Source organism: Pristiophorus japonicus, unplaced genomic scaffold (genome assembly GCF_044704955.1).
Source record: "Pristiophorus japonicus isolate sPriJap1 unplaced genomic scaffold, sPriJap1.hap1 HAP1_SCAFFOLD_225, whole genome shotgun sequence".
In the NCBI taxonomy this organism is placed as follows: Eukaryota; Metazoa; Chordata; class Chondrichthyes; family Pristiophoridae; genus Pristiophorus; species Pristiophorus japonicus.
In genome coordinates, this window is record NW_027251962.1 from 584,368 (window position 1) to 656,456 (window position 72,089).

Sequence of the window (72,089 nt, forward strand, 5' to 3'; positions counted from 1 at the left end):
TCCATAGCCTTTTAGGTGACTGGAATTGAAGTGCATATTCAAGGACTTTTAAAAGTGGTGAGGACTTCTGCCTTTAAATCACTTTCAGTAGTGAGTTCCAGACTCTCACTACCCCTGGTTGGAAACAGTGTCCCTCAAATTCCGGAAAACCTCCTAGCAATTACTTTAAATCTATGATGCCTGGTTGTTGGCCACTCTGCTAAGGGAAATAGATCCTTTCTATGCACTCGATCGAGGCCACTCAAAATTTTATTCACTTCAATACGGATCCCCTTAGCCTCATCTTTTCCAAGGAAAACACACCCAGCCAATGCAATATTTACTCAGAGCTAAATTCACCATCCGCCTAAATCTAACCTTTATGCTCACGAGTGCTGTCTGAACATTCCTGTAATGCGGTGACCAGAGAAGCATGCAATAATTTAGCTGTGGCCCAACTAGAGTTTTACACATTTGAAGCTAACTTCCCCGATCTTATATTCTATGGCTCATCTAATGAATGCAAGTATTCCGTGTTGCTTCTCAACATGTAAACATCGAAAATAGATTCAGCAGTACGCCATTCGACACTTAGAGCCTGCACCACCACTCAATAAGATCATGGCTGATCATTCCCTCAGTACCGCTTTCCTGTTTCCTCCCTACCTCTTGATCCTTTTAGCCATAAGGGCCACAATAATTACCTGTTCAATATACCCAATGAACTGGCATTAACTACTCTTTGCGGCAGGGAATTCCACAGGTTAACAACTCTCTGAGTGAAGAAGTTTCTCCTCATCCTCGTTCTAAATGGCCTACCCCTTATCGTAAAACTGTGTCCCCTGGTTCTGGACTTTCCCAACATTTTGAACATTCTTCCTGCATCGAACATGTCCAGTCCAGTCGGAATCTTACATATTTCTACGAGATCCCCTCTCATCCTTCTAAACTCCAGTGTATAAAGGCCCAGTCGATTCAGTCTATTTTCATATGTCAGTCTAGCCATCCCTGGAATCAGTCTGTCGAAACCTCGCTGCACTCCCTCAATAGCAAGGACTTCCTTCCACAGATTAGGAGACCTAAACTGAATACAATATTCCAGGTGAGTCTCACCAATGCCCTTTACAACTGCAGTAAGACGACCCTGCTCCTATACTCAAATCCCCTAGCTATGAAGGCCAACATACCATTTGCCTTCTTCACAGCCTGCTGTACCTGCATGCCAACTTTCAATGACTGATGAACCATGACACCCAGGTCTCGTTACACCTCACCTTTTCCTAATCTGCCGCCATGCAGATAATGTTCTGCCTTCGTTGTTTTGCCATCAAAGTGGATAACCGTACATTTATCAACATTATACTGCATCTGCCATGTATTTGCCCACTCACCTAACCTGTCCAAGCCAACCTGCAGCCTCTTAGCGTCCTCCTCAGGGCTCACACCGCCAGATAATTTAGTTTCATCTGCAGACCTGGAGGTATTACACTCAATTCCTTCATCTGAATCATTAATGTATTCTGTGAAGATCTGGGGTCCCAGCACTGAGCCCTGAGGCACTCCACTAGTCACTGCCGGCCATTCTGGAAAGGAGCCGTTCAACCCGACTCTCTGCTTCCTGTCTGCCAACCAATTCTCGACACTTTTGTTCTGTCTTCACAAAGGAAGATACAGATCAACTTCCGAATGTAATAGGGGACAATGGGTCTAGTGAGAATGAAGAACTGAAAGATATCCTTATTAGGTGGGAAATTGTGTTAAGGAAGTTGATGGGATTAAAGGCCGATAAATCCCCGAGTCCTGATAGTCTGCATGTCAGAGTACTTAACGAAGTGGCCCGAGAAATAGTGGATGCATTGGTGATAATTTTCCAGCAAGCTATCGACTCTGGATCAGTTCCGATGGACTGGAGGGTAGCTGATTTAATGCTACTTTTTAAAAATGGAGGGAGAGAGAAAGCGGGTAATTATATACCCGTTAGCTTGACATCCGTAATGGGGAAACTATCGGAATCAATCACTAAGGAGTTAATTTGGAAAGCAGTGACAGGATCGGACCGAGTCAGCATAGATTTATGAAAGGGAAATCATGCTTGACGAATCTTCTAGAATTTTTCGAGGATATCGCTAGTTGAGTGCACAAGGAGAAGCAATGGATGTGGTGTATTTGGGCTTTCAAAAGGCTTTTGACGAGGATATTGGTATACAAAATCAAAGCTCATGGTGTTGGTGGTAATGTAATGACGTGGATAGAGAGAGTCGGGATAAACGGCTCATTTTCAGAATGGCAGGCAGTGACTAGTGGAGTGCCGCAGGGCTCAGTGCTGGGATCCCAGCTCTTTACAATATACATTAACGATTTGGATAAAGGGATAGAGTGTAATATCTCCAAGTTTGTGGACGACACTAAACTAGGTGGCGGTGTGAGCTGTAAGGAGGACGCTCAGAGGCTGCAGGATGATGTGGACAGATTAGGTGAGTGGGCCAATACATGGCAGATGTGGTATAATCTTGATAAATATGAGGTTATGCATTTTGGGGTCAAATACACGGAGGCAGAATATTATCTGAATGGTGGCAGACGAGAAAAAGGGGAGGTGCAGCGAGACCTGGGTGTCTTGGTTCATCAGTCACTGAAAGTGGGCACGCAGGTAGTAAAGAAGGTGGTAAAGAAAGCAGGTGGTAAAGAAGGCAAATGCTATGTTGGCCTTCGTAGCTCGGGTATTGAATATAGGAGCAGGGAGGTCTTACTGCTATTGTACAGGGCCTTAATGTGGCCTCACCTGGAATATTGTGTTTAGTTTTGGTCTCCTAGTCTGAGGAAGGACGTTCTTGCTATTGAGGGAGTACAGCGAAGGTTCACCAGACTGATTCCAGGGATGGCTGGGCTGTCATATGAGGAGAGACTGGATCAACTAGGCCTTTACTCACTGGAGTTGAGAAGGATGAGAGGGGATCTCAAAGAAACATTTAAGATTCTGACAGGACTGGACAGGTTAGATGCGGGAAGAATGTTCTTGATATTGGGGAAGTCCAGAACCAGGTGAGATAGTCTTAGGATGAGAGGCAGGCCATGTACGACTGAGATGAGGAGAACCTTCTTCACTCAGAAAGTTGTTGACCTGTGGAATTCCCTGCCGCAGAGAGTTGTTGATCCCAGTTCATTGGATATATGGCCCTTACGATTAAGGGGATCAAGGGGTATGGAGAGACAGCAGGACAGCGGAACTGAAGGAATGGTCAGCCATGATCTGATTGAATGCCGGTGCAGTCTCGAATGGACGAATGGCCTACTCCTGCACCTATTTTCTTTGTTTCTCTGTTTCTATCCACGTAAGTACATTACACCCAATACCAGGTGCTTTGATTTTGCACACAGATCTCTTGTGTGGGACCTTATCTAAAGCCTTTTGAAAGTCCAAATACACCACATCCATTGGTTCTCCCTTGTCCACTCTGCAAGCTACATATTCAGAAATTTCTGGAGCTTGATTTTCCCTTCATAAATCCATGCTGACTTGGACCGACCCTGTCACTGCTTTCCAATTGCGCTGCGATTTCATTTTTAATAATTGATTCCAACATTTTCCCCACGACTGATGTCAGGCTGACCGATCTATAATTACCCATTTTCGCTCTCCCTCCTTTTTTAAAAAGTGCTGTTACATTACCAACCCGCCAGTCCATGGGAACTGACCCAGATTCGATAGACTGTTGGAAAATGATCACGAATGCATTCACTATTTCTCGGGACACTTCCTTATATACTCTCGGATGCAGACTATCAGGCCCCGGGGATTTATCGGCCTTCAATCACATCAATTATCCCCAACAGAATTTCCCATCTAATCAGCATATCCTTCAGTTCCTCCTTTGCACTCGACCCTCGCTCCCCTAGTACATCCATAAGGTTATTTGTCTCTTCCGTCGTGAAGACAGAACCAAAGTGTTTGTTCAATTATTCTGCCTTTTCTTTGTTCCCCATTATAAATTCACCTGAATCCGAATGCAAGAGACCTACGTTTGACTTCACTAATCTTTTTCTCTTCAGATATATATAGAAGCTTTGGCAGTCATTTTTATGCTCCTGGCGCACTTCGTCTCGTACTCTTTTTTCCCCCTCTTAACGAAACCCTTAGTCCTCCTTGGCTGAATACTAAATTTCTCCCAGTCCTCAGGTTTGCTGATTTTTCTGGCCAATTTATATAAATCTTCCTGGGATTTAACACTATCCTTAATTTCCCTTGGTAGCCACGGTTGAGCCATCTTCCCCGTTGTATTTTTACTCCAGACAAGGATGTACAATTGGTGAAGTTTATCATGTGGTCTTTAAATGTTTGCCATTGCCTATCCACCGTCAACATTTTAAGCATCATTTGCGAGTCTATTCTAGCCAATTCACGCCTCATAACATCGAAATTACCTTTCCTAAAGTTCAGGTCCCTAATTTCTGAATTAACTTTGTCACTCTCCATCTTATAAAGAATTCTATCATGTAATGGTCACTCTTCCCCAGGGTGCCTCGCACAACAAGATTGCCAATTAGTCCCTTCTCATTACACATCACCTAGTCTACGATGGCCAGCTCTCTTGGTCGTTCCTCGACATATTGGTCTGGAAAACCATCCCTAATATGCTCCAGAGAATCGTCCTCCACCGCATTGCTACCTGTTTGGTCAGCCCAATCAATATATAGATTAAAGTCGCCCATGGTAACTGCTGTACCGTTATTGCACACACCCCTTATTTCAAGTTTGATGCTGTCCCCAACGTCACTACCACTGTTTGGAGGTCTGTACCCAATTCCCACTAGCGTTTTCTGCCATTTGGTATTACGAAACTCCCCCCATACCGCTTCCAAATCATCCAAGCTAATGTCCCTCCTTATCATGCATTAATTTCCTCTTTAACCAGCAACGCCACCCCGCCTCCTTTAGCTTTCTGTCTATCCTTCACAAGCATCTTATCTACCTGCCCTGCTATCGTCAAGGATTCTGTGGACATGCACTTCAATGTCATTTGCACCTCTACACTTATCAGTGGCCGAACATTTAATGTTTATTCGCTTTCCCTATAAGCACTCCCCAAATGCATTATCTAACACTTCTCCGGGCTGAATTCCATTAAACCCCTGACCAGTTCTTTGAAATCTACCTGCAATGTACAGCTTTCTTCCTCATTATCAAGCATAACTGGTTGACCAATCTTTTAGTCACCTGCGCTAATTTGTATTTAGTGGCTCGGTGCCAAATTTGTATCGCATAATACTCTTGCGAAGCGCCTTGGACGTTTCGCTAATTTCAAGGTGCTAATTATATATAAGTTGTTGTTGTTTAACATGAGTGTTACATAACGTTATGTAGAGATTGCATCACAGAAAGAGACAATTGTACCTAACTGGTGTTGCTAGAGTTAATGCTGCACACTACCCTATTTCACTTGATCCTATCAGCATATTGTTCTGTTGCGTTCTCAGTCATCTGCTTACGCAATTCCCTTTAAAATGAATCTGTGCTATTCGCCTCAACTACTGCTCGTGTAGCATCTTCCACATTCTAACCACTTTTTGGTAAATAAGTTGCTCTTGAATTGTCTCCTGATTTTATCGTTGACCTCCCGTTCTGAACTCCTGCACAATAGCAAACATTTTCTCCACATCAACTCGATCATATACCTTCATAATTTTAAAAATATATCTCACTTGTTTTTCGAGAAAGAAGCTCTCAAGACTGTTCAGTTTTTGCGAAATGTAAATTCTTTCAGTTCTGACCAAAATTTTTCCTTCTTTGCTGTAAGATTCTGCGATTCTACGATTTAATTTTCACATCGACTGGGAGATCCAATCGGGCAAGCATGCAGGCGGTCTCTCTGATAAATTGTACCAACGATTCGACTATTAAAGCAGCTCGACTGTAAAGCTGCGATGGCCGAGTGGTTAAGGCGTTGGACTCGAAATCCAATAGGGGTTTCCCTGCTCGCAGCGATTCTGCAAGTGATTTTTTTTTATCGACTCACGATGGATCTCATTGGAATCTGATCACAATTCCCTCCACTGCCCTTTGTTGCTGTTGTTCAAACTGGAAACATGAATATCTTTTCGGTATTAATTGTTGGTTTGTTGGACACTATCTCCAAAAATCAGTGAGCAATATACACAGCATGAAAAAATGCCTTTTAATAAAGATCATTGCATTGTTTGGATGGAACTCACCTTAATGAGTGCGAACGTGGTTTGGTTTTATAAAGATGAAGAAGTTTTGCCAAAATAACCACGGCAGCATTTGACGTTGCAATTTTCTGATAACATCAGTGTTTGCATCAAAGCAGATGCCTTATCCATTAAGCGACGTGGCCCCTGCTTTTGCAGCAGACTAATGTACAGCAAAATTCTAAAGGGTCAGAATGTAATAAAAAGGCAAGCATGAAATCTCGGTGCCGCAATGCAAGGAGTATTCGGAACCCAGGAGAGGACACAGAGCTAGTTAGAGTGGGTGAGAGCTCAGATCACAGGACCCCAAGAAAAAATGCAAAAAGCTGGAGGCAGTAAAGCAGACTAGCACTGGGGTAAGTGTAAACGACAAGGTGATAGGAAGGGAAAATATGTATGAATATAAAGGGGCTGCAGGAGGTGTCAAAACTAAAAATCATGGATTAAAAACTAGTTTTAAAACACTCTACCTAACCGCACGCAGCATTCGAAATAAAGTAAATGAGTTGACGGCACAAATCATCATAAATGGGTATGATTTGGTGGCCATTGCAGAAACGTTGCAGGTTGGCCAGGACAGGGAATTAAACATCCAGGGGTATCTGACAATTCGGAAAGATAGACAAGAAGGGAAAGGAGGTGGGGTAGCTCTGTTAATGAAGGACGATATCTGGGCAGTTGTGAGAGACGATATTGGCTCTAATGAACAAAATGTTGAATCATTGTGGGTGGAGATTAGAGATAGTAAAGGGAAAAAGTCACTGGTGGGCGTAGTTTATAGGCACCCAAATAATAGCTTCATGGTGGGGCAGGCAATAACCAACGGAATAATGGAGGCATGTGAAAAAGCAACGGCAGTAATCATGGTGGATTTTAAACCTACATATCGATTGGTCAAATCAAATCGCACTGGGAAGCCTTGAGGAGGAATTCATAGAATGCATACGGGATTGTTTCTTAGAACAGTATGTTACAGAACATGCAAGGGAGCATGCTATCTTAGATCTAGTCCTGTGCAATGAGACAGGAATAATAAACGATTTCCCAGTAAAAGATCCTCTCAGAATGAGTGATCACAGTATGTTTGAATTTGTAATACAGTTTGAGGGTGAGGAAGTAGTGTCTCAAACGAGCGTAGTATGATTAACCAAAGGTGACTATAGTGGGATGAGGGCAGAGTTGTCTAAAGTAGACTGGAAACACAGACTAAACGGTGCCACAATGGAAGAACAGTGGAGGACTTTTATGGAGCTCTTTCATAGTGCTCAACAAAAATATATTCCAGTGAAAAATAAGGGCGGTAAGAGAAGGGATAACCAGCCATAGATAACCAAGGAAATAAAGGAGAGTATAAAAATAAAAACCAATGCATATAAGGTGGCCAAGGTTAGTGGGAAACTAGCAGGTTGGGACCATTTTAAACGACAGCAAAGAATGATGAAGAAAGCAATAAAGAAAGGAAAGATAGATTACGAAGGTAAACTTGCACAAAATATATTAATAGTTCGTAAAAGTTTTTACCGATATATAAAACGGAAAAGAGTGACTAAAGTAAATGTTGGTCCCTTAGAAGATGAGAATGGGGATTTAATAATGGGAAATGTGGAAATGGCTGAGACCTCAAACAATTATTTTGCTTCGGTCTTCACAGTGGAACACACAAAATCCATGCCAAAAATTGCTGGTCACGGGAATGTGGGACGGAAGGACTTTGCGATAATCACTATCACTCGCGGGGTAGTGCTGGACAGCTAATAGGACTCAAGGTAGACAAGTCCCCTGGTCCTGATGAAATGTATCCCAGGGTATTAAAAGAGATGGTAGACGTTCGAGCAGATGCATTCGTTATAATCGACCAAAATTCTGTGGACTCTGGGGAGGTACCAGCGAATTAAAACGCAGCAAATGTAACGCCTCTGTTTAAAAAAGTGGGCAGACAAAAGGCAGGTAACTATAAGCCGGTTAGTTTAACATCTGTAGTGGGAAAAATGCTTGAAGCTATCATTAAGGAAGAAATAGCGGGACATCTAGATAGAAATAATACAATCAAGCAGACGCAGCATGGATTTAGGAAGGGGAAAGCATGTTTAAATAATTTACTGGAATTCTTTGAGGATATAACGAGCATGGTGGATCGAGGTGTACCGATGGATGTGGTGTATTTAGATTTCCAAAAGGCTTTCGATAACGTGCCACACAAAAGGTTACTGCAGAACATAAAGGTACGCGGAGTCATAGGAAATGTATTAGCATGGATAGAGAATTGGCGAGCTGACAGAAAGCAGAGATTCGGGATAATTGGGTCCTTTTTCGGGTTGGAAATCGGTGGTTGATGGTGTGCCACAGGGATCGGTGCTGGGACCGCAACTGTTTACAATATACATAGATGACCTGGAAGAGGGGACAGAGTGTCGTGTAACAAAATTTGCAGATGACACAAAGATTAGTGGGAAAGCGGATTGTTTAGAGGACACAGAGATGCTGCAAAGAGATGTAGATAGGTTAAGTGAATGGGCTAAGGTTTGGCAGATGGAACACAATGTCGGAGAATGTGAGGTCATCCACCTTGGGGAAACAAAACAGTAAAAAGGAATGTTATTTGAATGGGGAGAAATTACAACATGCTGAGGTGCAGAGTGACCTGGGGGTCCTTGTGCATGAAACTCTTTTAGAGTCTACCTACAAAACATAAAACATTAAATCGTGCCACCCGACCAAATTGTTAGTTTGCAGGTGCAGCAAGTAATCAGCAAGGCGAATGGAATGTTGGCATTCATTGCGAGAGGGATTGAGTACAAAAGCAGGGAGGTCCTGCTGCAACTGTACAAGGTATTGGTAAGGATGCACCTGGAGTACTGCGTGCAGTTTTGATCACCTTTCTTTAAGAAGGATATACTAGCTTTGAAGCGGGTACAGAGACGATTCATTAGGCTGATTCCGGAGATGAGGGGGTTACCTTATTATGATAGATTGCATAGACTGGGTCTTTACTCGTTGGAGTACAGAAGGATGAGGGGTGATCTGAAAGCAATATTTAAAATAATGAAAGGGATAGACAAGATAGAGGCAGAAAGGTTGTTTCCACTGGTCGGGGAGACCAGAACTCGGGGGCACAGTCTCAAAATACGGGGGAGCCAATTTTAAAACGAGTTGAGAAGAATTTTTTTCTCCCAGAGAGTAGTGAATGTGTGGAATTCTCTGCCCAAGGAAGCAGTTGAGGCTAGCTCATTGAATGTATTCAAATCACAGATAGATACATTTTTAACCAATAAGGGAATTAAGGGTTACGGGGAGCGGGCGGGTCAGTGGAACTGGGTCCACGGCCAGGTCAGCCATGATCTTGTTGAGTGGCGGATCAGGCTCCAGGTGCTAGATGGCCGACTCCTGTCCTATTTCTTATGTTCTTATAATGAGTGATTACGCAGTGAAATTGTATTTAGATCAGTTCCATACTTTGCACTACAAACCAATCAGCGGCAGTGAGCAATTCACTGATTGAAATACGAGAAGTCACAAATCCCCGCATGATATGGAATTGTTCATTTAATGCTGGAAGCACTCGGCAGGGCCACCAGCTCTCGGCAGAGCTAATGTATTGCAGCATTGCTTCAATGTATTACAGGTTTAGTGTGAGTTTCGTCCCTGAATGTTTAAGCTGCTCTAAAATACTTGCAGCCCAACCGCACCACCAAAAATAAAATAAATGGCCCGTAATGGGCTCGAACTCGCCAATTTGGCATTATTAACACCAAACGCTAACCGAGTGAAGCAACCTGTCTTCATGCCAAGTACTTTCTAATGGCACTTTCACATTAAAATGATAGCATTCCTATAGCGACTTTCACCTCAGCACTTCCCAAAGCAGTTCAGAGCAAATTCATTACTTTTAAAATGTGATCACTTTGTAGTGCAGGAAATGCAAACATGTACAGCATGGAAGGAGTCCATTTCAGCCAATAGTGCCCGAGGAGGCCGATCAAGAGCTTTCCAGCCTAATTCCCATTTCCCAGCTCTAAGTCCGTCAAATGGATTACAGCAATTTAAGTGGCATTCAAGTATTTTTAAAATGTGTGAGGGTTTCTGCCGCTACCACCCATTGAGGCATTGAGTTCCCGACTGCCACGACGCCCTGGGTAAAGACATTTATCCTCACAGCTCATCTAAACCTCCCCCTAATTCATCATCATAGGCAGTCCCTCGGAATCGAGGAAGAATTGCTCTCACTCTTAGCATTTGTTCTTCGATGGCTGTACAGTTCAATGCGGGAACCACAGTTTCTGTCACAGGTCAGGCAGACCGTCGTTGAGGGAAAGGATGGGCAGGGAGTCTGGTTTGCCGCAGCTCCTTCCGCTGCCTGCACCTGATTTCTGCATGCTCTCGGCGACGATACTCGAGGAGCTCAGCACACTCACGCAGGCACTTCATCCACTTAGGGCGATCTATGGCCAAGGACTCCCAGGTCACAGTGGGGATGTCAGACTTTATCAGGGAGGCTTTGAGGGTGTCTTTGTAATGTTTTCTCTGTCCGCCTTTTGCTCATTTGCCGTGGATGAGTTCCGAGAAGAGCGCTTGCTCTGGCAGTCTCGTGTGTGGCATATGGCCTGCCCAACGGAGCTGATCAAGTGTGGTAAGTGGTGCAATGCTAGGGATGATGTCCTGGACCAGGACGCGAATGGTTGCGCGACTATCCTGCCAGGGATTTGCAGAATCTTGAGGAGATATCGCTGGTGGCATTTCTCCAGCGAATTGAGGTGTTTACTGTACATAGTCCACGTCCCTCAGCCATACAGGAGGGCGGGTATTACTACAGCCTTGTCAACCATGAGCTTGGTGAACGTTTTGAGGGACTGATCTTCAAACACTCTTTTCCTCAGGCGGCCGAAGGCAGCACTGGCGTACTGCAGGCGGTGTTGGATCTCATCATCAATGCCTGCTCTTGTTGATAGGAGGCGTTCGAGATCGGGAAATTGGTCCAACCAGAAATTAGTTTAAATCGATTCCCCCTGGTTGTTGACCACTCTGCAAAGGGAAACAGGACCTTCCTACCAACTCTATCTAGAGCCCTCATAAAGTTATGCACCACAATATTGTCTCCCCTCAGCCTCCTCTGGTCCAAAGAAAACAGACTCAGCATTTCCAATCTTTCCACATCACCAAAATTCTCCAGTCCAGGCAACTTTTTTTTAAAAATCTCCTCAGAACCCTTTCCAGTGCAATCGCATATTTTTGTTTTGAAATGTGGTGACCAGTACTCCAGCTGCGTCCTAACCAATGTTTTATACAGTCAAGGACAATGTCCTTGCTGTAACCAGCAGAGTTATGGACCGAAAGCTGGTAAGTGGGATTAGGCTGGATAGCCTCTTGTTGGCTGGCGCATATACGCTGGTAAGTACTGTAGGGATTCCAATAAGACCAAGTTGATCTCTTGGACTAATTTTGATCGCGTAGATGGAGAGTAATTTTAACAGATGTCTTTTCCCACAATTAGCCTGGGTTTTTTTCTGTTTTTTGCTTCTCCCATGCATTCGCATGGCTCGGGTTGGGGTGAGTGTGTATAATTTTTCGGTGCAAGGGGTGTAGAAGTTGTGTGGGGCGGACTTATTGGGCTGGGCGTTCTTTATCTTTTCGCCATTGTCATACTTCACAGGTTCATATATAGTCTTCAGGGTTGTTGATCAAAGGGCCTTGTTGCTCTTCGTCGGCTGGCACGTATACTATCGGTCGAATTGGCCTCCTTCAGCGCTGTGGATTTCTAGATTTCTATGTACTTTCACAGCCCCAGACTATTCTTTCACAGAGCCAGACAGCTGCAACACATATTCAGACGACTCTTTCACAGTCCCAGACTCTACCTTCACAGATTCACAATCTTCCGACACAGTCCCACAATCTACCTTCACAGATCCAGACTTTTCCTGCACCGACCCAGACAGCGGCTCAACAGACACAGGCAGCTCCCGTACAGAGGAGTACTGATTCTACACTGAGCCAGACATTACTGCACAGATCCAAGTACTCCAGTGCAGACAGGCAAAGCGCACACACCGCATCAAAATGCTTGTGGACAGACTCAGACAGTTCCTTTCACAGACCCAGCATCACCTGCACAGGAGCAAGCATGTCCTCATCAGCCGCAGACAACACCAACACATTTCCAGAGAGCTTCGACAGCGACACTGACATTTCCTTCGCGAAAGCAGGCAGCTCCTGTACAGAACCAGGCAGGTGCTACACTGAAGCAGGGATCAACAGCACAGGCCCAAACATCCTATACAGACCCATACAGCTAGTTTCAGAGACATAGGGAGCTCCGAGACAGATTAATTCCCTCCTACATAGACATAGACAGCTCTACCCTGGTCAAGGCATCACCAACACAGGTCCAAGAGCTCCTACACAGATATAAGCAGTTCTTACACGTGCGCAGACTGTTCCGAGAAAGGGCCAGACTGCTCGTTCACCGAGCCAGACAGCTCGCTTCGGAGATGCAGACACCTCATTTAAAGCTCAAATGGGAATGAATCAAAAAGCTCAATACAAACCACACTAACCCAGGGAGATCAATAACAGACCGACACACTCCAACACAGACGCAGTCTCTCCGGCACAAACAGAAACAACTCTTGCACAGACCCAGTCAGCTCCAAACCTGACACATAGAACAGCAACACAAACCCCGACGCTCCTACGCAAACCCAGACAACACTTAGACAGACACAGTCAGCTCATATTCTGACAAAGGCAGCTGCAACACAGACCCGGACAGCACCTAAAGAGATCCAGAAACTACTACACAGAAACAGAAAGTTCTTACAGTGACCCAGGCACTCCTACATATATCCAGAGAGGTTGTCATTGAATCCAATGCATAATGCTGCAGATAACTGAATTAAATAGGCTTACAAAGGACAGCATAGCGGATATTGCCTTTCTGGCTATTCTGACAATGCCAGCGTGTATGTTCCACTCGAATATTCTGGAGTCTTTCTTGATTTAAATCTATCAGCATAGCCTTCTATTCCTTTGTACCTCATATGCTTGTATAGCCTCTCCTTTAATGTATCTATACAATGCGTTTGAACCACTCCTGCGCTTTTGAGTTCCACATTCTCGTCACTCTTTCCAGAAAGAAGTTGCTTCTGAATTCTCTATTTGATTTCTGGATTTCTTAATGGCTATCGTATATTGGTGGCCTCCAGTTATGCTCTTCTCCACATGTGAAAACATTCTCTATGTAAACAATCTATCAAATCTTTCATAATTTTATATAAATCTATTAGGTCACCAGTATAGATCAATCTTCAAGAGAAAAGAGACTCAGATTGTTCATTATTTCCACTTATGAATAACTTCCCATTGCTGGTAGCATCCGTGTAAATCTTCTCTGCACCCTCCCAAGTGCCTCTATATCATCTTTATAATAGGATGACCAGAACTGCATTCAGTACGCTAAGTTTGGTCTAAACGAGGTTCAATACAGGTTTAGCATAACCTTCCTATTAAGGCAATTCTATACCACTAGAAATAACCTTCACTGCTTCGTTACCTTTATTTTTCCTTGCTAAACTCTGTCACAATTTTTGTGATTTGTGTAATTGCACTCAGAGATCCTATTGTTCCTCTTCCGTATCTAGAGTCCTTTGCGCCAAGTAATAAGTGACCTCCATATTCTTCCCGCCAAAATGTGATACCTTACATGTATGTGTGTGGAAATTAATTGAAAATTATATGATCATTCTGCTTGTTTATTAATGTTGTCCTTAATGTGTTGCAGTCCTCCTCAGTATAAATTTCCTCCAATTTGGCATCTTTGGCAAATTTGGAAATTCTGTTTTTAGTTCCAAATTCTAAATCGTTAATATAAATTGTGAAAAATAGGGGTTCCGGCATTGATCCTTTTGGAACACCACTACCCATCTTCTGCCAATATGAATATCTGCCTTTTACCTCCAATCTCTGATTTCAGTCTTGAAGCTCGCTCGCTATTCATTCTGCTGCTTATCCCCTGACTTTGCTCAGCAGGCTATTATTGGGTATCATAGCGAGGGTCTTTTGAAAATCTAGATACATTACACTTATTGCATGATCAATGTCTACCCACTCTATAACCTCATCAAAAATTATGAGTTTGGTCCAGCAGTACTTTCCCTGTTGAAATCCATGCTGATGATTCATTTTTATACTTTTGGTTTCTAGATGTTCTTCTATTTTCTCCATTAGTAAGGGTTCCATTATTTTCCTATATAAGTGACTATCATACCCCTTGACCAACGAGCTGATTAGCTGAGACAAGCTAATTCCCGCCGAAAGCGATTCAGCCATTCCCGCTTTCTGTTGTGTAATACAGCGATATCAAGTTGTTGTACTGTCAGTCTAGCATCAGTCTTAATCTGTTTAAAAGGTTTGCGCTCTCAGTGCTGCTTCATTCAGTGTGTGTTTAAAAAAAGGCGACGTGATAGCTGCCGTGGCTGGGTGGTTAAATCGTTGAATTAGGAATGTAATCGAATTGCTTCTGAGTAAATTCGTGCCCTGTTCACAATGAATCAGTAGCTGTCGGCATTGGCACGTAATCCGCTCTGTTTGGAGGTCATTTGAGGTGCAATTGTTCTGAAGTATTTTGCAGCAACTTTTAAGCCTCCTATTCCGTCACGCTCACCAAATCATCCACTCGTGCGAGTCCAGAGGATTGGGACATTTTTATAATCCAGCACAGAACGACTAAAAATATGATTAAAAGAGGGTAGCTTATGAATGTTAACTTGAACGAAATATAAAAACAGATAGTAAGAGTTTCTACAGGTAAGTAAACATGAAAAGAGTGAATAAAGTAAATGTTAGTCTCCTGGAGGATGAGACTGGGGAATTAATAATCGAGAACAGGGAAATGTCAGAGACTTTGAACAAATATTTTGTTTCAGTTCTCAAGGTAGATGTCAGTAAAAACATCCAAATAGTGGATAATCCAAGGGCTATATGGAGAGAGGATCTTAATTCTATCATTCTCACTAATGAAGTATTATGAGGTAAAATGATGGGACTAAAGGCGGACAAGTCCCCTGGACCCGATGGCATATATCCTATGAATGCATTGGTTGTATCCACAGGATATAAGCCATCAGGTCCATGGGTCCTATGGTGGACTTGTTTCCACTCACAAAGTGAATTCTTTGATGGCTGAGCATTCCGATACGAGAGCCACACACCCTTGCACAGTTGGAACAGACATTCGTCAGGGGAAGGGGTCGCTAGTTCTACTTCTGCTGCGTGCACCTGGGCTCTTCATGCTCCTTGCATCGAGCCTCAAAGAGTTCAATGCCCTCCCGAATGGATTTTCTCCACCTCGGGCGATCTGCGGCCAGGGTCTCACAGCTGTCAGTGGTGATGTCGCACTTTATCGGCGAGGCTTTGAGCGTGTCATTATTACAATTCCGCTGTCCTCCTTTGGCTCGTTTACCATGAAGAAGCTCCGCATAAAGCATTGCTTAGGGAATCTCACATCTGGCATGCGTACTATATGGCCTGCCCAGCGAAGCTGATCGAGTGTCGTCAGTGCTTCAATACTGGGGATGTTACCCTGGTCGAGGACACTGATGTTGATGCACCTGTCCTCCCAGGAAATTTGCAGGATCTTGCGGAGACATCGTTGGTGATATATCTCCAGCGACCTGAGCTGCCTTCTGCACATCGTCCATGCCTCAGACCCATACAGGAGGGCGGGTATTATTACAGCCCAGCAGACCATGAGTTTGGTGGTAGATTTGAGGGCCTGGTCTTCAAACAGTCTTTTCCACAAGGGGCCGAAGGCTGCACTGGAGCACTGGAGGCGATGATAAATTTCCACATCAATGTCTGCCTTTGTTGATAAGAGGCAGCCCCTCATTTCCAATGGAATTCTTCCAGTCACACAGCCTTCGTTCAATCAAAAAATATCTCGGTTATGAATCAATTAATTATTTATTTAAAACAACTCAAATTCAATTTTTTTTAAATAAAAATTCAATGTATTTATTTTCTTAAAATGTTTAATGTATATATATTTGTAAATTGACTTTCAGTCTGGGCTGGTTTTACGTTCCTCCCTCCTTCCTGTCTGTCGATCACCTGTGGCTTCAATTACCGTGTCTGCCCCGCAGCTCCACAGCACACTTGCCTTTAGGGATGATAGAAATCTAACTTTATTCTTTTAAAAGGGAACTGCGTTCAGTCAAGGATGATTCTGCATCTGGGTAAAAGGAATGTCCTTGCAGTCCCCGATCATTCTGTATCTGTCAAAAAGGGCTGGTTGCCAGTTCCGGTTCATAATCTTTCCCTTTAAAACGGATTTTCTCATAAACCCGGGACATCCTGTATAGTTTGAGAAGGAGTATGATTTCAGCTTCAATAACCGAATTGTTAAACTGTAGTGTTCCAATTTTCATTGGGGTTGCCTGCGCCGGGTGCGCACCCAGATCGCAGTGCATCTGTTCATTCACTCGAAATATGCTCATCTTTTCCTCAATCCACTCCTTGATTTTTCTCGCAATATACACAACAACACATTGCATGATGCTGGCAGCGGCCGCGTGGTCTAATGGATACAGCGTCTGACTTCGATTATAACCGCGAACTTATCAAAACATTGCAGATTCGTATCTTTCCGCGGTCATTTAACTTGCTGCGTGAAATTTTATATTTGTTGCGATTCTGCCGAAAAACCAACCATCTCTTCGAGTCACTCACCTGAAGTAAAGGAAGGCTGTTTGCTTTAAGAATCTCATGGCACGTGTTCATCATTGCCGATCTGCATGCACGGCCAGAGCAAGCTGTGAAGTGGAATTTCTTGCACATTATTTCTGTTGGGTTACAAAAAGCAGGAGATTGAAAGGCTGACGCTTGGCTGAATAAGAGACGAGGTGGCCGAGAACCTAAGGCGATGGACTACTAATCAATTTTGTTCTGCACGCATGGGTTCGAATCCCATCCTCGTCGGATTTGTGTTCAGATTTGACTCCCCTGGTCACTTTGTCAATCACATTAAGCTCATCGCCGAATTTCCCTTTCACTGACAAGGATGCTGCCCTTTGCTCATGTCATGTCTCAAATTGATAATATATTCGTCAAAAGGATAACATTTGCAGGACTGCGGAGAGGTGGACTAATTAGATAAGTCTCTTTGGGACAGCACAAGCAAGATGGGCCGAATATCTTTTCTCACTACCGTCAGAATCTGAGAGCTGCACTCTTCACTGTCGGCGGCTCGTTGGTCTCGGGGTATGATTCTCGCTTAGGAATGATCACATTTGAAATGCGACAGGTCTCGGGCCAAATCCTGAACGAGCCTCGCCATTTTTTTTCAAAGTTCCGCTCCTCACAGCCGCTTGACATGTGAGAAAACAGACATATTTCACATTAAAACGTGTGATTTTGCGCCGATTGTTCCCACAGCGTCCAAATCCCAGAGCAAAGTGAAACTCACACAACTGAGTAAAGTTAAAGTATCTCAGAGGTACTCGCCTCTGTGACTCGATGGATAACCTAAACCCTTGTTTGGTTCCGGCCAATAATTGATTAGTATATTTTCCTCTCTGTACGCATCAGCTCTACTCAATTCGGGTAAGCATACATTCAGCGTCAATCTCCACCTCTGCCCTGAATATGAGTGCATCTTGTTTCTCTAGAGCTGAAAAGATGAGAGAAGCTAACTTTTGAATTAGTCCCTTGGCTGCCGAATTCAAAGCGGACAGGAAATCAATCCTGGGTGGCCAAGCTGCCTGGTCTGATTAAAAGGCGGTGGCACCTTACATTGTAGGCATGTTGTCGTCTTCTGGCCACAACATTAGGTTCAACGTATCGGGTGATAAGCACCGCTCACATTATCTGGTAATGGTTCTGCTATTACCACTAACACCTCCTCTGGACCATCCTTTGATACGTTCTTGCCCGATTACCACCCACTTTGCCTTTCTCCATTGTGCCATTTATTATTTAATCACTGCTGCGTTCCACTGTATCACAGACGTTCCCATTTGACCTTTCTCGCTGCGTATTATTTCCAGGCGCTATTTTTGTTGAAAAATCTGTAATCTTCAACTTTTGATAAAAATATCCGAATGATTATCCGACAGAACGTGAAAACGGAGTCTTCCTCCACAAATTCTTCACGACCTGCCGAGTTTTACATATTTATCTGTTTTTCTTCATTCTATTTCCGTGTCCCTTTTAAGGAGATGTGCTGTCTGTCCGAGATCATTCTCTGTCTCTTTAAAATGGTGTGCTATCAGAACCTCATCATTCTGTGTCTGTTTAAAAGGGATGTGCTGTCTCTCCCGGATTACCAATTTCAAATTTCAAAACCTGCCTTTGGAGGTTAAGGAATTTTAGTTTGTTTGTGTGTTTGTGTAAGTTACAGTGTATGGAAACGTGCTGTGCGACCTTACTGTCATGTGAGAAAAACGCATTGCATGCAACTTGAAACCGTACTGATTTGATTGAACACTTCTTCGTGGACTCTCTGACGGTAGAAGAATCTGCTGTGGGATTTTGCTATTCCACATCTGAAAGAAGGGAAAATATACAAGTTAGAAATATAGCGATTTTAGGCAGGGCTTGCGTGTGGGCTATGTGACATGATGACATCCTCCATCCTAATTTTCAAATTCAAATCAAATTAAACCAAGGCAAGACATGACTGACTGACTGACTTTGTTTATGCATGTTTATATATATGTGTATATTTATATATAATCCCAAGTTTTTAACTTCCAAAATAAATATGCTGTTTCTGTTCTGCCTGCGCTGGGCTCTATTACATTTGACCTCTTTCACAGCACAAGCAGCTGCTGTCAGATCCAGCAGAAAGACACACGCGACTTTAAAAGATCGCCCTTGTAGCCCACATCTTCCCTCGTGGCTTGTCTTCCACCATGGGCTTACTGTGTTTGGGTATTTATTGACTGCACCGCTCATTTCCAATGGAATTCTTCTAGTCACACAGTCTTCGTTCAATCAAAAAATACATAGATTATGAATCAATTATTTAATTATTTAAAACAACTCAAATTCGATTTTTTTTAAATACAATTTAAATGCATTTATTTTCTTAAAATGTTAAATATTTATATATTTCAGACTGGGCTGGTTTTACGTCCCTCCCTCCTTCCTGCCTGTCTATCACCTGTGGCTTCAATAACAGTCTCTGCCTCACGTGGTCCTGAGCCCCACTGCACAATTGCCTTCATGGATGATCGAAATCTTACTTTATTCTTTTAAAAGGGAACTGCTGTCAGTCAAGTTTTATTCTACATCTGGTTCAAAGGGATGTCCTTGCAGTCCCGGATCATTCTGTGTCTGTTTAAATGGGCTGGTTGTCAGTTCCGATACACAATCTTTCCCTTTAAAACTGATTTTCTCATAAACCCGGGTCATCCTGTATAGTTTGAGAAGGAGTATGATTTCAGCTGCAATGACCGAATTGTTAAACTGTTGTGTTCCAATTTACATTGGGCTTGCCTGCGCCGGTGCGCACCCAGATCGCAGTGCATCTGTTCATTCACTCGAAATATGCTCATCTTTTACAAAATCCACTCCTTGATATTGCAGTTGCCCCCAATTTTCTCGCAATATAAACAACAGCACAATGGATGGCTGGCAGCGTCTGCGTGGCCTAATGGATAAGGCGACTGATTTTGATTATGACAGCAAAGTTATCAGAAGATTGCGGGTTCGAGTCTTTCCTCGGATCAACTTAGCTCGATAAGTGAAATTTTATATTCTTTGTTGTGATTCTGCCGAGAAACCAACTATCTCTTCCAGTCACTCACTTGAAGTAAAGGAAGGCTGTTTGCTTCAAGAATCTCATGGCAAGCATTCATCATTGTCGATCTGCATGCACGGGCAGAGCAAGCTGTGAAGTGGACTTTCTTGCACGTTATTTCTGTTTGGATACATAAAGCAGGAGATTGAATGGCTGATGATTGTTCAAGCAAAGCCGAGGTGGCCGGGAAGTTAAGGCGATGGATTACTAATCTATTGTGCGCTGCACGCATGGGTTCGAATCCCATTCGCGTTGTCGTTGGCTCACAGTGTGACCACGTTTTGACATTCATATTTCACCTCATCGCCAAATTCCCCTTTTACTTACAAGGATGCTGTACTTTCCTCATGTCATGTCTCAAATTAATAATATATTCGTCAAAAGGAGAACAGTTGCAGGACAATGGCGAGCGGCACTAATTAGATAGGTGTCTGAGAGACAACACAAGCACGATGGGCCATAATATCTTTTCTCACCACTGTCAAAATCTGAGAGCTGCGCTTTTCACTGTCGGCGGCTCGCTGGTCCACGGCTATGATTCTCGTTTCGGAATGATCACATTTGAAATGTGAGAGGTCACGGGCCAAATCCCGGACGAGCCCCGCCATGTTTTACTCAAAATTTCCGCTTCTAACAGCCGCTCGACATGTGAGAAAACAGACATATTTCACGTTAAAACGTGTGATTTTACGCCGATGATCCATAAGCATCCAAATCCAAGAGCAAAGTGAAACCCACCAAAAGTGAGTAAAGTTAAAATATCTCAGAGGTACTCGGCTCTGTGACTCGTTGGATCCCCTAAACCCTTGTTTGGTTCCGGCCAATATTTGATCAGTATATCTTCCTGCCTGTACGCATAAGTTCAGCTCAATTGAGATAAGCATACATTAGCGTCAATCTGCACCTCCGCCCTGAATATGAGTGCGTCCTGTTTCTCCAGAGCTGAAAAGATGAGAGAAGCTGCCTTTTGAATTCGTCCCTTGGCTGCCGAATTCAAAGCGGACAGGAAATCAATCCGGGCTGGCAAAGCTGCCTGGTCTGATTAAAAGGCGGTGACACCCTATATTGTAGGCATGTTCTCGTCTGCTGGCCTCAACATTTTGTTCAACGTATCGGATGATAAGCACTGCTTCCATTATCTGGTAATGGTTCTGCTATTCCCACTAACACCTCCTCTGGACCATCCTTTGTTACGTTATTGCCCGATTACCACCCACTTTGCCTTTCTCCATTGTGCCATTTATTATTTCATCACTCCTGCGTTCCACTGTATCACAGACGTTCCCATTTGACCTTTCTCGCTGCGTATTTTTTCCAGGCGCTATTTTTGTTGAAAAAATCTGTAATCTTTAACTTTTTCCTAAAATCTCGGAATGATTATCCGACAGAACGTGAAACCGGATTCTTCCTCCACAAATTCTGCACGACCTGCCGAGTTTTTCATACTTATCTGTTTTTATTCATTCTATTTCCGTGTCCCTTTTAAGGGGATGTGCTGTCCGTCCGAGATCATTCTCTGTCTCTTTAAAATGATGTGCTTTCAGAACCTCATCATTCTGTGTCTGTTTAAAAGGGATGTGCTGTCTGTCCCGGATTTCCAATTTCAAATTTCAAAACCTGCCTTTGGAGGTTGAGGAATTTTAGTTTGTTTGTGTGTTTGTGTAAGCTAGAGTGTGTGCAAACGTGCTGTGCGACCTTACTGTCATGTGAGAAAAGTGCATTACATGCAACTTGAAACAGTACTGATTTGACTGAACACTCCTTCGTGGACTCTCTGAGGGTAGAAGAATCTGCTGTGGGATTTTGCTATTCCACATCTGAAAGAAGGGAAAATGCACAAGTTAGAAATATAGCGACTTTAGACAAGGCTTGCCTGTGGGCTGTGTGATATGATGACATCCTCCATCCTTATTTTCAAATTCAAATCAAATCAAACAAAGACAAGACATGACTGACTGACTGACTTTGTTTATACATGTATACATATATGTGTATATTTATATATAATCCCAAATTTTTAACTTCCAAAATAAATATGCTGTTTCTGTTCTGCCTGCGTTGGGCTCTATTACATTTGACCTCTTTCACAGCACAAGCAGCTGCTGTCAGATCCAGCAGAAAGACACACGCGACTTTAAAAGATCGCCCTTGTAGCCCACATCTTCCCTCATGACTTGTCTTCCACCATGGGCTTACTGTATTTGGGTATTTTTTGACTGCACCCCTCATTTCCAATGGAATTCTTCTAGTCACACAGCCTTCGTTAAATCAAAAAATACTTAGATTATGAATCAATTATTTATTTATTTAAAACAATTCAAATTAAATTTTTTTTAAATACAATATAAATGCATTTATTTTCTTAAAATGTTAAATATTTATATATTTCAGACTGGGCTGGTTTTACGTCCCTCCCTCCTTCCTGCCTTTCTATTACGTGTGGCTTCAATAACAGTCTCTGCCTCGCGTGGTCCTGAGCCCCACTGCACAATTGCCTTCATGGATGATCGAAATCTCACTTTATTCTTTTAAAAGTGAACTGCTGTCAGTCAAGGTTTATTCTACATCTGGTTAAAAGGGATATCCTTGCAGTCCCGGATCATTCTGTGTCTGTTTAAATGGGCTGGTTGTCAGTTCCGGTTCATAATCTTTCCCTTTAAAACGGATTTTCTCATAAACCCGGGTCATCCTGTATAGTTTGTGAAGGAGTATGATTTCAGCTGCAATGTCCGAATTGTTAAACTGTTGTGTTCCAATTTACATTGGGCTTGCTTGCGCCGGTGCGCACCCAGATCGCAGTGCATCTGTTCATTCACTCGAAATATGCTCATCTTTTCCAAAATCCACTCGTTGATATTGCAGTTGCCCCCAATTTGCTCGCAATATACACAACAACACAATGGATGGTGCTGGCAGCGTCCGCGTGGCCTAATGGATAAGGCGCCTGACTTCGATTATAACAACAAAGTTATCAGAAGGTTGCGGGTTCGAGTCTTTCCGCGGTCAATTTAGCTCGATACGTGCAATTTTATATTGTTTATTTTGATTCTGCCGAGAAACCAACATCTCTTCCAGTCACTCACCTGAAGTAAAGGAAGGCTGTTTGCTTCAAGAATCTCATGGCAATCATTCACCATTGTCGTTCTGCATGCACGGGTAGAGCAAGCTGTGAATTGGTCCTTCTTGCACATTATTTCTGTTTGGATACAAAAAGCAGGAAATTGAATGGCTGACGATTGTTAAAACAGAGACGAGGTGGTCGAGAGGTTAAGGCGAAGGATTGCTAATCCATTGTGCTCAGCATGCTTGGGTTCGAAACCCATCCTCGTCGTTGTTGGCGTACAGCTTGACCACGTTTTGACATTCATATTTAACATCATCGCCAAATTCCCCTTTTACTTCCAGGGATGCTGTACTTTTCTCATGTCATGTCTCAAAATAATAATATATTCGTCAGAAGGAGAACAGTTGCAGGACAATGGCGAGGGGGACTAATTAGATAGCTCCCTGAGGGACAGAACAAGCACGATGGGCCTAATATCTTTTCTCACGACCGTCAGAATCTGAGAGCTGCGCTTTTCACTGTCGGCGGCTCGTTAGTCTAGGGATATGATTCTCGCTCAGAAATGATCACATTTGAAATGCGAGAGCTCTCGGGCCAAATCCCTCAAGAGCCCCGCCATGTTTTACTCAAAGTTCCGCTTTTCACAGCCACTCGACATGTGAGACAACAGACATATTTCACGTTAAAACGTGTGATTTTGCGCCGATGTTCCTTTCGCATCCAAATCCCAGAGCAAAGTGAAACCCGCCAAACTGAGTAAAGTTAAAATATCTCAGAGGTACTCGGCTCTGTGACTCGGTGCATCACCTAAACCCTTGTTTGGTTCCGTCCAATACTTGATCAGTATATCTTGCTGTCTGTACGCATGAGCTCACCTCAATTGAGATAAGCATACATTCAGTGTCAATCTCCACCTCTGCCCTGAATATGAGTGCGTCCTGTTTCTCTAGAGCTGAAAAGATGAGAGAAGCTGCCTTTTGAATTCGAACCTTGGCTGCCGAATTCAAAGCGGACAAGAATTCAATCCGGGCTGGCAAAGCTGCCTGGTCTGATTAAAAGGCGGTGACACCCTATATTATAGGCATGTACTCGCCTTCTGACCTCAACATTAGGTTCAACGTATCGGATGATAAGTACCGCTCTCATTGTCTGTTAATGGTTCTGCTATTCCCACTAACACCTCCTCTGGACCATCCTTTGTTACGTTATTGTCCGATTACCACCCAGTTTGCCTTTCTCCATTGTGCCATTTATTATTTAATCACTCCTGCGTTCCACTGTATCACAGACGTTGCCATTTGACCTTTCTCGCTGCATATTTTTTTCAGGCGCTCTTTTTGTTGAAAAAATCTGTAATCTTTAACTTTTTCCTAAAATATCGGAATGATCATCCGCCAGAACGTGAAACCGGAATCTTCCTCATCAAAATCTGCGCGACCTGCCGAGTTTTACATATTTATCTGTTTTTATTCATTCTATTTCCGTGTCCCTTATAAGGGGATGTGCTGTCTGTCCGAGGTCATTCTCTGTCTCTTTAAAATGGTGTGCTATCAAACCCGCTTCATTCTGTGTCTGTTTAAAAGTGATGTGCTGTCTGACCCGGAGTTCACATTCTAAATTTCAAAAACTGCCTTTGGAGGGTGCAGGAATTTTGGTTTGTTTGTGTCTTTGCGTAAGCCAGTGTGTGTGCAAACGTGCTGTGCGATTTTACTTTCATGTGAGAAAAATGCATTGCATGCAACTTGAAACCGTACTGATTTGATTGAACACTTTTTCGTGGACTCTCTGACGGTAGAAGAATCTGCTGTGGGATTTTGCTATTCCACATCTGAATGAAGGGAAAATACACAAGTTAGAAATATAGCGATTTTAGGTAGGGCTTGCGTGTGGGCTGTGTGATATGATGACATCCTCCATCCTTATTTTCAAATTCAAATCAAATCAAACCAAGACAAGACATGACTGACTGACTGACTTTGTTTATACATGTATATATATATGTGTATATTTATATATAATCCTAAATTTTTAACTTCCAAAATAAATATGCTTTTTCTGTTCTGCCTGCACGGGGCTCTCTTACATTTGACCTCTTTCACAGCACAAGCAACTGCTGTCAGATCCAACAGAAAGACACACGCGACTTTAAAAGATCGCTCTTGTATCCCACATCTTCCCTCGTGGCTTGTCTTCCACCATGGGCTTACTGTGTTTGGATATTTATTGACTGCACCCCTCATTTCCAATTGAATTCTTCTAGTCACACAGCCTTCGTTCAATCAAAAAATACATAGATTAAGAATCAATTATTTATTTATTTAAAACCACTCAAATTAAATTTTTTTTAAATACAATTTAAATGCATTCATTTTATTAAAATGTTAAATACTTATATATTTCAGACTGGGCTGGTTTAACGTCCCTCCCTCCTTTCTGCCTGTTTATCACCTGTGGCTTCAATAACAGCCTCTGCCTCGCGTGGTCCTGAGCCCCACTGCACAATTGCCTTCAGGGATGATCGAAATCTCACTTTATTCTTTTAAAAGGGAACTGCTGTCAGTCAAGGGTTATTCTGCATCTGGGCAAAGGGGATGTCCTTGCAGTCCCGGATTATTCTGTGTCTGTTTAAATGGGCTGGTTGTCAGTACAGGTTCATAATCTTTCCCTTTGAAATGGATTTTCTCATAAACCCGGGTCATCCTGTATTGTTTCAGAAGGTGTATCATTTCAACTGCAATGACCGAATTGTTAAACTGTGTGTTCCAATTGACATTTGGCTTGCCTGCGCCGGTGCGCACCCAGATCGCAGTGCACCTGTTCATTCACTCGAAATATGCTCATCTTTTCCAAAATCCGCTCCTTGATATTGCAGTTGCCCCGAATTTGCTCGCAATATACACAATAACACAACGGCTGGTGCAGGCAGAGGCCGAGTGGCCTAATAGATAAGGCGTCTGACTTCGATTACAACCGCAAATTTATCAGAAGTTTGCAGGTTTGTGTCCTTCCGCGGTCAACGTAGCTCGCTACGTGAAATTTTATATTCTTTGTTGTGATTCTGGCGAAAAACCAACCATCTCTTCCAGTCACTCACCTGAAGCAAAGGAAGGCTGTTTGTTTCAAGAATCTCATGGCAAGCATTCATAATTGTCGATCTGCATGCACGGGCAGAGCAAGCTGTGAAGTGGCCTTTCTTGCACATTATTTCTGTTTGGATACAAAAAGCAGGAGATTGAATGGCTGACGACTGTTGAAGCAGAGGCGAGGTGGCCGAGAGGTTAAGGCGATGGATTGCTAATCCATTGTGCTCAGCATGCTTGGGTTCGAAACCCATCCTCGTCGTCGTTGGTGTACAGCTTGACCACGTTTTGACATTCATATTTAACGTCATCGCCAAATTCCACTTTTATTACAGGGATGCTGTTCTTTTCTCATGTCATGTCTCAAATTAATAATATATTCGTCAAAAGGAGAGCATTTGCAGGATAATGGCGAGGGGGACTAATTAGAGAGGTTAAGGCGATGGACTGCTAATCTAGTGTGCTCTGCATGCATAGGTTCGAATCCCATTCGCTTCGTCGTTGTCTTACAGCGTTGACCTTGCTGATCGGTTTGTCATTCAAATTCGCCTTTTACTTGCAAGGATGCTGTACTTTGCTCATGTCATGTCTCAAATTAAGAATATATTCTTCAAAAGGATAACATTTGTAGGATTATGGAGAGGGGGATTAATTAGATAGTTTTCTGAGGGATAGCAGAAGCACGATGGGGCTAATATCTTTTCTCATTACCGTCAGAATCTGAGAGCTGCGTTTTTCACTGTCGGCGGCTCGTTGGTCTAGGGGTTTTATTCTCACTTCGGAATGAGATATGTGATTTGATATGTGAGAGATTCGCGGACGAGCCCCGCCATTTTTTACTCAAAGTTCCATTTCTCACAGCCGGTCGACATGTGAGAAACCACACACATTTCACATTAAAACGTGTGATTTTGCGCCGATGTTCCCACAGCGTCCAAATCCCAAGGCAAAGATTTAATTCCCTTCCCACTGACTACTGCGGACAGACATGCTTACCTTGGTAACGGAATGGTCATTCTGTCATCACTTTCTAAACAATAGCACACAAGACAATGGGTCATCAATAAATGGTAAATGAATTAAACACTCTGCTATTACATTGTAAAAAATATGAAATAAAATGCTGGACAATAACTGGTGCAGAAAGTAGCTTATCCCTCGCAAAGATTAAGAATGATGTGTTTTGTGTACACACACACACACATAGCAACGACTCTGTGAGCAGTCTTTTCAGTTGTTCTACGTAGCCTGATGTAACGTATTTCTTAGGACTTTAGGAACTTGCGGGAACCAATTCGACGGTATTTGCTGTGTCAGTATCTCAAGAGGTTGCGCGCCTTTGCTCCTCACACTGCCCGGGGGAATGGGGCAGATATTTAAAGGGACACGGACTCTCTTTTCTCTGCCTATTTATACTTAAAGGAACAGTCCAGTTTAATACAAAGTGTCGGCGGACTTCACTAACCGAGCTCCCATTAACATTCGCTCCCTTCTGTAAAGTCCTGTGAGTGTAAAGCTGTCTATTCGAGTGACTTGAGACTTTCTAAAATTGCACATTGTTTTTATAATCCACTTGACTTGCTTGTTTAATTTGGAAAAATTTCAGAATTGTCCAGTGTGACGAAGGTTTTGTTTAAAGGTGGAGTAAAATGTGTTTCAAAATATTCTTTCCAACCCTCCCTCAACCATCCAAATTTTAGAACACTCTGCAATACTGACTGGGAAGTTCCCAAGTTCGGTCCATGGTCTGGGCTGTTAGTTGATCTCAGGCAAGGCAGCAGTTCAGGGGTTATAATTGTCCTCAGTACCACTGGGCTAAATATGACTAAAAATTAGCCACTGCGCTTGCTCTTGATACTGATGCAGTGACTTCAACTGGGAGGTTTGTCGATGTCATTTGGGGGTAGGATTGGATTCGGCTCTGATGCCTACCACAGCGGAAATCCTGCTGACACTCACTGACTCGACTGATGGTGAAGCACTAGAGGTTAACAAATTTCTGTGGAATTGCACCCAGCCAGATTCAGAACTTCCTGGAGAAAGTAACTCGCAGTTGATTTTAGACAGTAAGGATGGAGGGAGTGTGTCTAGAATAAGGCTTTTACATCGTTGGAGGGACAGGAGCGGACAGGATGTCCTATAGAATCTAGATTTGTCGATTCTGAATTTATATCCTGTACTTAAAGGAACAACTTTTGCAACCTACATTTGCAGGGTATTAGAATGGGAGAATCTGCAGCTTGGTAACTCAAACCAAACATCACGTCAAGATTTGAGAGAATCAACAGATTCATCAGGATCACGTTATCATCAGCCTTTGGAAAAACACCAATCACAGCGGTGAGAAACAGGACACATGTTCTGCGTGTTGATAGAACTTCAACTATTCGTCAACCTCCGAGACTCGTGTGCCTAGCTGACTAAACACTGTAAATGTGGGGACTGTGGGATTGGTTGCAGATGTGCGTTTGGTGGAAACACATCAGGGAGAGACCGTTTACCGCCTGAGTGTGGAAAAAGATTCAGTCTCTCATCTCACCAACTGACATTCGAGGACTTAGATAACATACTTTCTCCTGTGAATATAGAGCTGTGTTATTGGCTCATGATGTTTTTACTTGTCCATCTAGTTGACTTTAAACCTTTGCCAATTAGTTGATGTGTTCGGTTTACTTACAGATATTTTAAAAAAATACATTTACTCGGTGGATTCAAATTTAAATTGAAGCAAGCTTTGCAGGTGTGATACTCTATTCACACATTGAAGCTGAGAGAGATGTTGTGGGCACAAGAAAATTCCAGTATGTGTAAGTAATTAACAGACTGGATTTTGTGTTTAGTGATCCTGGGCGTGTTAGCTATCCCTACCCTGGACATCAAGGCACTCTGGACGGTATGGGGAACTGTGACTTGTCCTGAGAGTAACCAAAGGTCTGAGAACTGATACAATCTAGAGGTAGAAAGGAGTAAAGGCGCAAAATGAAGCGTTCGATAACAAGACATCAATTTGTCACCTCTTATCATGGAGACATCGAGTATCGACACACTGTGTTATTTGAAATATCAAAATATTAAACTCCAGCCCAGTTTTATGGGTGATTAACATCAGCAGAAACAAATCCCAACTGACAGAATGAACACGATTCAGTCAGGATGTGATTAACAGCAGTAAGGACAGTAGAACCCAACCCCTGCAGTCCCTTACGAACTCGCAATTCAAATGACTGAGTAAATCCCTTCCCACACCTGCCCAGTGGGAACTCGCTAGAGTTTCAGCAGATCAGATGACTGAGTGAAACCTTGGCCACACACAGAGCAGGTGAATGGTCTCTCCCCAGTGTGTATGCGATGAAGGATTTCTAGATCAGACGGGGAACTGAATCCATTCCACAGTCTCCACATTTCCATGATTTCTCCATGGAGCAGGTGTCCTTATGTCTCTCCAGGTTGGGCGATCAGTTGAAGTTTCGTCCACACACAGCACACGTGTAGCTTCTCTCCGCTGTGAATGGTGCGATGTTTTTCAGGCTGTGTAACTGGTTGAAGCTCTTTCCACATTCAGTAAACTGGAACATTCTCACTCCGATAGTGTATGTGTGTCTCGGTGCTTTTACAGTCACACTGATGTTTGAAATATTTTCCCACAGACAGAACAGAAAAATGTGTCTCCTTCCACATTCAAAGCCAGATGGTATTCATCATTTCGAGTTTACATGGTTGGTTAAGTACGCAAAGTGAGAATAAAATAAATGAGCTGCTGATTTTCTCTGCTGATCACTGGGCCTTTTGTGCTGGCCAAATAGGGGGAACCCGAGCTGGCCCAATAGGATGTGCCTGCGTGACCCAATAGGGTGAGCCCGGTCTGGCCCAATAGTGTGAGTTCGGGTTGACCCAAGGAGATGAGACTTTGTTGGCCCAATACTGTTACCGTGGGCTGGTCTGACCGAACAGCGTGAGGCGTGCTGGCCCAGGGTCACCAGACAACTATCACAACAACAAGGCTCCCTTTCAGGGGCCACTGAGCTGGACATAAACATGTGACCAATCAAACTGACAGACATCCTGAAGCACCGGTCACCCTTTTTTCCCTGCACAAAGGACCGTGCATGCGCCGTGAGACCGCCCTGACCAATATGGCGGCTGCTGAGCACGCTCCCACCACCGGGGGAAACAGTTTTACTCGTTGGAGTTCAAAAGAATGAGGGGTGACCTTATAGAAACATTTAAAATAAATGAAAGTGATAGACAAGATAGAGGCAAGTAGGTTGTTTCCACTGGTCGGGGAGATAGAAGTAGGGGTCACTGCCTCTAACTACGGGAGAGCCAATTAAAAACCTAGTTGAGAAGGAATTTCTTCTCCCAGAGGGTTGTGAATCTGTGGAATTCTCTGCCCAAGGAAGCAGTTGAGGCTAGCTCATTGAATGTATTCAAGTCACAGATGGATAGATTTTTAACCAATAATGGAATTAAGGTTTATGGGGAGCGGGCGGGTAAGTGGAGCTGAGTTCACAGCCAGATCAGCCATGATCGTGTTGAATGGCGGAGCAGGTTCGAGGGGCTAGAAGGCCTACTCCTGTTCCTAATTCTTATGTTTTTATGTTCTTATTAGATACTGCCAAGAAAGGCGCCAAGAAAACGGTCACTAAAATACCACCGAAGAGCAGCAAGAAGCGCAGAAAGTCGAGGAAGGAGAGTTACTCCATTTACATCTAAAAAGTGATGAAGCAGGTACACCCTGACACTGGCATATCCTCCAAGGCCATCGGCATCATGAACTCGGTTGTGAACGATATTTTGGAGCGCATCACTAGTGAGGTTTCCCACCTGGCCCATCACAACAAGCGCCGCACGATCAGCTCTCGGGAGATCCAGACCGCCATGCGCCTGCTGCTGCCGGGGGAGCTGGCCAAGCACGCCGCCTCGGAAGGGACAAAGGCGGTGCCCAAGTACACCAGCTCCAAATAAAACTGCACACCTCTCCCCAAAGACTTATTGGGATCATTGGTTAAGTCTTTTTGGCGGTTTACGCTGCCTTGTAGAGCGGCTGAGTTGGGGATCCAGTTTTTGGGCGTTGGCCTGAGTGTCTGCTGTTTGCGGTGCATCAGGCCCTTCCGGACTGCCCACAATCACTGGGCTCTCCTCCGCTTGGTTCCGATGTGCGCTCGCCTGTGGAGGAGTGAACTCTATATCGTGTTCTTCCTCTGCTTCTTCTATGTGGTTGCTGAACTCTCTTTTTGTTTAATCCACGTGTTTGCGGCAGATTTGTCCATTGGTAAGTTTAACTATCAGAATCCTATTCCCCTCTTTGGGCAATCACAGTGCCTGCGATTTACTTAAGCCCTGCAGCGTAGTTGAGGACAAACCCAGAGTCATTGACATCAATACATCGTGCTCTCGCATTCTCGTCATGGTAGTCACATTGTGACTGGCGCCTGCTCTCAACAATTTCTTTCATGGTGGCGTGTATAATGGATAACCTGGTTTTGAGTGTCCTTTTCATTAGCAGCTCTGCGGGTGGAACCTCTGTGAGCGAGTGTGGTCAGGATCTATTGGCCAACAGGAGTCATGATAAGCGGCTTTGTAGGGAACCCCCTTGGATTCTGAGCATTCACTGTTTGATTATCTGCACTCCTCGTTCCAACTGACCATTTGAGGCCGCCTTTAACGGTGCCGTTCTGACATGGTTGATACCATTTCCTGCCATGAAGTCCTGGAATTCAATGCTTGTAAAGCACGGGCCATTGTCGCTGACAAAGGCGTCCGGTCGACCATGGGGAGCGAACATTGCACGTTGACTTGAAACCTTGGCGGAAGATGTGCTTGAATTGAGAATGTCACACTCGATCTATTTGAATTGGCCTCGACTGCAACGAAAAACATTTTTTCTCATGAAAGGACCTGCGTAGTCCACATGGATACATGACCATGGTTTGGCGGGCAAGGACCAGCGGCTAAGGTGAGACTTCCCTGGGCGCATTGCCCAGCTGGGCACATGTGTTGCATCTGTGAACACAAAATTCCAGGTCTGCATCTATCCCTGGCCAACAAACCTGTGACCTGGCAATTGCTTTCATCATGACAATGCCTGGGTGTTCATTGTGGAGTTCTCTGTTGAACATCTCTCTGCCCATCTGGGGCATGACTACACGGTTTCCCCATAGTAGGCAATTTGCCTGAATCGAAAGTTCATCCTTGTGTCTGTGAAATGGTTTGAATTTCTCAGGGAAAGCCCCGTACGTGGCTGCCCAGTCCACATTTAGGACACATTTCTTGACTAAAGACAATAGTGGGTCTCTATTTGTCCAGATTTTGATCCGACGGTCTGTCACAGGTGAGCCTTTGCTTTCGACAACTTCAACAGCCATGACAATCTCAGCAGCATGCTCGGTTGGCCCCTCGGTGGTGGCAAGTGGGAGCCTGCTGAGTACTTCGGTGCAGTTTTCAGTGCCCGGTCTGTGCTGAATTGTGTCGTCATAGGCGGCGAACGTGAGTGCCCCCTCTGTATGGGGGCCAATCCATTTGCATTTATGGCCTTGCTGTCAGCCAAAAGGGACGTTCGGGGTTTGTGACCTGTCTCCAGCTCACACTTCCTGCCAAACAGGTACTGGTGCATTTTTTTACTCCATATATCCATGCAAGCGCTTACTTTTCTACCATCCCGTAGCCCCGTTCTGCCTGGGACAGACTTCTGGAGGCATAAGCTACCGGCTGTAACTGATCATTGGCATTCACATGCTGAAACACATACCTGACCCCATAGAACGACACATCGCATGTTAAATCAAGTTTCTTACATGGGTCATATAGCGTTAACATATTGGTGGAGCATAACAAATGTTGTGCTCAATTAGAAGCCCTTTCCTGGCTGTCCCCCCAGAAGCATTCAGGACCTTTGTGCAGGAGCACGTGTGGCGGTTCTAACAGCCTGCTCAATTTGGGAAGAAAGTGACCAAAATAATTCAGCCGCCCCAGGAATGAATGCAACTCCGTCGTGTTACGGTTTCTGGGTGCCCTCTGAATCGCTTCCGTTTTGGACACAGTAGGTCTGATCCCGTCTGCTGCTACCCTCATCCACAGGAATTCTACCTCTAGAGCTAGGAAGATGCACTTCACCTTTTTCTGTCGCAGACCTACCCGGCCATCGCAATCGGTGTATGTTTACGGCCTTGCAGGCCAGAAATGATTTATGGTACCTTACAGCAGGATTTTATAACAGCAAACTTGTTGCACTGTCTGTCGGCAGTGACCAGTTTAAAACCGACAATGTCTGAGGGTCCTTTCTGATCAGGAACCTAACCGCTTAATTGCAGAGATTGAATTGTTAATTTAGATCTGGGACAATTGTGATCGATAGAGCATTAACCTGCCCTTACATTGATCCTGTGGGTGGCTCGGAAAAGAGCCTTTGGTTTATTAGATTAAATCCTGTCCTCTTTACTTGCTCTTGGACACACTGGTGGTTTTCTTGGGCAGCAGCACAGCCTGTATATCAGGAAGCACCCCGCCCTGAGCGATGGTCACCTTTCCCAGCAGCTTGTTGAGCTCCTGGTCGTTGTGGATGGCCAGCTGCATGTGTCTGGGGATGGTGCCGGTCCTCTTGTTGTCGTGGGCCGGGTTGCGGGCCAGCTCCAGGATTTCAGCCGGTCAGATACTCGAGCACATCAGCCATGTAGACCGGAGCTCCGGCACCCACATACTCAGCATAGTTCCCCTTCCGCAGGAGCCTGTGAACACGGCCCACAGGGAACTGCAGTCTGGCCCGGGAGGAGCGAGACTTGGCCTTGGCCCGAGCTTTTCCGCCTGTTTTTCATCTTCTAGATATTTCCACAATCTACACGTTCATGGAAAGAATGAGAAACTCCTCCCACATCTGCCTTATACCTTCTGGAGGAATGCAGGGAGCGAACTTATGATTGGTCGCTCTGTGGTGAATTTCATTGGTCCTTTCGGATGACCAATCGCAGCCTGTTTAGCCCACCAAAGAAATCGAGGCGCAAATGACTGTTCTGAACAGTCAGTCTTCGAAGGATTTAGAAATTCAAAAATCCCGCCAATAATTGTTAAAATTGCGTATAATGTTAGTAACTTCCCCATTAGCCAAAAATAAGTCCAAACACTTTTATTTTCCCTTTGTCTTAATCCACATTTCACGTGCAAGTTCCAGGCTGTTACAATCAGGATTAAGTTCGGGTTCAGTTTCAAACTATATGTAATGGGAGGGAATCACTCCCCACTTATTCTGTAACGGGACACAATCCATCTCAATCTTTGTAAAAGTTGGATTTCATAGATTATCGATCGATCAACCGCACAGGCATCAGTGAGACCAGAACTGGGAGTCCTTCTGTGAAAAGGGAAGAGGGACAGAGTGTTCAAACTGCCCCGGTTCTGGTCTCTGTAAGAACACCCATTCTGGGTTGTTACACTCGGACTCGAAGGTTAATAATGGGTTTGAATCCTAAGTAGAATTTTCTTTTAAATTGAAAAGGGCGTGAGAGAGATCAAGGTGGCTAATGTCTGAGTATCATCCGAAAACAAGTTTCTAATTCTTTGGCAGGCGATGCAAATGAACGGATCTGAGAGCAAAGGGAAAAGGCGACCAGTGACCGTGTTTGTAGTTTAGGGCGGGAAAAGGAAGAACCGGAAAGTAAAATCAGTTATCTGAAAATTTAAAACTAAATCTACAGCTCGAACTGCAAAGGTCCCCATACACTTGTTCAGGAAAGAATTACATTAAATTGAGTCTAAAGGGAGATGCGTTTGTGCAGCTCTTTCAGCAGGACCTCAAAAGTAGTAATCTCGGGATTGCTACCAGTGCCACATGCTAGTCAGAGTAGGAATCGCAGGATAGCTCAGATGAATACATGGCTTGAGCAATGGGGCAGCAGGGAGGGATTCAAATTTCTGGGGCATTGCAACCGGTTCTGGGGGAGGTGGGACCAGTACAATCCGGACGGTCTGCACCTGGGCAGAATCGGAACCAATGTCCACAGGGGAGATTTTTCTAGTGCTGTTGGGGAGGAGTTAAACTAATATGGCAGGGGGATGGGAACCAATGCTGGGAGATAGAGGGAAACAAAAAGAGGCAAAAGCAAAAGACAGAAAGGAGATGAGGAAAATTGGAGGGCAGAGAAACCCAAGGCAAAGAACAAAAATGGCCATTGTACAGCAACATTCTAAAAGGACAGAGGGTGTTAAATAAACAAGCCTAAAGGCTTTGTGTCGAAATGCAAGGAGTATCCGTAATTAGGTGGATGAGTTAACTGTGCAAATAGATGTTAACAAATATGATGTGATTGGGATTACGGTGACGTGGCTCCAGGATGATGAGGGCTGGGAACTCAACATCCAGGGGTATTCAACATTCAGGAAGGATAGAATAAAAGGAAAAGGAGGTGGGGAAGCATTGCTGGTTAAGGAGGAGATTAAGGCAATAGTTAGGAAGGACATTATCTTGGATGATGTGGAATCTATATGGGTAGAGCTGCAGAACACCAAAGGGCAAAAAACGTTAGTGGGAGTTGTGTCCAGACCTCCGAACAGTAGTAGTGATGTTCGGGAGGGCATCAAACAGGAAAGTAGGGGTGCATGCAATAAAGGTGCAGCAGTTATAATGGGTGACTTTAATATGCATATAGATTGGGCTAACCCAACTGGAAGCAATACGGTGGAGGAGGATTTCCTGGAGTGCATAAGGGATGGTTTTTTAGACCAATATGTCGAGGAACCAACTAGGGGGGAAGCCATCTTGGACTGGGTGTTATGTAATGAGAGAGGATTAATTAGCAATCTGGTTGTGCGAGGCCCCTTGGGGAAGAGTGACCATACTATGGTGGAATTCTGCATTAGGATGGAGAATGAAACAGTTAATTCAGAGACCATGTTCCAGAATTCCAAGAAGGCTAACTTTGAAGGAATGAGGCGTGAATTGGCTGGGATGTATTGGCGAATGATACTGAAGGGGTTGACTGTGGATGGGCAATGACAGACATTTAGAGACCGCATGGATGAACTACGACAATTGTACATTCCTCTCTGGCATAAATATAAAAAAGGGATGGTGGCTCAACCGTGGCTATCAAGGGAAATCAGGGATAGTATTAAAGCCAAGGAAGTGGCATACAAATTGGCCAGAAATAGCAGCGAATCTGGGGACTGGGAGAAATTTAGAACTCAGCAGAGGAGGACAAAGGATTTGATTAGGGCAGGTAAAATGGAGTATGAGAAGAAACTTGCAGGGAACATTAAGACAGATTGCAAAACTTTCTATCGATATGTAAAGAGAAAAATGTTGGTAAAGACAAACGTAAGTCCCCTGCAGTCAGAATCAGAGGAAGTCATAACGGGGAACAAAGAAATGGCAGACCAATTGAAAAAGTACTTTGCTTCTGTATTCACGAAGGAGGACTCAAACAACCGTCCGGTTATAAAAGGGGTCGGGGGGTCTAGTAATGAGGAGGAACTGAGGGAAATACTTATTAGCCGGGAAATTGTGTTGGGGAAATTGATGGTATTGAAGGCCGATAAATCCCCAGGGCCTGATGGACTGCAACCCAGAGTACTTAAGGATGTGGCCTTGGAAATAGTGCATGCATTGACATTCATTTTCCAACATTCCATTGACTCTGGATCAGTTCCTTTCGAGTGGAGGATAGCCGATGTAACCCCACTTTTTAAAAAAGGAGGGAGAGTGAAAACAGGGAATTATAGACCGGTTAGCCTGACATCGGTAGTGGGTAAAATGATGGAATCAATTATTAAGGATTTCATAGCAGTGCATTTGGAAAGAGGTGAAATGATAGGTACAAGTCAGCATGGATTTGTGAAAGTGAAATCATGCTTAACAAATCTTCTGAAATTTGTTGAGGATGTTTCCAGTTGAGTGGACAGGGAGAACCAGTTGATGTGGTAAATTTAGACTTTCAGAAGGCGTTCGACAAGGTCCCACACAAGAGGTTGATGTGCAAAGTTAGAGCTCATGGGATTGGGTGTAGTGTGCTGACATGGATTGAGAACTAGTTGTCAGACAGGAAGCAAAGAGTAGGAGTAAATGGGTACTTTTCAGAATGGCAGGCAGTGACCGCAAGGTTCTGTGCTGGGGCACCAGCTGTTTACACTGTACATTAATGATTTAGATGAGGGGATTAAATGTAGTAACCCCAAATTAGCGGAAGACACAAAGTTGGGTGGCAGTGTGAGCTGCGAGGAGGATGCTGTGAGGCTGCAGAACGATTTGGATAGGTTAGCTGAGTGGGCAAATGCATGGCAGATGAAGAAAATGTTGATAAATGTGAGGTTATCCACTTTGTTGGTAAAAACAGAGAGACAGACTATTATATGAATGGTGACAGATTAGGAAAAGGGGAGGTGCAAAGAGACCTGGGTGTCATGGTACAACAGTCATTGAAGGTTGGCATGCAGGTGCAGCAGGTGGTTAAGAAAGCAAATGGCATGTTGGACTTCATGGCAAGGGGATTTGAGTACAGGGGCAGGGAGGTGTTGCTACAGTTGTACAGGGCATTGGTGAGGCCACACCTGGAGTATTGTATACAGTTTTGGTCTCCTAACCTGAGGAAGGACATTGTTGCTATTGAGGGAGTGCAGCGAAGGTTCATCAGACTGATTCCCGGGATGGCGGGAGTGACCTATCAAGAATGACTGGATTAACTGGGCTTGTATTCACTGGAGTTCAGAAGAATGAGAGGGGACCTCATAGAAACATTTAAAATTCTGACGGGGTTAGACAAGTTAAATGCAGGAAGAATGTTCCCAATGTTGGGGAAGTACAGAACCAGAGGTCACAGTCTAAGGATAAGGGGTAAGCCATTTAGGACCGAGATGCGGAGGAACTTCTTCACCCAGAGAGTGGTGAACCTGTGGAATTCTCTACCACAGAAAGTTGTTGAGGCCAATTTACTAAATATATTCAAAAAGGAGTTAGATGAGGTCCTTACTACTTGGGGGATCAAGGGGTATGGCGAGAAAGCAGGAATGGGGTACTGAAGTTGAATGTTCAGCCATGAACTCATTGAATGTCGGTGCAGGCTAGAAGGGCCGAATGGCCTACTCCTGCACCTATTTTCTATGTTTCTATGTTGTGGATGGCGCTTAAAAGAGCCGTTATGTTTGAGTTTGATCTCTCAGGACAGCGTGCAGTTTTACTTGGAGCTGGTGGACTTGGTAACCACCTTTGTCCCTCGACACGGCGTGCTTGGCCAGCTCCCCGGGCAACAACAGGCGCACGGCGGTCTGGATCTCCCGGGAGCTGATGGTGTGGCGCATGTTGTAATGGGCCAGGCGGGAAGCCTCACCCACGATGCTCACCAAAATATCGTTCACAACCGAGTTGATGATGCCCATAGACTTGGAGGAGATGCAGGTGTCGGGCTGAACTTTGTAGATGTAGATGGAGTAACTCTCCTTCCTCCACCTTCGACGTTCCTTGCCGCCCTTCGGTGATGTTTTCTTCATTACTTTCTTGGTGGTAACTGTTTTCCGGGCAGGGAGCGGGCTCAGCGGCCGCCATCTTGTTCAGGGCGGGTCTCACGGCGCATGTGTGCTCCTTTGTGCAGGGACTATGTGTGGGCGGGGCTTCAGGGTGTATGTCAGTTTGATTGATCACATGTTTGTGCCCAGGTCAGTGGCCCCTGTAAGGGAGCCTTGCTGTGCTGATTGTTGTCTGGTGACCCTGGGCCTGGGCTCATCCTATTGGTCCAAGCCTGGCTCACCCTATTGGGCCATCCCATGCTCACCCTATTGCGCCATCCAAAGCTCACCGTATTCATCATCATCATAGATAATCACTCGAAATCGAGGATGTCTTGATCCAACTCTAAAAGTGAGCTCTCAGGTGACTGAACAGTCCAATACGGGAATTACAGTCTGATCCCTTTTGGGATGGACAGTGGTTGAATGAAAGAGTGTGTAGACTTGTTTGCTGCACGCTCCTTCCACTGCCTGTGCTAGATTTCGGTATGCTCTCGGCGATGAGACTCGAGGTGCTCAATGCCCTCCCGGATGCACTTCCTCCACTTCGGGTGGTCTTTGGCCAGGAACTCCCAGGTACCGGTGGGGATGTTGCACTTTATCAGACAGGCTTTGAGGGTGTTTTTGAAACGCATCCTCTGCCCACCTTAGGATCGCATGCCATGTAGGAGTTCCGAGTAGAGCATTTGCTTTGGGAGTCTTGTGTCAGGCTCGTGAACAATGCGGCCCGGCCAGCGGAACAGGTCGAGTGTGGTCAGTGCTTCGATGCTGGTGATGTTGGCCTGTTCAAGGACGCTAACGTTGGTGCATCTGTCCTCCCAGGGGATTTGCAGGATCTTGTGAATACATCGTTGATGTTATTTCTCCAGCAATTTGAGTTCAAATCTTTCAGCAAGCACATTGTCTCCAGGGCTGTTTAGTACATCCCCTCTGTATGGCTCAGAGATGTGGACACTATACAGCAGCCAATGCACCCGATTGGGACAGCACTGATACAACCTATTGGGGAAGTCCAAGTACACACTATTGGGCCAACCCGGGCTTACCCTATCGGGCCAGCCCAGGCTCGCCCCATTGAGCCAGCACAGGCTCACACTTTTGGGCTAGCCCGGCCTCACCCTATCAAACCAACCCAGGCTCGCCCTATTAGGCCAGCACATTCTCACACTATTCAGCAAGCACAGCCTCACACTATCGAGCCAGCACAGGCTCACAATATTGGGCCAGCACAATCTCACCCTATTGGGCCAGCACAGTCCCACACTATCGGGCCAGCCCAGGCTCACCCTATCGGGCCAGCATGGTCTCACACTATCGGGTAAGACAAGTCTCATCCTATCGAGCCAGCACAGTCTCTCCCTATCGGCCCAGCACAGGGTCACCCTATCACGCCAGCACAGTCTCACCCTATCGGGCCAGCACAAAATAGGAGGTGGGTGGGGTGGCTTGACCCATCCACCTCCACGGAAGTATGTGGGGGGCCTGACCTATCCACCTCCATGGCACGAACCTGGTATTGCAGTACTTCCAGGAACGATGCCGTGGCTCTCGGCCTTTTGGCTAAGAGCATTGGCGCAGAGTGATCGTTGATGTGTGAATGGTGACCTCGGGCGTTTGTGATTTGACAACGAATTGGAAAGATTGGCAACGAAAAATGTTTTAAAAAAAAAATAATTAAAAAAATATTTTAAAAAAAGTCTCACCCTATTGGCCCAGCACAGGCTCACCCTGTCGGGCCAGCACAGTCTCACCCTATAGGGCCAGCACAGTCTCACGCTAATCGCCCAGCACAGGCTCACCCTATCGGGCCAGCACAGTCTCACCCTATCGGGCCAGCGCAGTCTCACACTATTGGGCCTGTGCAGTCTCACGCTATCGGGCCAGCCCAGTCTCATCCTATCGAGCCAGCACAGTCTCACCCGATTGGCCCAGCACAGGCTCACCCTATCGGGCCAGCACAGTCTCACCCTTACGGGCCAGCACAGTCTCACCCTGTCGGGCCAGCACAGTCTCACCCAATTGGCCCAGCACAGGCTCACCATATCGGGCCAGCCCAGGCTCACCGTATTGGGCCAGCACAGTCTCACCCGATTGGCCCAGCACAGGCTCACCCTATCGGGCCAGCACAGTCTCACCCTTACGGGCCAGCACAGTCTCACCCTATCGGGCCAGCACAGTCTCACCCAATTGGCCCAGCACAGGCTCACCCTATCGGGCCAGCACAGTCTCACCCTTGCGGGCCATCACAGTCTCACCCTATCGGGCCAGTACAGTCTCACCCTATTGGCCCAGCAGAGGCTCACGCTATCGGTCCAGCCCAAGCTCACCCTATTGGGCCAGAACAGTCTTACCCTATCGGGCAGCACAGGCTCACACTATCGGGCAGCACAGGCTCACCTTTTTGGCCCAGCACAGGCTCACCCTGTCGGGCAGCAGAGTCTCACCCTATCGGGCCACCACTGGCTCACCCTATTGGCCCAGCACAGGCTCGTCCTTTCGGGCCAGCACAGTCTCACCCTATCGGGCCAGCACAGTCTCACCCTATCGGCCGAGCACAGGCTTACACTATTGGGCCTGCACAGTCTCACACTAATGGGCCAGCACAATCTCACACTATCGGGCCAGCACAGGCTCACACTATTGGGCCAGCACAATCTCGCCCTATTGGACCAGTCCAGGCTCAAACTATCGGGCAATTACAAACTCATCCTATTGGGCCAGCACAAAAGTCCCAGTGGCCAGCAGAGAAAATCAGCATCTCATTGATTTTATTCTCACTTTGCACACAGCTGGTGCAGGTCTGAACCCAACTATATAACGTGGAAATGATCAACATCCTCGGCCTTTGAATGTTGAAGCAGGAATGTTTGTCTTTTCTCTCTGTGGGAAAATATTACAAACATCTGGCAAAACACCGCGACACACAAGCATATGAGTGTAATTGTTCCAGTGCACTAGAAAGAGCTTCAACCAGTTACACAACCAGTTACACAGCCTGAAAAAACTTCGCATCATTCACAGGGGAGAGAAACTACATATATGTTGTGTGTGTGGACGAATTTTTAACTGATCCTCCAACCTGGAGAGACACAATGACACCAACACCATGGAGAAACCGAGGGAATGTGGAGGTAATGGGGAGGGATTCAGCTCCCCGTCTGATCTAGAAATTCATGGTCACAGTCACACCAGGAAGAGGCCGTTCACCTGCTCCGTGTGTGGGTAGGGTTTCACTCCATCATTTGCTGAAACTCCAGCGAGTTCACACTGGGGAAATGTGGGAAGAGTTTCATTCAGTCATCTGAATTGCGAGTTCACAAGTGACTACAGGGGTTGGGTTCTACTGTATTACTGCTGCTAATCACATTCTGACTGAATCATGTTTGTCCTGTCAGTTGGGATTTGTTTCTGCTGATGTTAATCATACTGAAAACTGGGCTGGAGTTTAATATTTTGATATTTCAAATTACACAATATGTCAATATTTGATATCTCTATGATAAGAGGCGACTATTGATGTCCTGTTACTGACTGCTCCATTTTGGGCCTTTTCTCCATTCTAACTCTCGATTGTTTCAGTTCTCATGCCATTGGTTACTCTCAGGGACAAGTCCCAGTTCCCCACAGATTCCAGAGTGCCTCTCTATGCCTTGCTGTCCAGATTAGGGATAGCTAACAGGCCCGGGTTCACTGAACACAAAATCCAGTCTGTTAATCACTTTCACTTAGAGGATTTAGCATGTGCCTCCAGCAGTTGTTGAGATAAGCGACTGCATCTCTTTCCACATTCAGCTGGTAAACGGCCTCTCCCTGATGTGTTTTCACCTGACGTGCATCTGCATCCATTCCCACTGTCCCCACATTCACAGTGTTGAGCCAGCTGGGCACACGAGTCTCACAGGCAAGATGACTTGTTGAAGGCACATCCACACACAGAACATATGTACTGTTTCTCCTCGCTGTGATTGGCGTTTTTCCAAAGACTGATGATAAGGTGATCCTGATGAATCCGATGATTCCCTCAAATATTGACGTGATGATTGGTTTGAGTTTCCAAGCTGCAGATCCTCCCCTTCTAATACCCTGCAAATGGAGGTTACAAAAGTTGTTACTTTAACAACAAGATATAAATTTCCACTGTGTTAGGCATCAGAGCCGAGTTCAATCCTGCCCTCAAGTGACATCCACACACTTCGCAGTTGATGTCACTGGATCGGTATCAAGAGCAAGGGAACTGGATAATTTTTACTTATATTTAACCCAGTGGTAGTGAGGACAGTTAGAACCCCTGAATTGCTGCCTTGACTGAGAACAACTAATAGCCCAGATCAAGGACCGAACTTGGGACCTTCCCAGTCAGTATTGCAGAGTGTTCCAAAATTTGTGGGGTTGGGGGAGGGTTAGAAAGAATATTTTCAAACAAATGTAAATCCACCTTTAAACAAAACCTTCGTCACAATGCACAATTCTTAAATCCTTTCAAGTTAGAAAAGCAATTCAAATGGATCATCAAAAACAATTGAGACATTATAGAAAGGCTCAAGTCACTGAAAATAAATAGCTTTACAATCACGGCACAATATAGAAGGGAGCGATTGTTAATGCGAGCTCGGCTTGTGAAGTCCTCCGACACTGCGAGATAAACTGGACTGTTCTTTTAAGTATAACTAGGCAGAGAAAAGGGAGTCCATGTCCCTTTAAATATCTGCTCCATTCCCCCAGGCAGCAGTTGAAGCAATAGCGTGCGGTATCTTTATATCCTGACGCAGCAAGACCTAATAAAACATATTGCATCAGCTTAAGCACAACAAATGAAAAGTGTGCACACAAAGTCTTTGCTATATATATATGTGTAAGTGTGTGTGTGTGTGTAAACTAAACACATCATTCTTATTGTTTGCTCGTGAATTTCACAGAGATAAGCTATTATCTTCGCCAGTTATTTTTCAGCATTTATTTCCTATTATTTATGATGTAATTGCAGAGTGTTTAATCCCTTTACCATTTATTGATGACCCATTGTCCTGTGTGCCCTTGATTAGAAAGTGATGTCACAATGACCATTCCGTTAGCAAGGTTACTGTCTGTCCGCAGTATTCAGTGGTAAGGGGATTAAATCTCACCGAGGGTAATGAGCAGCACCCATCAGATTCTGCACTTAATTTTCCAGTGATCAACTCACCAGCACATAGACGCTCCTCAGATTTACCTCCAGTGTGGATGACTTGTGTAAGTGATGTTGAAAATGAAATTGTAGGAGTGAAAGAGGAGTTGGTGGAGGGGTTTGGAGAGAAGGGTGAAAGAGGAGCTGGGGTGAGGGTTTGAAAGAAAGTGGTGATAGAGGAGTTGGGTGAGGGGTTTGGACAGTAGGGGCGAAAGAGTAATGGGCGAGGGTGAGTTGGAGAGTAGAGGTGAATGAGTTGTATGATTGAGGGGTATTTACTGCCCATTAATCGCCTTTCTTGAAGTATGATGGGTTTCCTTTTTCTTTAAAATGTTTGGTATTGTATATTCCACCGAAGCTAAATGCGGGGCTGCAGTTCTTTGCAGGCACGGGGCTGTTTCTGGTGAATTAATGTGGGTAGTGTTAATTGGGAATAGATTTCAGTGGGATCATTCTGGGCTAAATGCGTTGCTGGTCTGCAGGGTTGTCCACAGTCCCAATGACGACAACAAATCCAGGATTCCCTTCAATAGTGACACCAAATCTAGGGACCACTTTCATTGTGACACCAAATCTGATATGTCCTTACGATACTGTATAAATGCACACGAGGCCCAGACTTGAGAGAAGGTCACTCTGTGAGCAGTCTCCTTTTTTACCAATACCTCAAGTGATGAAGGTGGGTGGAGCTCCTCCTTTTATACTTGAAAGTCAAGGTTAGGAGTGTCTCCCACAAGTTCATCCCATTGTGGTCAATGTTCTCAAGGTGTACAACTTCGGTCAGCTTATACATGGGTGACAATGATTGTTGAATACATGACATCACCTCCCCCCAAAGTCTTATTGAAATCACAGGTTAAGTCTCTCTGGTGGTTTATACTCCCTTGTAGAGCGCCTGAGTTGGGGTTCTGGTTGTTGGGCGCTGGCCTGAGTGTCTGCTGTTTGCGATGCCTCAGGCCTGTCCGGACTGCCCACAGTGACTGGGCTCTCCTCCACTTGGTTCCGATGTTTGGTCACCTGTGGTGGAGTAAACTCTACGTCGTGTTCTTCCTCTGCTTCTTCTATGCGGTTGCTGAACCTCCTTTTAGTTTGATCCACTAGTTTACGGCATATTTGTCCATTGGTAAGTAAACCTCCAAAACCCCAATTCCCCTCTTTGGCAATCACAGTGCCTGCAAGGCATTTTGGCCCTGCAGCGTAATTAAGAAAAAAAAACAGTGTATTATCATCAATACATGGCGCTTTCGCATTCCTGTCATGCTATTCACATTGTGACTCACGCCTGCTCTCAACAATTTCTTTCATAGTAGGGTGTATAAGGGATAACCTTGTTTTGAGCGTCCTTTTCATTAGCAGCTCTGCGGGTGGAACCCCTGTGAGTGAGTGTGGTCGGGATCTATTGGCCTACAAGAGGCGTGATGAGCGGCTTTGTCGGGAATCCCCTTGGATTCTGAGCAACCCCTGTTTGATTATCTGCACAGCACGTTCCACCTGGCCATTTGAGGCCGGCTTGAACGGTGCCATTCTGACATTGTTGATTCCATTGCCTGCCATGAAGTCCCGGAATTCAGTGCTTGTGAAGCACGGGCCATTGTAGCTTACCAAGACATCCGGTACACCATGGGCAGCGAACATTGCCCGCAGACATTCTACCGTGGCAGAGGATGTGCTTGAATTTAAAATGGCACAATCAATCCATTTAGAGAAGGCGTCTACTACATCCAAAAAATGTTTTCCCATGAAAGGACCTGCGTAGTTCACATGGTTGCGTGACCATGGCTTGGTGGGCCAGGACCAGGGGGTAATGGCGGCTTCCCTGGATGCGTTGAGCAGCTGAGCAAACGTGTTGCACCTGCGAACACAAAGTTCCAGGTCTGCATCTATACCTGTCCACCAAATATGTGACCTGGCAATGGCCTTCATCGTGACAGTGCCCGGATGCCCATTGTGAAGTTCACTGATAAACACCACTCTGCCCCTCTGGGACATGACTGCTCGCTTTTCCCATAGTCGGCAATCGGCCTGAATCGTGAGTTCATCCTTGTGCCGATGAAACGGTTTAAATTCCTCAGGGCATGCCCTGCACGTGGCTGCCCAGTCCCCATTCAGGACACATTTCTTAACTAAAGACAGTAGGGGGTCTTTATTTGTCCAGTCTTTAATCTGATGGGCTGTCACAGGTCAACCTTCGCTTTCGAAAGCTTCAACAGCCATGACCATCTCAGCATGATGATCAGTTGCCCCCTCGGTGGTGGCTAGTGGGAGGCTGCTCAGTGCATCGGCGCAGTTTTCAGTGCCCGGTCTGTGCTGAATTGTATATACATAGGCGGCTAACGTAAGTGCCCCCCTCTGTATGCGGGCCAACGCATTCGCATTTATGGCCTTGTTGTCGGCCAAAAGGGACGTGAGGCATTTGTGATCTGTCTCTAGCTCAAATTTCCTGCCAAACAGGTACTGGTGCATTTTTGTTTACTGCATATACACATGCTAGCACTTCCTTTTCTACCATCCCGCAGCCCCTTTCTGCATGGGACAGTCTTCTGGAGGCATAAGCTACCGGCTGTAACTGACCATTGGCATTCACATGCTGCAACACACACCCGACCCAATCGGACGACGCATCGCACGTTAGAACAAGTTTCTTACATGGGTCATGTAATATTAACAGTTTGTTGGAGCATAACAAGTTGCGTGCTCTATCAAAAGCCCTTTTCTGGCTGTTCCCCCAGACCCAATCGCGACCTTTGAATGGGAGTATGTGCAGGGGCTCTAACAGTATGCTCAATTTGGGAAGAAAGTTACCAAAATATTTCAGGAGACCCAGGAATGAATGCAGCTCCATCGTTTTACGGGGTCTGGGTGCTCTCCGGATCGCTTCCGCTTTCGACACAGCAGGTCTGATCCCGTCAGCTGCTACCCTCATCCCGAGGAATTCTACCTCTTGAGCTCAGAAGACGCGCTTTGCCTTTTGCAGTCGCAGACCTACCCGGTCCAGTCTGCGTAGCACCTCATCCAGTTCATGGAGGTGTTCTTCAGCATCGCGATCCGTGATGAGGATGTCGTCCTGAAAAACCACTTGAATCGACATGGAATCGACTTGAGGAGGCTTTTCATATTTTGCTGAAAGATCACGGCGGCTGAACGAATCCCGAACGGACATCTGTTATACTCAAAAAACGCCTTGTGTGTCGTAATGGTGGTCAGGCTTTGCGACTCACTCGCCAGTTCCTGGCTCAAGGGAGCTGAGGTCAGGTCCAATTTTGAAAAAGGTTTGCCAGCGGATAGTGTCACAAAGAGGTCCTCCACTCTCGGTAGTGGGTACTGGTGTTAGAGTGACACCCGATTGATGGTGGCCTTGTTAGCGCAACATATCCTGACTGACCAATCCGCCTTGTGCACCGGCACGATCGGGCTCGCCCAGTCACTGAATTCAACTGGCAAGATGATGCCTTCCCTCAGCAGGCGGTCCAATTCACATTCTATTTTTTCCTGCATCACGTACGGCACCGCTCTGGTCTTGTGGTGTACTGGCCTGGCGTCTGGGTTTATGTGAATCACTACCTTAGCCCCCAAGAAAGTGCTGATGCCGGTTTGAAATAATTAGTCAATTTTGTCCAGGACCTGTGAGCATGTTACTTGCTCTAAAGAAGAAATGCATTGACATCGCCCAATTTCCAGTTCATGACAGCAAGCCAACTCCTCCCCAGTAGTGTGGGACCGTCCCCCAGGACAATCCAGTGCGGCAACCTGTTCTCCGAATCTAACACCGGAATTATCTCCTTTGTATATGTCCGTAGCTGTGCATCAATCGGCAATAATTTTGGCCTCCTGGTTTTGGACACCCACAATCTTTCAAACTGGTTGATATTCATCAAGGACTGGCTGGCCCTCGTGTCGAGCTCCATTAATAATGGGATGCCATTGAGGAGCACTTTCATCATTATTGGTAGCGTCCTGGTATATGAACTGTATATGTGCTCCACATGAACTCGCTGAACTTCAGCTTCCAGTGATTTTCCCCAGTATTCATTTGGCGTCGTAGTGCTAACAGCAGGCCCGCCGTCCTCGTACATTAACCTGGCTGCAGGCTTCCTGCACATACGCGCCAAATGACCACTGAAGTTGCAGTTTCTGCAGGTATATTGCTGATACCTGAAGGCTCTGGCTGGGTGTTTGGCTCCACACCTCTAGCATGAGGTGGAGGACCCGTTGTTGGAAACAAAAGGTCAATTACCAGTCGATCGTCACTAACTGTCTTTGTAACTGTCCTTAAGTGCACCATTAACAGGTGTTGATTGCCCCATTACTGGCCGCATTGTCCATTGCAATGGCATGATAAACCGTTCAGCTCGCCATCGTCTCTGTTGAATTCGCCTTTTGGTTTCTACTGCATGCTGGGACATGTCCGATTGCCCTTGTCTGTCGAGAGAATTGTGTGTGCGTTAACAATGTAGAATCCCTGGTCATTTGCCGCATTCCGGAGATGAGAGGGTTGGGTACCTTATGATGATAGATTGAGTAGACTGGGTCTTTACTGGTTGGAGTTCAGAAGGATGAGTGGTGATCTTATAGAAACATTTAAAATAATGAAAGGGATAGACAAGATAGAGGCAGAAAGTTTGTTTCCACTGGTCGGGGAGACTAGAACTAGGGGGCACAGCCTCAAAATACGGGGGAGCCCAATTTAAAACCGAGTTGAGAAGGAATTTCTTCTCCCAGAGGGTTGTGAATCTGTGGAATTATCTGCCCACGGAAGCAGTTGAGGCTAGCTCATTGAATGTATTCAAATCACAGACAGATAGATTTTTAACCAATAAGGTAATTAAGAGTTATGGGGAGCGGGCGGGTAAGTGGAGCTGACTCCACGGCCAGATCAGCCATGATCTTGTTGAATGGCGGAGCAGGCTCGAGGGGCTAGATGGCCTTCTCCTGTTCCTAGTTATTATCTTCTTATGTACTGCAGTTCTACAGGGCCTTGGTGAGGCTTCGCCTGGAATATTGTGTTCAGTTTTGGTCTCCTAATCTCAGGAAGGACGTTCTTGCTATTGACGGAGTGCAGCGAAGGTTCACCAGACTAGTTCCAGGGATGGCTGAACTGTCATATGGGGAGAGATTGGATCAACTGGGCCTTTGTTCACTGGCGTTTAGAAGGATGAGAGGGGATCTCATAGAAACGTATAAGATTCTGACGGGACTGGACAGGTTAGATGCGGGAAGAATGTTCGCCATGTTGAGGATGTCCAGAAGTCCCGATGTTGGGGAAGTCCAGAACCAGGGGATATAGTCTTATGATAAGGGGTAGGCCATTTAGGACTGAGACGAGGAGGAACTTCTTCACTCAGAGTTGTTAACCTGTAGGATTCCCTGTCGCAGAGATTTGTTGATGCCAGTTCATTGGATATATTCAAGAGGGAGTTAGATATGGCCCTTACAGCTAAAGGGATCAAGGGGGTATGGGGAGAAAGCAGGAAAGGGGTACTGAGGTGAATGATCAGACATGATCTTATTGAATGGCGGTGGAGGATCGAACGGCCGAATGGCCTACTCCTGCACCTATTTTCTATGTTTCTATGTTTCTATGTTTCAATTTGAGCCAATATTTTTGTCATACATCATTCTGGTCTCTTCCTCCCCTGAGTTAAAGTCTGGGCTATCAGAGCCGCCGCTTCCAAGGTCAAGTCTTTGGTCTCAATCAGTTTCCCGAAAACCCCAGCACGCCCGATGCCCTCAATAAAAAAGTCTCGCATCATCTCCGCTCTGCCTGCATCTGTGCATTTACATAGGCTCGCCAGTCGTCGGAGATCAGCCATGAAGTCAGGAACGCTTTGCCCTTCTCACCGCCAATTCATGTAAAACTAGTGTCTCGCTTTGTGCATGCTGCTCGCAGGTTTAATGTGTTCCCCGATCAACTTACTGAGCTCTTCGAACGTCTTGTCTCCGGCTTCTCTGCTGCTAGAAGGGCCTTCATCAGGGAGTATATTCTGGATCCATAAATCGTCAGGAGATGAGCTCTGCGTTTGTCGGCCGAATCTTGTCCCAAGCATTCCTTAGTGACATAACTTTGTTGTAGTCTCTCAATAAAGTCATCCCAATCATCACCAACACAGTACCTCTCTTCGGTGCTACTAGTGGCTATGCTCACGTGGTTTAAATCCTACTTTCTCGTCGCAAATGATATGTACTTATTATACAGTATAAATGGATACGAGGCCCATACTTGAGAGAAGGTCACTCTGTGACCAGTTACCTTTATTACCAAGACCTCAAGCGATGAGGGTGGGTGGAGCTTTCCCTTTTATACCTGTAAGTCCAGGTTAGGAGTGTCTGCCACTTGTTCACCGCCTTGTGTTCAATGTTCTCAAGGTGTACAACTTAGGTCAGCTTATACATGGGTTACAATGATAGTTGAATACGTGACGAAATCCGGGGACCACTTACATTAAGACACCAAATCCAGGAACCACATGCATTGTGACTTCAAATCCAGAGACCACTTGCACTGAGGCATCAAATCCAGGGACCACTTGCACTGAGGCATGAAATCCATGGACCCCTTACACTGAGGCTCCAAATCCAGGGACCAGTTACAATGAATCATCAAATCCAGGGACCACTTACAATGAGACTACAAAATTATAGAATTACACAGAAATAAGCCATTCGGACTAAACAGTCCGTGCCAGTGATTATGCTCTGCTTGGTAATGAGATAGCCTCAGTATGGAGAATGGTCATGCCGGTGAAAGGAGCTCTGTTTAGAGGGAATGGTGGGTAATGAATGAAGAGACGATGGAGGAATCAGACGGTGACTGGTGAGGCCTGGTGACAGATTATTGACAGAAGTCCTTTTCAGGCAGGTTGATGATTCGATGTAACCAGTGCAACAACTGTATCCATCTGTTATTGTTCCAAAATACCAAAATCTAATGTCACTAATTTATTTTTCCATGAGAAATGTAGAGGTTACGATGTGTTGTTGACAGAAAGAAACGAGGTTTGTGCAGGAACGATGGTTCCTTGAATGAACACATTGTGAGGCTGTTTTGTGACTCGGCTCTGTGAGGTTAAAAACATGAAATGGAAAAGAGCATGTCCAATAACACCTATATTGCCAATAGTGCTTTCTAAGTTAATCATTAAATCCTAAGCCGAATATCCTATTGACGATCCCAATCACTAATCCCAATTTAAACAAATAACCACAAAACACAACCACTAAACTTACATCTAAACCCAGCCCCTAACCAAAGCTAAGAATATAAGAAATAGGGGCAGCAGCAGCCATCAGGCCCCTTCAGCCCACCCCGCCATTCAATAACATCTTGGCTCATCTAATCTTGGCCTCAATTCCGCTTCCCTGCCATCTCCTCATAAACCTTGACATCACTCTCTTTCAAAAATCACTCTATCTGCAACTTAAATATTTTCAATGACCCAGACTCCACTGTTCTTTGGGGTAGAGAATTTCAAAGATTCACGACCCTCTAAGAGAATAAATTCCTCTTCATTTCCATTTTAAATGGGCGCCCCCTTATGCTCAGGCTTTGCCACCTAGTTCTGGATTCCCCCACAAGAAGAAACAGAGATCAGTGGGGAAGCTAAAGACCTGATAAAGGAAGTATTTAAACAATTATTTTGATGCAAGAAATACTGCAAGGTATGTTAGTAATAAGTAATTGTAATCAACTAACCCACCAAAATTAGCAAAGGCAATTTCAAAGGTCAGAACATTTCAAAGTTGATCACATGCAGTATGTGTCAAGATCTATTAATCGCATTCAAAAATCGTTAAATACAGGAAATAACAGATTTACAGTCTTACGCAAGATAGTTGGTTGAAAGGAACCTTAAATGAGTGTAAAGTGAGATACGCCGGTTCAGTCTGAGACATGCACAAGCCGTATACTCAAATGAAACAAGCTTGGGATTTGATGTGGTATAAGATCAATTACGTGAGAAGTGAAATAATCTAGAGTAAGAAAAGGCCCAAAATTGAAGTGAAGGGAACATTAATTAGTCTCTTATTATGGAGAAAATAAATATTGGACACTTGGTGTTTGAAACAAGCTGATTGATTCAATATTGAGACAGAACATTAATCTCCAGCTCAGGTACAGGGTTATTCAGAGCAGCAGAAACAAAGTCGAAGTGCCAGAATGAACATGGTTCAGTGCCCAATGGGGGCCCAGTAAATCCTGTCCCATTCAATAAAGTGGTCTTGGGTATTTACCCAGCATTCCTCGCGATGGAGAATGTTCCGAGCCCAGACTACAGGGGCCCATTGCGCAGGCACGAGACCTGGCTGTATTTGGAGCATGCGCGGTGCATGTAATGGCGGAGCGGCTGTGGGGAAATGTGCTCCGCAAAACAGCTCAATCTACGCGGGGCGGAATGGAGTAATGGACCAGCGGGTAGCCGGGGAGGCTTCGTAAACAACTGGTGCCCGCTGCAAGCCCGGAATCTCGGCGACTGCAGCCTCAAGGCTTTCTCCCGCTCACAGGCCCGGGGTAACTGCGGCCATCTTTGTACAGGAAGGGAGGGTCAGTCCTCCGCCATCTTGGTTCAGTGAGCAACAAAGCGCATGCGCGGCCATCTTGGTAAAGTAACAGCTGAGTTATTGTATTCTCACACCTCGGATTTCTCTCATTGTTCAGAACTCCAAAGTGTATCGTCCCAACCTTCTCAACCTGTCCTCATCAGAGAACCCCCTCCTCGCCGGAATCAACCTCTGAAAAGCCTCCAATGTTAGTATATCCTTCCTTAAATATACAGTATTCCAGGTGTGGTCTCACCAATACCCGTACACTTGTAGCAGGCCTTCTCTGCTTTTTATTCTATCCCCCTTACAATACAGCCCAACATTACATTCGCCTTCCTGAATACTTCCTGAACCTGCATACTAACTTTTTGTGTTTTATGCACAAACACCCTCAGGTCTCTCTGTCCTGTCGCACTTGCAATTTTTCTCCATTTAAATTATAATATGCTTTTCTATTATTTCTGCCAACGTGGATAACCTCCCATTTTCCCATATTATACTCCATCTGACAAATTGTTGCCCACTCATTTAGCCTGTCTATAATCCCTTTGCAGATTTCTTGTGCCCTCAATTTGCTTTCCCACCCATCTTTGTATCATCAGCAAACTTGGCTACATTACACTCGGTCCCTTCTTCCAAGTCATTAATATAAATTGTAAATAGTTGAGGACCCAGCACCGATCCCTGCGGCACCCCACTAGTCACCATTTGCCAACCGGAAAAAGACCCATTTATCCCGACTCTCTGTTTTCTGTTAGTTAACCAATCCTCTATCTGTGCTAATATACTGCCCCCAACCCAGTGAGCTTTTATCTTGTGCAGTAATCTCTTATGTGGCACCTTATCAAATGCCTTCTGGAAATCCAAATACACCACATCCACTGGTTCCACCTTATCCATCCTACTCATTACATCCTCAAAGAACTCCAGCAAATTTGTCAAACATGATTTCCCTTACATAAAGCCATACTGACTCTGCTTGATTGAATCATGCTTTTCCAAATGTCCCGCTACTGCTTCCTTAATAATGGACTCCAGCATTTTCCCAATAACAGATGTTAGGCTAACTAGTCTATAGTTTCCTGTTTTTTGTCTGCCTCATTTTTTAAGAGAGAGGCGTTACATTTGCAGTTTTCCAATCTGTTGGGACTGCCCCAGAATCCAGGGAATTTTGGTAGATTACAACTAATGTGTCCACTATCTCTGCAGCCACTTCTCTTAAGACCCTACGATGTAAACCTCAGGGCAAGGTGACTTTTCTGCCTTTAGTCCAATTATTTTACCGAGTACTACTTCATTATGAATAGTTATTGTATAAAGTTCTTCCCTCACTATAGCCCCTTGATTATCCACTTCGGTATTACTCTCAGTGACCGAGTGTTTTACTGTAATTAAACTGATCTCAGATTGTTTCTGTCAGATATTAACTCCTGCACGGTCCCAGCAAAAACTCCCACTCCCTCGCCCCGCTGATGTTTCTGCAGAATTGCTTTGGGAAGACGGGCTCATGGAGAGAAACATCCTGCACGGAATGATCCCAAATTGATCATCTCCAAGGGACAAGGCTTGCAGCTTTAATCATTCTCTGTCCTTTCCCCCAGGCCCAGTTCCTTATTCTGATAAAAGTAAATTGGGAAAAGTGCACTTTGTTATTTACAGATTGAATTATTGCAGAGAGCTGCGCATGCACGCTTCAGCCCCACCTCCTGTGTCAATTCCCAGTGATCAGAAGAGCACATGCACCCTCCCCTCCCACAGCCCTGCCTGTGATCGCCATTCGCTCAGTGCGTGGAAGAATATGGTTTAAAACAGCCAGTAATGGAGACACCACGGCCCCGGGGTAAGGCAGCGAGCTGCAGCCTCCTTGCAGCAGCGCAGTGCTTTGGGAGTGTGTTCGCAGATGGGCTCAGAGATCAGCATTGAATCAGGGGGGAGTTCAGGGAGAGTTAGGGGCTGTGTGTAAGAGGCAGAGTGGACCAAGAATCAGTGTCTGTGAGTGCGGGATGCGAGAGGCCATTCTCGGACTGTGTGTGGACAGCGTGTGTCCAGGGTAAGGGAGACAGAATTGGCAGAATCTGCTTTTTACAATCTGCTCCTTTCTCTCTCCAAACCAGTCGAAAACGTTCCTGGTTTAGTTCCCTCGGGGGCTGTGTGTAAGGGGCAGAGTGGATCAGTAACCAGTGGCAGTGCGTGGTGTGAGAGGGGGAATGGAGAGGCCATTCTTGGGCTGTGTGTGGACAGTGTGTGTCCAGGGTAAGGGAGACAGAATGGGCAGAATCTGCTATTAACAATCTGCTGCTTTCTCTCTCCAAACCTGTCGTGAACGTTCCTGGTTCAGTTCCCTCGGGGGCTGTCTCTAAGGTGCAGAGTGGATCAGGAAATAGTTCCGGGACATGGTGTGAGTGGGGGAAGGGGGAGGCCATTCTCGGGCTGTGTGTGGACAGTGTAAGGTAACAGAGAAAGTAAACCACTCGCTGTTTCAAGTCATTGCTGCTTTCTTTCCCCAAATCAGTAGTGAATGTTCCTGATTCAGTTCCAATCTCACCGTGTCTGTTTTTCTCGGGCAGTGAGCAGTGGAAACACAGCCTGACAGTGAGGATGTGGGGAGTTTCAAAAAGTGCATCTATTGCAGGCACCAGGAGAGGAGTGTGAGTGAAGATATTTTAAAGACGGGTTATATTGTTTTTGTGAGCTGAGTTCTCCAGAACCATGTTGCTGGTGGTCTTGAGATACATTGTCGCTCCCTCATATGCTCCCCCGCATCCATCTCTTAGAACTAATAATGTTCTCGTATTATTATTCTCAGAGCAAAATACTTCATCCAGAACAAATGTGATCTTTCCTCCACCCAGAACACAAGGAACAGTGCAGGCAGCTCCTTCTCACACACAGTAAGTAGATTATCACACACAGAGCGCAGAGACACAGAACTGGCCTCAATCCTGTTGTCACAGACAGCAGAAGCTGTCAGTCCCACAGTGATCCGAAGTAGCAGAGTTACATTGTGAATCTTACAGCCACATGGAGCAGTAGAATCACAAGCTGTTTCACCATTGAAACTGATCACACTGACGCTACATTAAACACACACACTCACTTGCCCGAAACTTGCAGGTAGAGAATAAAAGACAATCAACTATCAGAAAAAATGTCAAACAGGTAGTATAAACCACACTCGCATATCAGAAGCTGATGGTTACAGAGCAAAAGCCATATTCATGTTTCAGAATCTGACGGATTCAGTATTTAAACCCCCCGAACTTACCAGAAGATGACAGGTGCAGAATAATCCTCACATTCCTGTACCACAGACTGACAGATACAGTATACAACTCACACCCACATATATGAAAGTGACAGTAACAGAATAACATCCCCACTTGCATACCGGAGAGTGACAGGTAAAGTGTAACTCCCATGAGCACATATCGGAAAACTGAAAATCAGAAAGAACAATTTTTACTTGCATCGCAAAAACTGATAGGGGCAGAGTAAAACCCACACCTACATCAGAACAAATGACAGGCAGAAGTCAAAATGTTCACTCACATATCAGAGAAAAACAGGTTAAAGTAAAATTGATTCTCATGTTCACGTACCAGAGACTGGCAAATACAGAGTAAATTCCACACTCGCATAGCAGGAACTGACAGGTACAGTCGAAAACACACAATCAAGTAGCAGGAACAAATAGGTACAATCTAACATATCAGAAACTGAGAGGCACAGATTAAACCTCAACACACGCCAAAACCTGACAGTTACAGAAAAATACACACACTTGCATATCAGAGACTGAGTGATACAGTATAAAACCCATACTCACATATCAGAGACTGAGAGATACAGTATAAAACGCACACAAACATATCACAGGCTGAGAGATACAGTATAAAACCCACACTCACATATCAGAGGATGACATTTTAAAATCCATATTCCCATAACATAAATTGACATACAGTGACATGCCCAGACTCACGAACCAGTAATTGACAGGTACAGGGTAAAGACCTCTCTTTCATTCCAGAAACTGACAGGTACAAAGGAAAGTCTACTCACAATTAAGCAGAAACTGGCAGGTATAGAGTAAGGCGCACAATCACATGTCAGAATGTGACAGGTACAAAATAAAACCCAGACTCCCATAACAAATGGAGAGATACAGAGAAAGGCCCACACCCATAGCAGAGACAGATAGATGCAGAGTGAAACTCAGATTAATTTACCAGAGACCGACAGATTCAGCATAAACACTCACCTCCATAACACAAATTGACAGTTAAAAAGTAAAACCAATACTCTATCAGGAATTGGTGGTACACAGTAAAACAATAATAATATACTGGAGAATGACAGGTATGGAGTAGAGCTCACATTCACAAAAGAGATGGACAGATGCAGCGCAAAATACACATCACACACCAAGAATGGAAAGAAACATAGAAAATTGGTTCAGGAATAGGCCATTTGGCCCTTCGAGTCTGCACCGCCATTCAATATGATCATGGCTGATCATGCAACTTCAATACCCCACTCCCGCTTTCTCTCCCTACCCCTTGATCCCTTTAGCCGTAAGGGCCACAACGAACTCCCTCTTGATTATATATCCAACGAACTGGACTCCACAACTGTGGTAGAGAATTGCACAGGTTTACCACTCTCTGGGTGAAAAAGTTTCTCCTCATTTCATTCCGACATGGCTTACCCCTTATCATTAGACTGTGACGTCTGCTTCTGGACTTCTCCAACATCGGGAACATTCTTCCTGCATCTAACCTGTCTGAACCCGTCAGAATTTTAAACGTTTCTATGAGGTCCCCTCTCATTCTTCTGAACTCCAGTGAATACAAGCCCAGTTGATCCAGTTTTTCTTGATAGGTCAGTCCCGCCATCCCGGGAATCATTCTGGTGAACCTTCGCTGCACTCGCTCAATAGCAAGAATGTCCTTCCTCAGGTTAGGAGACCACAACTGTACACAATACTCCAGGTGTGGCCTCACCAAGGCCTGTACAACTGTAGCAACACCTCCGTGCCCCTGTACTCAAATCCCCTCGCTATGAAGGCCAACATACCATTTGCTTTCTTAACCGCCTGCTGTACCTGCATACCAACCTTCAATGACTGATGTACCATGACACCCAGGACCCGTTGCAACTCCCCTTTTCCTAATCTGTCATCATTCAGATAATAGATAATAGTCTGTCTCTCTGTTTTTACCACCAAAGTGGATAATCTCACATTTATCCATATTATACTTTATCTGCCATGCATTTGCCCACTCACCGAACCTATCCAAGTCGCTCTGCAGCCTCATAGCATCCTCCTCGCAGCTCACACTGCCAAGCAACTTAGTGACATCCGCAAATTTGGAGATACGACATTTAATCCCCTCGTGGAAATCGCTAATGTACAGTGTAAACAGCTGGGACCCAGCACAGAACCTTGCGTTTCCCCACTAGTCACTGCCTGCCATTCTGAAAAGTACCCATTTACTCCTAATGTTTGCTTCTTGTCTGACAACCAGTTCTCAAACCATGTCAGCACACTACTCCAAAATACATGTGCTTTAAATTTGCACATTAATCTCTCGTGTGGGGCCATGTCGAAAGCCTTCTGAAAGTCCAAATGTACCACATCAACTGGTTCTCCCTTGTCCACTCTCCTGGAAATATCCGCAAAAAATACCACAAGATTTGTCAAGCATGATTAAATTTTCACAAATCCATGCTGAATGGCCCTATCATGTCACCTCTTTCCAAATGCGCTGCTATGGCATCCTAAATAATTGATTCCATCATTTACCGACTACCTATGTCAGACTGACCGGTCTATAATTCCCTGTTTTCTCTCTCCCTCCTTTTATGAAAGTGGTGTTACATTGGCTACCCTCCACTCGATAGGAACTGATCCAGAGTCAATGGAATGTTGGAAAATGAATGTCAATGCATCCGCTATTTCCAAGGCCACCTCATTTAGTACTCTGAGATGCAGTCCACAGGTCCTGGGGATTTATCAGTCTTCAATCCCATCAATTTCCCCAACCCAATTTACCCACTAATAAGGATTCCCTTCAGTTCCTCCTCCTTACTAGACCCTCTGACCCCTTTTATATCCGGAAGGTTGTTTGTGAATACTCAGTGAATACCGAACCAATGTACTTGTTCAATTCGTCCGCCATTTCTTTGTTCCCCGTTATGACGTCCCCTGATTCTGACTGCAGGGGACCTACGATGATACAAAGATGGGTGGGAAATCCTTTCGAGGTCGACGTAAAAGATCTGCAAAGGAGATAGAGAGGATAATGAGTGGGCAAACATTTGGCAGCAGGCGAATCTTGTGGGATATTGTGAGGTTATCCACTTTGGTATAAATAATCGGAAAGCAAATTATAATTTAAATTGAGACAAATTGCAAAGTGCTGCAGTACAGCGAGACGTAGGGGCCTTGCGCATGAAACACAAAACAGTTATTATGAATGTAGAGCAAGTAATCAGGAGTTGCAATGTTGGCATTTATTACAAGTGGGATAGAATATAAAAGCAGAGAAGTCTCGCTACAAATTTACAGGTTATTATTCAGGCTACACCAGGATTACTGCATCCAGTTTTGATATCCGTTGTTATGAGGGATATACTTGCAATGGAGGCTGTTCAGAGAAGGTTCACTGTAATGATTTCGGAGATGCGAAGATTGAATTATGACGATAGGTTGAGTAGGTTGGGCATATACTCATTGCAGTTCAGAAGAATGAGAGGTGATGATATTGAAACTTGTAAGAGAATGAGAGACGATATTTCCACTCATAGGGGAAAGTAAAACGAGGGGAGATACTCTCAGAATAAGGGGCCACCCATTTAAAACAGATTATAAAGTTGTTCTCCCAGAAGGTTGTAAATCTATGGAATGCTCTGTCCTAGAGAACTGTGAAGGTTGGGTCATCGAATATATATAAGGCAGGGATGGACATAATTGTGAGCGATAAGAGAATAAAGGGTTGTGCAGTGCGGGAAGGGAAGTAGAGCTGAGTCCATGATCAGATCTACCATGATCAAACAGAATGAAGTTGTGGGCTAGAGGGTCCAAATGACCATCCCCTGCTCCATTTTCTTATCTTTTTATGCTCTTATGGTATAAAATTATAATTTGATAACGAGCCACATCAGGAGAAATCAGAATAGGTGATCAAAAACTTTGTCACAGAGCTAGGTTTCAAAGCGTCCTGCAGTAGTGGAGAGAAGTGGAGAGGTTTAGCTAGGAATTGCAGAGATTAGGGCTCAGGCAGCTGAAGGGATGTCCCGCGATTGTTGAACGATTTGAATCAGGGATGCACAAGATGGCGGAATTCGAAGATTGCAGATATCTCCAGTGGTTATGGGGATGGAGGAGATTAATGGCATTGGGAGGGGCGAAGACATAACGGGTTGTGAAAACAGCAGTGAGAATTTGATGCATTGCTTCAGCGCGAGCCAATATCGATGAGCGAGCATCAGGGTGCTGGGTGAATGGGATTGATGCGGGTTTGGATACAGCCAGAGAGTTTTGGAATGACCTCAATTTACGTAGGGTAGATCGTGGGAGGCCAGTAAGGAGTGCGTTGGAGTAGACAAGTCAGAGATAACGAAGGCATGGTCAGGATTTCTGCAGCAGATGTGTGACGGTAGCGGCGGTGATGGGCGAAATTGCGGATTGGGAACACTCCTCAAGGAGACAGCTCGGGAGCAAATGTTTGGCACCGACTTGGGAGAGATTTAGTGAAATGCAGTCATCGGCATAGATTATGAGCCTCAGCTATGGTTTAATTTAAGTGAATTCGGAGCTTTTCTGTGGAGGACAAGTGGCAAAGCAGTTTCCTGATGGCAGCAGAAAAGCTGGAAAAGAGGACGAGAGGAAACGCTTGGATTGTGGTTCGACTTCTGGACTTCTCTTATTTCAATCAGTGAATGGTTCACATCCGCTGTTGGAGTGTAAATAATGGAAGTGAAACAAATATAATCAGGGGCTTTAATCTATCATTATCGCCATTACACGAATGTTAATTGCAGATGCGATGTGACTTAAATAATAAGGTGTGTGATTTTTATGTAGATTTGAAGTTTGCAGGTTCGAGTCTTGTCCCGGATGCATTGTATACTTGTTCATTCTATTTTAATCCAAACCTCATGTCCAATCATTAGCTTGATGATCGGTTGATGAACAGCGGTGGACATATTTCACAACTCTCCAGGAAAAGATAGTCCACTGAGGAGGGAACGGCGAAAGAGAAAAGATAGCATTCCGTGGCTAACTAAAGAAATAAGCGATGGTATCGAATTAAAAACAAGGGCATACAATGTGGCCAAAACGAGTGGGAGGCTGAAGATTGGGAAGTGTTTAAAAGCCAACAATGATTGACAAAAAAATAATTAAGAATGGGAAGATAGACTATGAAAGTAAACGAGCACAAAATATAAAAACAGATAGCAAGAGTTTCTATAGATTTGTAAAAATGAAAATCGTGGCTGGGCTAAATCTTGATCCCTAATAGGACGAGACCGGGGAGTTAATAACATGAAGATGCAGAAACTCTGAACAAATATGTTGTATTGTTCTTTACGGGAGAGGACACTAATAATATTCCAACAATGGATAGTCAAGGGGCTAAAAGGGGGAAGGAACTTAACACAATCAAATTCACTAAAGATGTGGCTCTCAGTAAGCTAATGGGACGAAAGGCAGATAAAAAAAACCCTGCACTAGATGGCATGCACCCTAGGGTTTAGGAAAAGTTGCGGCAGGAATCGTGGATAAATTGGTTGTAATTTACCAACATTCACTGGATTCTGGAAAACAGAAAATGTAACACCCCTATTTCAAAAAGGAGGCCGATAAAAAGCAAATAACTCTAGACCAGTTAGCCTAACATCTGTGGAAGGGAAGATGTTGAAGTCCATTATTAGAGAAGCAGCAGCAGGTAACTTGGAGAAGCAAAATTAGGTCAGGTAGAGTCAGCATGGATTCATGCAGGGGAATTCATGTTTGGCACATTGGCTAGAATTATTTGAAGACGTAACGAACAGGGTCGATGAAGGGGAACCAGTGGATGTGGTGTATTTGGACTTCAAGAAGGCGTTTGACAATGTGCCACATAAAATATTACTGCACAAGATAAAGCTTCACGTGCTAGTGGGTAATATAATAGCATTGCTAGAGGATTATCTAATGAACAGAAAACAGAGTGTAAGGATAAATGTTTCATGATCAGGATGGCAATTAATAACCAGGGGGTGCTGCATGGGTCAGTGGTGGGACCAAACCATTTACAATCTATATTAACGACTTGGAGGAAAGTAGCGAGTGTAAAGTAGCTACGTTTTCCGACGATACAGTGATGGGATGAAAAGCCATGCGTGAAAAGCGCACACAAAATCTGCAAAAGGAAATCGACAGGCTAATTGAGCGGGCAAAAATTTTACAGTTGGAGTATAATTTTGGAAAGTAAGATGCAGCAAAAATTAAGAGTTATTTATTATTTAAATGTAGAATGATTGCAAAGTGCTGCTGTACAGCTGGACCTGGGGGTAATTTGCATGAAACGCAAAAAGGTTAGTATGCAGATAAAGCAAGTGATCAGGAAGGCCAATGGAATATTGGCCTTTATTCCAAAGGCGTTTGGAATTCTTGCTGCAGTAGCACAGGATATTGGTGAGTCCACACCTGGAATAATGCGTGCAGTTTTGTTTTTCATATTTACGAAATATTGTATTTGCTTTGGAGGCAGTTCAGAGAAGGTTCACAAGGTTGATTCCAGAGATGAGGAGGTTGACAGCTGTGGAAAAGTTGAGTAGGTTGGGCCTCTATTCATTGGAATTCAGAAGAATGAGAGGTGAGCTTATCGTAAACGTATGAGACTAAGTGAGGGCTTGGAAAGGTGGAAGCAGAGAGGATGTTTCCACTGATAGGGCAGACTAGATCTAGAGGGTATAATCTTAGAATCAGGGGCCGCCCATTTAAAACTGAGGTGAGGAGAAATATTTTATTTCAGTGGGTTGTGAATCTGAGGAATTCGCTGCCCAAGAGAGCTGTGAAGGCTTTGTTATTGAACATATTTCATGTGGAGATAGATAGATTTTTGCGTTTTGAGGGTTTAAAGGATTATGGATAGCGGGCAGGGAAGTGGAGCTGAGTCCATTAGCAAATCCACCATGATCTTATTGAATGTCGGAACAAGCTGGAGTGACCAAATGGACATCTCCTGCCCCAATTCCTTATGTTCTTATGTTCCCATTTAGTTCATGTTCGAAAGAAACATTGGAATTCCTTCAGCATCAAGCGACAGATTGAAATTGAGATAAACGCAGGAGGCATAGCGGCAGAATCGGGTCACGTGGCGGAATAGACAAGGGAGATGGTTAGATGCAAAACAGCCTCCGAATCCAAAATGCAGTCACAGGTCGCCGACTGATATCAGTTAATGGAGGCAAACCAGTAAAGTAGAGGTTTGGTTCCGTGGCTTAGCTGGTCAAAGCACTTGTATAGTGAATAGGACAATCTTGGGTTCAACTATCAGCGAGGCCTAATTTTTTTTCATAACGCATAATGGACGAATTTCTTCCTGCGTGAAAGGGCTTCTAAGTTTACCTACCGCCAAGAACCAGTTGCCATTCAGGATAAACACTCCAGTCGTTGGAGGGTGTATTTCGAATTCCACCACTGCCATCATTTCTGGCGGGGCGAATTTTTGCCTCATCAATAAATTCCAAGCAGTGCTGTGTGTGACTTTATTTTAGTCACTGCAAACTTGCAGTAGCTGATGTGAGGTGCTGTGATCGTATAGTGATTAATACTCGCCGTTGTGATCGCAGCAACCTCGGTTCGAATCTGAATTAGCGCACAGTTTATCTTTTGTCCTCTGCGGCAACTGCTGAAAGTAAACAGCAACACATCAATCTTTACTTTATTGAACAAGTATTATTTTTTTGACAGTAGAAACATGTTTACTCATTCAAACAACCAGTTGTCTCAGCTTATTATGCCTTCCAGAAACAATAGCCCTTTGCTTAAAATGCTCCCATCAACAGCTGTAGTGGCACAGCAGTGTCTGCGTTGGTTAATTGAAAAGGCGCCTGACTTCGATACCAACGAAGTTCTGTCGTGGGCGTTCAGTTCCCCCGCTCAATCGTTTCTTTTTCTCAGCTTTGAAACTGTTTGGCAACATAACATTTCCCGCGCTCCTTCCCTCACCCGAAGTAACGGGAGACCTTTTACTGACAGACGCTAGTTGTACACTTTCAAGATTGTTGCAACTTGGTGCATGGGCAGGACAAGCGTTGAGTTGAATTTGTCGCTGGGGATTGCTGTTTGGATGCAAAAAGGAGATAGCTGAGTGACTGATTACACTATTGCAATACAACGTCGTGGCTGAGTGGTTCATGCAAAAGTCTGCTTATGCATTGTGCGCGGCATGTGCTGATGCGATTATAATCCTCGTTGTTATTGCCTTGAACATTTGATGGTCAGGAACATAGAAACATAGAATATAGGTGCAGGAGAAGGCCATTCGGCGCTTCTAGCCTGCACCGCCATTCAACGAGTTAATGGCTGAACATGCAACTTCAGTACCTCATTCCTGCTTTCTCACCATACCCCTTGATCCCCCGAGTAGTAAGGATTTCATCTAACTCATTTTTGAATATATTTAGTGAATTGGCCTCAACAACTTTCTGTGGTAGATAATTCCACAGGTTCACAGCTATGGGTGAAGCAGCTTCTCCTCATCTCCTTCTGAAATGGCTTACCCCTTATCCTTAGACTGTGACCCCAGGTTCTGGACTTCCCCAACATCGGGAACATTCTTCCTGCATCTAACCTGTCTAAACCCGTCAGAATTTTAAACGTTTCTATGAGGACCCCTCCAATTATTCTGAACTCCAGTGATTACAAGCTCAGTTGATCCAGTCTTTCTTGATAGGTCAGTCCCGCCATCCCGGGAATCAGCATGGTGAACCATCGCTGCACTCCCGCAATAGCAAGAATGTCCTTCCTCAAGTTAGGAGATGAAAACTGCACACAATACTCCAGGTGTGGCATCACCAAGGCCCTGTACAACTGCAGTAACACCTCCCTGCTCCTGTACTCAATAACCCTCGCTATGAAGGCCAACATGCCATTTCCTTTCTTAATTGCCTGCTGGACCTGCATGCCAACCTTCAATAACTGATGTACCATGACACCCAGGTCTCGTTGCACCTCCCCTTTTCCTAATCTGTCACCATTCAGATAAAAGTCTGTCTCTCCGTTTTTACCACCAAAGTGGATAACCTCACATTTATCCACACTATACTTCATCTGCCATGCATTTACCCACTCACCTAACCTATCCAAGTCACTCTACTGCCTCACAGCATCCTCCTCGCAGCTCACACTGACACCCAACTTAGTGTCATCCGCAAATTTGGAGATACTACATTTAATCCCCGGCTAAACCATTAATGTACAGTGTAATCTTCTGTTTGTTTTTTTCATCACCGTAAGCTTAATGTCCAAGTTCACCTTTTGCTCCACATATCATATACTCAGCTCATGTCATTTCTCACTTTACTAATATTTCCATTAAAAGGAATACAATTGAAGGATTATGGGGTGTGGGACTAATTCGATATCTCTCAGGGACATAGCAGAGGCAGGATGGGCGTTGAACCTTTATTCTTTACCGATAGAATATGAGATTTCTAAACACAATGAGTTGCATTGTTTTTTTTATCGGAGGCTCGTTGGTCTCGCGATTTGATTCTCGCTTTGGGATTTTCAGTGTTAAAATACGACAGATCCTGGTTGCAATTCCTGGACTGTTGTCACAAGGATTTAGACAAAAATCACATTTTCACAGCCGAAAGGCACTGCAGAAAAGATCAATCAATTAAGTTAAAATGTGCGAATTTGTACCGTATTTTGTACATCATCCGAAATAACAGAGCTTCACAGCAGCAACTTTAAAACCAACCGACTGAGTAAAGTTATTTGATACCGGGTGTATATGGCTGTGTGTCTCATTGGATGTGTTACGCACGTTTGGAAGAGCATGAGGAGCGGCTGGTTAGAGAGGTTAGGTAATGAGGAGCGGCTGGTTACAGAGTTGCAGCAGAGAGCAGGGACTGATTACAGAGTGGAAGCAGAGAGGATGGGCTGTTGACGGAGCGGGAGCAGAGAGGACCGGCTGTTTACAGAGTGGGAGCAGAGAGGAGCGGCTGTTTACAGAGTGGGAGCAGAGAGGAGCGGCTGGTTACAGAGTGGGAGCAGAGAGGAGCGGCTGGTTACAGAGTGGGAGCAGAGAGGAGGGGCTGTTGACGGAGTGGGAGCAGAGAGGAGCGGCTGGTTACTGAGTGGGAGCAGAGTGGAGCGGCAGGTTACAGAGCGGGAGCAGAGAGGAGCGGCTGTTTACAGAGCGGGAGCAGGGAGGAGCCGCTGTTTACAGAGCGGGAGCCGAGAGGAGACGCTGTTTACAGAGTGGGAGCAGAGAGGAGCAGCTGGTTACAGAGGTTGAGATGAGGAGCGGCTGGTTACAGAGTTGCAGCAGAGAGGAGCGGCTGGTTACAGAGTGGGAGCAGAGAGGAGGGGCTGTTTACAGAGTGGGAGCAGAGAGGAGCGCCTGGTTGCAGAGTGGGAGCAGAGAGGAGCGGCTGTTTACAGAGTGGGAGCAGAGGAGCGGCTGGTTACAGAGTGGGAGCTGAGTGCAGCGGCTGGTTACAGAGCGGGAGCAGAGAGGAGCGGCTGTTTACAGAGGCAGAGAATGAGGAGCGGCTGCTTACAGAGTTGCAGCACTGAGGAGCGGCTGGTTACACAGTGGGAGCAGAGAGGAATGACTGGTTACAGAGTGGGAGCAGAGAGAAGCGGCTGGTTACAGAGTGGGAACAGAGAGGAGCTACTGTTTACAGAGTCGGAGCAGAGAAGAGCGGCTGTTTACGGAGTGGGAGCAGAGAGGAGCGGCTGGTTACAGAGGCACAGAATGAGGAGCGGCTGTTTACAGAGTGGGAGCAGAGAGGAGCGGCTGGTTACAGAGTGGGAGCAGAGAGGAGGGGCTGTAGACGGAGCGGGAGCAGAGAGGATCGGGTGTTTACAGAGTGGGAGCAGAGAGGAGCGGCTGTTTACGGAGTGGGAGCAGAGAGGAGCGGCTGTTTACAGAGTGGGAGCAGAATGGAGCGGCTGGTTACGGACTGGGTGCAGAGAGGAGCCGCTGGTTACAGAAGCTCAGAATGAGGAGCGGCTGGTTACAGAGTTGCAGCAGACATGAGCTGGTCGTTACAGAGGTGGAGCAGAGAGGGGGGGCTGTTGACAGAGTGGGAGCAGAGGGGAGCGGCTGTTTACGGAGTTGTAGCAGAGAGGAGGTGCTGTTGACGGAACGGGAGCAGAGAGGAGCGGATGTTTACAGAGTGGGAGCAGAGAGGTGCGGCTGTTTACGGAGTTGGAGCAGAGAGGAGCAGCTGTTTCTAGAGTGGGAGCACAGAGGAGCGGCTGGTTACAGAGTGGGAGCAGGAAGGAGCGGCTGGTTACATAGTGGGAGCAGAGAGGAGGGGCTGTTGACGGAGCGGGAGCAGAGAGGAGCGGCTGTTTACAGAGTGGGAGCAGAGAGGTGCGGCTGTTTACGGAATTGGAGCAGAGAGTAGCAGCTGTTTATAGAGTGGGAGCAGAGAGGAGCGGATGGTTACAGAGGCAGGGAATGAGGAGCGGCTGGTTACAGAGTGGGAGCAGAGAGTAGCGGTTGGTTAGAGCTGGAACAGAGAGGAGCGGCTGGTTACAGAGCGGGAGCAGAGAGGAGTGGCTAGTTAAAGAGTGGGAGCAGAGAGGAGCGGCTGGTTACAGAGTGGGAGCAGAGAGGAGGGGCTGTTGACGCAGCGGGAGCAGAGAGGACCGGGTGTTTACAGAGTGGGAGCAGAGAGGAGCGGCTGTTTACAGAGTGGGAGCAGAGAGGATCGGCTTTTTACGGAGTTGAAGCAGAGAGGAGCGGCTGTTTATAGAGTGGGAGCAGAGAGGAGCGGCAGGTTACAGAGTGGGTGTAGAGAGGAGCGGCTGGATACAGAGTGGGAGCAGAGAGGATCGGCTGTTTACGGAGTGGGTGCAGAGAGGGGCGGCTGTTTACGGAGTGGCAGCAGAGTGCAGCGGCTGGTTACATGTCGGGAGCAGAGAGCAGCGGCTGTTTACAGAGGCAGAGAATGAAGAGCGGCTCGTTTAAGAGTTGCAGCAGAGTGAAGCGGCTGGTTACAGAGTGGGAGCAGAGAGAAGCGGCTGGTTACAGAGTGGGAGCAGAGAGGAGCGGCTGTTACCTGAGTTGGAGCAGAGAGGAGCGGCTTGTTACTGAGGCACAGAATGAGGAGCGGCTGGTTACAGAGTGGGAGCAGAGAGGAGCGGCTGGTTACAGATGGGAGCAGAGAGGAGGGGCTGTTGACGGAGCGGAAGCAGAGAGGATCGGGTGTTTACAGACTGGGAGCAGAGAGGAGCGGCTGGTTACGGAGTGGGTGTAGAGAGGAGCGGCTGGTTACAGAGTGGGAGCAGATAGGATCGGCTGGTTACGGAGTGGGTGCAGAGAGGAACGGCTGGTTAGGGAGTGGGAGCAGAGAGCAGCAGCTGGTTAGAGAGTGGGAGCAGGGAGGAGCGGTTGGTTACAGAGCGGGAGCAGAGAGGTGCGGCTGGTTACAGAGCGGGAGCAGAGAGGAGCGGCTGGTTACAGAGTGGGAGCATAGAGGAGAGGCTGTTTACAGAGTGGGAGCAGAGAGGAACGGCTGGTTACAGACTGGCAGCAGAGTGGAGCGGCTGGTTACAGAGCGGGAGAAGAGAAGCCTGGCTGTTTACAGAGGCAGTGAAAAAGGAGCGGCGGGTTACAGAGTTGCTGCAGAGAGGAGCGCCTTGTTACAGAGTGGGAGCAGAGAGGAGCGGTTGGTTACAGAGTGGGAGCAGAGAGCAGCGGCTGGTTATAGAGCGGGAGCAGAGAGGAACGGCTGGTTACAGAGCGGGAGCAGAGAGGAGCGGCTGTTTACAGAGTGGGAGCAGAGGAGCGGCTGATTACAGAGTGGGAGCTGAGTGCAGCGGCTGGTTACAGAGCGGGAGCAGAGAGGAGCGGCTGTTTACAGAGGCAGAGAATGAGGAGCGGCTGCTTACAGAGTTGCAGCACTGAGGAGCGGCTGGTTACACAGTGGGAGCAGAGAGGAATGGCTGGTTACAGAGTGGGAGCAGAGAGAAGCGGCTGGTTACAGAGTGGGAACAGAGAGCAGCTACTGTTTACAGAGTGGGAGCAGAGAAGAGCGGCTGTTTACGGAGTGGGAGCAGAGAGGAGCGGCTGGTTACAGAGGCACAGAATGAGGAGCGGCTGTTTACAGAGTGGGAGCAGAGAGGAGCGGCTGGTTACAGAGTGGGAGCAGAGAGGAGGGGCTGTAGACGGAGCGGGAGCAGAGAGGATCGGGTGTTTACAGAGTGGGAGCAGAGAGGAGCGGCTGTTTACGGAGTGGGAGCAGAGAGGAGCGGCTGTTTACAGAGTGGGAGCAGAGAGGTGCGGCTGGTTACAGAGTGGCAGCAGAGTGGAGCGGCTGGTTACAGAGCGGGAGCAGAGAAGCCTGGCTGTTTACAGAGGCAGTGAAAAAGGAGCGGCGGGTTACAGAGTTGCAGCAGAGAGGAGCGCCTGGTTACAGAGTGGGAGCATAGAGGAGCGGCTGGTTACAGAGTGGGAGCAGAGAGCAGCGGCTGGTTATAGAGCGGGAGCAGAGAGGAACGGCTGGTTACAGAGCGGGAGCAGAGAGGAGCGGCTGTTTACAGAGTGGGAGCAGAGGAGCGGCTGGTTACAGAGTGGGAGCTGAGTGCAGCGGCTGGTTACAGAGCGGGAGCAGAGAGGAGCGGCTGTTTACAGAGGCAGAGAATGAGGAGCGGCTGCTTACAGATTTGCAGCACTGAGGAGCGGCTGGTTACACAGTGGGAGCAGAGAGGAATGGCTGGTTACAGAGTGGGAGCAGAGAGAAGCGGCTGGTTACAGAGTGGGAACAGAGAGGAGCTACTGTTTACAGAGTGGGAGCAGAGAAGAGCGGCTGTTTACGGAGTGAGAGCAGAGAGGAGCGGCTGTTTACAGAGTGGGAGCAGAGAGGTGCGGCTGGTTACGGACTGGGAGCAGAGAGGAGGGGCTGTTGACAGAGTGGGAACAGAGGGGAGCGGCTGTTTACGGAGTTGTAGCAGAGAGGAGCAGCTGTTTCTAGAGTGGGAGCAGAGAGGAGCGACTGGTTACAGAGTGGGAGCAGAGAGGAGCGGCAGGTTACAGAGTGGGAGCAGAGAGGAGCGGCTGGTTACAGAGTGGGTGTAGAGAGGAGCGGCTGGTTACAGAGTGGGAGCAGAGAGGATCGGCTGTTTACGGAGTGGGTGCAGAGAGGGGCGGCTGTTTACGGAGTGGCAGCAGAGTGCAGCGGCTGGTTACATGTCGGGAGCAGAGAGCAGCGGCTGTTTACAGAGGCAGAGAATGAGGAGCGGCTGGTTTAAGAGTTGCAGAAGAGTGAAGCGGCTGGTTACAGATTGGGAGCAGAGAGAAGCGGCTGGTTACAGAGTGGGAGCAGAGAGGAGCTACTGTTTACACAGTGGGAGCAGAGAGGAGCGGCTGTTTACTGAGTTGGAGCAGAGAGGAGCGGCTTGTTACTGAGGCACAGAATGAGGAGCGGCTGGTTACAGAGTGGGAGCAGAGAGGAGCGGCTGGTTACAGATGGGAGCAGAGAGGAGGGACTGTTGACGGAGCGGAAGCAGAGAGGATCGGGTGTTTACAGACTGGGAGCAGAAAGGAGCGGCTGGTTACGGAGTGGGTGTAGAGAGGAGCGGCTGGTTACAGAGTGGGAGCAGAGAGGATCGGCTGGTTACGGAGTGCGTGCAGAGAGGAACGGCTGGTTAGGGAGTGGGAGCAGAGAGCTGCAGCTGGTTACAGAGTGGGAGCAGGGAGGAGCGGTTGGTTACAGAGCGGGAGCAGAGAGGAGCGGCTGGTTACAGAGCGGGAGCAGAGAGGAGCGGCTGGTTACAGAGTGGGAGCATAGAAGAGCGGCTGTTTACAGAGTGGGAGCAGAGAGGAACGGCTGGTTACAGAGTGGCAGCAGAGTGGAGCGGCTGGTTACAGAGCGGGAGCAGAGAAGCCTGGCTGTTTACAGAGGCAGTGAAAAAGGAGCGGCGGGTTACAGAGTTGCAGCAGAGAGGAGCGCCTGGTTACAGAGTGGGAGCAGAGAGGAGCGGCTGGTTACAGAGTGGGAGCAGAGAGCAGCGGCTGGTTATAGAGCGGGAGCAGAGAGGAACGGCTGGTTACAGAGCGGGAGCAGAGAGGAGCGGCTGTTTACAGAGTGGGAGCAGAGGAGCGGCTGGTTACAGAGTGGGAGCTGAGTGCAGCGGCTGGTTACAGAGCGGGAGCAGAGAGGAGCGGCTGTTTACAGAGGCAGAGAATGAGGAGCGGCTGCTTACAGAGTTGCAGCACTGAGGAGCGGCTGGTTACACAGTGGGAGCAGAGAGGAATGGCTGTTTACAGAGTGGGAGCAGAGAGAAGCGGCTGGTTACAGAGTGGGAACAGAGAGGAGCTACTGTTAACAGAGTGGGAGCTGAGAGGAGCGGCTGTTTACGGAGTGGGAGCAGAGATGAGCGGCTGGTTACAGAGGCACAGAATGAGGAGCGGCTGTTTACAGAGTGGGAGCAGAGAGGAGCGGCTGGTTACAGAGTGGGAGCAGAGAGGAGGGGCTGTAGACGGAGCGGGAGCAGAGAGGATCGGGTGTTTACAGAGTGGGAGCAGAGAGGTGCGGCTGTTTACGGAGTGGGAGCAGAGAGGAGCGGCTGTTTACAGAGTGGGAGCAGAGAGGAGCGGCTGGTTACGGACTGGGTGCAGAGAGGAGTGGCTGGTTACAGAAGCTCAGAATGAGGAGCGGCTGGTTACAGAGTTGCAGCAGACATGAGCTGGTCGTTACAGAGTGGGAGCAGAGAGGAGGGGCTGTTGACAGAGTGGGAGCAGAGGGGAGCGGCTGTTTACGGAGTTGTAGCAGAGAGGAGGGGCTGTTGACGGAGCGGGAGCAGAGAGGAGCGGCTGTTTACAGAGTGGGAGCAGAGAGGTGCGGCTGTTTACGGAGTTGGAGCAGAGAGGAGCAGCTGTTTCTAGAGTGGGAGCAGAGAGGAGCGGCTGGTTACCGAGTGGGAGCAGAGAGGAGCGGCAGGTTACAGAGTGGGAGCAGAGAGGACCGGCTGGTTACAGAGTGGGTGTAGAGAGGAGCGGCTGGTTACAGAGTGGGAACAGAGAGGATCGGCTGTTTACGGAGTGGGTGCAGAGAGGGGCGGCTGTTTACGGAGTGGCAGCAGAGTGCAGCGGCAAGGTTACATGACGGGAGCAGAGAGCAGCGGCTGTTTACAGAGGCAGAGAATGAGGAGCGGCTGGTTTAAGAGTTGCAGCAGAGTGAAGCGGCTGGTTACAGATTGGGAGCAGAGAGAAGCGGCTGGTTACAGAGTGGGAGCAGAGAGGAGCTACTGTTTACACAGTGGGAGCAGAGAGGAGCGGCTGTTTACTGAGTTGGAGCAGAGAGGAGCGGCTTGTTACTGAGGCACAGAATGAGCAGCGGCTGGTTACAGAGTGGGAGCAGAGAGGAGCGCCTGGTTACAGATGGGAGCAGAGAGGAGGGGCTGTTGACGGAGCGGAAGCAGAGAGGATCGGGTGTTTACAGACTGGGAGCAGAGAGGAGCGGCTGGTTACGGATTGGGTGGAGAGAGGAGCGGCTGGTTACAGAGTGGGAGCAGAGAGGATCGGCTGGTTACGGAGT

General features: G+C 46.0%; 1 non-coding gene and 1 pseudogene across 1 annotated transcript; one reads left to right on the forward strand and one right to left on the reverse strand.

Moving 5' to 3' along the window:
- The first annotated feature begins 26,302 nt into the window (after positions 1-26,302).
- trnas-gcu (transfer RNA serine (anticodon GCU)) lies at positions 26,303-26,384 on the forward strand. The gene has a single exon. It is a non-coding gene; the product is annotated as a tRNA-Ser (tRNA).
- Positions 26,385-33,556: 7,172 nt separating this feature from the next.
- Positions 33,557-33,992, reverse strand: LOC139245614 (histone H2A-III-like; annotated as a pseudogene).
- Positions 33,993-72,089: the final 38,097 nt, after the last annotated feature.